The sequence below is a fragment of the Mercenaria mercenaria genome, chromosome 4 (genome assembly GCF_021730395.1).
Source record: "Mercenaria mercenaria strain notata chromosome 4, MADL_Memer_1, whole genome shotgun sequence".
Taxonomy (NCBI): Eukaryota; Metazoa; Mollusca; class Bivalvia; order Venerida; family Veneridae; genus Mercenaria; species Mercenaria mercenaria.
The window spans coordinates 60,896,985-60,958,245 of NC_069364.1; the positions used below are offsets into that span (position 1 = coordinate 60,896,985).

General features: G+C 35.8%; 2 protein-coding genes across 4 annotated transcripts; one reads left to right on the plus strand and one right to left on the minus strand.

The window, feature by feature from the left end:
- The first annotated feature begins 22,449 nt into the window (after positions 1 to 22,449).
- LOC123553419 (uncharacterized) lies at positions 22,450 to 60,571 on the plus strand. Of its 3 annotated transcripts, none has more exons than XM_053541431.1 (4): positions 22,450 to 22,732; positions 27,932 to 28,033; positions 58,533 to 58,568; positions 59,140 to 60,571. In XM_053541431.1, exons 1-4 carry the CDS (start codon positions 22,686 to 22,688, stop codon positions 60,119 to 60,121), a joined length of 1,167 nt encoding a protein of 388 aa, XP_053397406.1. In that variant the 5' UTR covers positions 22,450 to 22,685; the 3' UTR covers positions 60,122 to 60,571. The 3 variants fall into 3 exon arrangements, with proteins under 3 accessions (XP_053397406.1, XP_053397408.1, XP_053397407.1); XM_053541432.1 differs by having other exon boundaries at positions 22,461 to 22,732; positions 59,133 to 60,571; XM_053541433.1 differs by lacking the exon at positions 58,533 to 58,568 and having other exon boundaries at positions 22,453 to 22,732; positions 59,133 to 60,571.
- LOC123553420 (uncharacterized) lies at positions 43,578 to 50,023 on the minus strand. Its single transcript, XM_045343136.2, has 3 exons — positions 49,758 to 50,023; positions 45,367 to 45,458; positions 43,578 to 45,070 (listed from the first exon to the last, which is right to left on the minus strand). Exons 2-3 carry the CDS (start codon positions 45,440 to 45,442, stop codon positions 44,004 to 44,006), a joined length of 1,143 nt encoding a protein of 380 aa, XP_045199071.2. The 5' UTR covers positions 45,443 to 45,458; positions 49,758 to 50,023; the 3' UTR covers positions 43,578 to 44,003.
- Positions 60,572 to 61,261: the final 690 nt, after the last annotated feature.

Here is a 61,261-nt window from a genome sequence, read left to right on the forward strand (position 1 = left end):
AGGCCGGGGGGGGGGCAAACCACACTCACTTCCCCCTTTAAGGGGGGCCACAGCGGATACGGGGAAAGCCCAACTTGGCGGGGACAGGAAATTCAGGCCGATTTTCTTTGGAAAAGATGAAACCCTTTAAGGGGGCCAACCAAACAAACCAAAATTTAAAAAAACTTATTGATCATCCACATTTTAAAAAAAAAAGTCATATTAAAATCCCTAAAAATTTGAAATTACAAAAAAAATTACCCCCCTTTAATCGGAGCGAAGCATGCTCATTTAGGGGGAAATTTTTGGGAAGGGAAATTTGAATTAAAATGTTCCATAAACCCGGGAGTTTTTAAGAGTTAGTCAAAACCCAAAATCAGCAGAAAAAGAAATTACTTCACAAATCCAGGGCTAAAATTTTGGACTCGCTAAATCCCAAGTAAATTCCCAGGGAATGCAATTAAGATCAAAAATTCCCCAAAATTTTAAATTTTTGAAAATACAAAAAAATTTAGTAAAAAGTTGCGGTTTTTTTTAAGTTTGTAGTTTTTCCGCTTTAAATTTTGGGGAAAACCGAAAACCCCAAAACATCTTTTTTTGGTTACCCAATTTTTTTTTGAATGGAAAAATGATTTTTAAAGTTTAGAAAGAGGTCATCTTAAAAAAATTTTAGAGGGCGGGCAAATCTTAAATTCTTAAATTTTATACAGTTGAATCGCTTTTTTTTAAATTTAGTACAAAAATTTGCCTTCCCGTAGTTTTTAAAGCCAGTGGGGTTAGTTACCCATCAATAAAGGGTTTTCCGAATTATTTTGAAGGTTTTATTTTGAGTTTTTAAAAAACAAATTGTACCCCAAGGAAAACCGTGAAAAACAATTTTGATGTTCGCATGTTTTTTTAGGATATTCAAATTCTTAATAAAAAGTCTACAAATTTGCAAGTTTGATTTCAGCAAGCAACAAAAAAAAAAAAGTACATGCACAAAAATTTTTTATGGGTCAAAAAAGTTAAACTGAAGCCGCTCACATTATTTTTTTGGTCCGCCATTCAGTTCCGGGTTCTCCTAGGAATCCCCCAGTCGTGCTTTGGCCCCAACAATAGGGATGAAGTTTTTGGGGGAAATTTTGAGCTAGACCGGGTTTTTTTTGGTTTAAAAATTTCCGGTTTTAAGTTCAAGCATGGGGAAATTTGGGGTTGTCAGGTTTGGGAAAATTTTTTTCTATCTGGTTGCCACGCGGGGGTTAGTTGAAATCTGAATTTGTACACTGCCCCCAAAAATACTCCAAAAGGGGGGAAAAATTTTTAAAGTTTAAATCCTGACCATCAATACCAAAAAAACAATTGTAGCATTTTGCGCCCCCTGTTTATACTAAACTAGGAAGGCAGAACAGATTCTTCGCTGCTTTACCGTCCCGTTTTTTGCCTTTTAATGGAAACCCCCAGCAAAGTAAGGGGCATAGACCAACCAAAATCAGAAAGGTACCCCGGAATTCCCCTTATTAAAAGTAATGTTTGGCGGTTTTTGGCTGGTCCCGTCATATTTTAAAAAAACCTTTCTCAAACAGGACTTTTCTTTTTTCAAAACTGCAATTTTTTAAAAAAACCCTTTTTCTTCTTTTTCATTATAACCCTTTGACCAAAAATTTGCCCACTGTTTTATTTTCATTAAAAAAAAGTTTTTATTTTTTAAAGGGGGTTTTTTGGCATTTCCTGCACATAGTTTTGGGTTTTTTGGGGAAAAAGTTTTTTATAAAACCAAAATTTTTGGTTTTTGTACATTTAAATGTTTTTTAAAACAGCGATGATGCCGTTAAACATTTTTAAATTTTGGTTTTTAAAAAAAAGAAAGGACTAATAAAAAAATAGTTATTTTTCTTCAAATCTTCTACAAGGTTTATTTTCCCCAACCCTTTGGTAAAAAATTTCTGAATTTTAAGGGAAAACAATTTTTTCGTGCAGTTCGACTTTTTTAAAAATGACCGCCCCCCTCCAAATAAGAAAAGGGCATATTTGGAAAAATTTTTTATTTCTACAAACAAGAATTTGTTTAGTATAATGGGTTAAAAACTATAAATTTTTACCCCGGGTTTCCCCACCCCCTTTATTTCAGGGCCCGATTTTTACTTTGAAAAATGGGCCCAAAATTCCCCCCTTAAAAAAAATTTTTCTCCCGCCACCAAGGGTTTAATTGGGTTTATCCCCTTTTTGGCCAAAGAAAATTTAAAACTGGGGGAAAAGGGTATAGCCCCTTTAAAATTTGAAAATTTAAAAAAAGGGTGGTTTTCCATGTTTTTTCCCTTTAAATTTTCTTCCCTTTTACTATTTTTTCCCGGCATCTTGGGTTTTTATTTCAGAGTATTTTTGTACGCTCCAGGCGTGCTTGTTGCCGATGAAAACCCCTTGCTTGCGGCCCCATAAGGTATTTTTCAATCTGTTTTTTTTTATTAATAGCTTCAGCTGTGGGAACCGTTTTTTTATCATTCAAAAAGTATGATATACTGTTTTTCCCAATTTTATTTGTGTGAAAAGATTTTTCCGGGAAAAACATCATTTTATCAAATAATCAAGAAATTTGCGTAAAAAAAAAAATTTTCGGGTTTCCCGGATCCCACCTCCCCTAAATTTTTTTGGGGGGCCCCACCCTAATGGACGGTTCCCTCCCCCCCTTTGTCTTTTAGCAACATTTTTTTAATTTTTTATTAAAAAAAAGTTCAAACCGCACTTTTTTTTGGGTTTTTTAAAATGGGACAGGGATTTTAACACAAAATTAAATGAGGCCCTTTTGGGGATAAACCCCCCTTTTGATTTTTTTTTTTTTTTAAAAACCAAAAAAAATTTTCCCAAAAAATCCCCCCTAAAAATAATTTTTTAAAAAAACCCAAAAAAAAAGTTTTTTTTCCCACCCCACCTAACCTAATTTTTTTTAGCATGTTCCCCCCGGGAAAAAATTTTTTTTTTTTGAAACCCTTTGAAAGACTCCATTTTATTTTTTTTGATGAAAGCATTTTGGACCCAAAAAAACCCAAAAATTTTTAAAACATGTATGCAAAATTTTTAAAAAATTCTTACTCAACCCCCGTAAAAGGGGGCAAACATTATTGGGGATGTTCGTTTTATGGCCAACAATTTGTAAAAAACCTTTTTCAGAAAATCTGGGCAGATTTACCCCAAAAATTTACAAAATGATTTTGGGGGGGTCCCTTTTCAAAAAAATTCCCAAAAATTTAAATTTTATAGGGAATGACCAAAAAAAAACTTTTTAAAATGATTTCCCTTTCAGAAATTGTTTGCCGGCCAAAGGGTTTTTCCTCCTTTTTATTTTCCCCCCCAAAATCCCCAAAAATGAAAGGGGAAAATTTCCCCAAAAAACCCCACCCAAATAGTTTTAATTTGTGACTGGAGGAAAACGGTTTTCAAATTTTATTTTTTTAGCTCACCTTTCACAAGTGTACAAAGGGGACTTTTGTGATAGGGCGGGGGCCGTCTTTCCCCCGTGCGTCGATAAACCCCCTTTCTTTTTTGACCATCTAAAGGGAAAATTTTTCCCCTGGGATTCAGGGGTTTTTCCCTCGGGGTTTTTTTTTTGGGGGGGTCCCCTGGACTCCCATGGCTTTCTAAATTTGGGGCCCTAATAATTTTTGGGGGGGCCCCAAAATTTTTGGTTTGAAAAATGGGCATTATTTCCAAAAAAAATTTTTCCCCAAAAACCCAATGAACTTTTTATCTTTTAATTTTTGATAGCAGTGATTTTAGTATTTTTGGGGAATGGTATCTTTTAAAATGGCAGGGTTCTCAATTCAGACTGATAACAAAAAAGGGGTTTAAAAGTCCCTTTTTTTTATGATCAAATAGCCAGTATACCCCGGGAATTAAATGTTTAACTCGTTTTTCAATTATTTTTGTTCACAGTTTGATCTGGTTAAAGATAGTACTCGATCCCTTAATTTGTATCATAATTTTTTTTGATTTTTAGTAATATTTTTTCATTCAAAATTCCCCCTTTTAAATTTTTTTATTAAAATTTTTGTTTTTAAAAAAAAATAAAAAACCTTCGATCTTTTCCCGGGAAAGTAAGGCAATATTTTTATTTTAAAACGGGTAGTTTTTGCGCGGAGAGTAGGTTTTCCCTTTTCCCCAAAAAGGGGAACATCGGTAACAAAAATTTTTTTGAAGTTGGAAAATGTCTATACCTGTGTATAATGAGCAAACCCCCGACGGGGGGGTTCCCCGGGGGAAAAAATTTCGCCCTTTTTAAGGGTATCTGCCCCAAAGGAACTTCAAGTGCAAAGGGGGTTTTTTTGAAACCCCTTTTGCTTTTTCCCCGTGGCCCCAAGGCACTACAAATGCGGGGCCAAAACAATCAAAGGCGTCAGGGGGCGCCCCGAAAACCTGCGCCGGGAAAACCCGGATCTTTTGAAAGGTTTTTTAGGGGGTCTTTTTTTCACTTTACAATATTTTATTTTGTTTTTTCAGGGGTTTACTTTTGGACAGGGACTTAACCCAAAAAGGGAAAAAGGGCCACAAATCCATTTTACTTGAAAAACAAAAAAAGAAACCCAAAAATAAAAAGACCCGAAGAACAAGGGGGAAATTTAAAAAAAAAAAATTTTAAGGATAGGAATTCAGGGTTTATTTAGAAACAAATTTATTTTGAGAAGAAGGGTGTTTGAAAAGGGTCGGTTTTCTTTAAGAGATAATGAATTTTAATTGGTTTTTGGTTTTTGTCGGCCCGTTTTCGGGGGGAAACGAAGGGCCCTAGTTTTTCCCAAAAGTTATTCTCATATGTTTCTTTCCCTAAACCCCCGGGTTTTTTTTTCTGGGGCCAAAAATTTTTCATGCCCTGGGGCAAAAACTTGTTTATTTTAATGGTTTTGAATGGTTTTCCTTCCGTGGGGAAGGAGTGTCATGCGCAACCCCCGGGTTTCCATCTCCCAAGGGCAAGATCACACTTACCCGGGAAAGGCAAATTTTAAAATGACTGTCCCGGGGCCTTTTTTCTTTCATGCATTTGGGGGGATTTTTTGGTTTAAATTGGCCAATTGTTACCATCATGGATGGAGTGTAATGCGCAAAAAACCCCGGTCCCTGGGCTAAGGTCAAGGGCCCACTTAGGGGGTCAAAAAGGGTACAAAAAAATGAAACTTTTTTTGGAGATTTTTTTCCTTTTCAGGATGGGGCTTTGATGTAACTTGGGACAAAAGTTTTACCACCATAAAACGGAGTGTAAAAAGGAAGAAACCCCCGGTCCTAGGCAAGGTCAAGGGTCACACTTAGAGGTCAAAAAATCAGATACAAAATGATTTGTCTGGAGCCCTTTCTTTTTTATGCAAATGGGGATTTGTGTAACTTGGCACAATTGTTTATCATCATTGGCCGGAAAGGAAGGTCTGCATAAGATCCTTTTAATTTTCTTCCCTTTGGGTTACTTTTAAAAAAGCTTAAATTTTTAAATTTTTTATTACTGGGGTAGGGAAAAAACGGGGGAACCCCACTTTTCTGTTTGTACAACGCTGTTCAAAACCAATTTTTTTGGGGTATTTTGCCCATTTTTCTAGAAACCCGGGCTTTTTTGTTGGGCTTTGAATTTTTTTTTTTATATTTTTTTTTTTTTTAAATTTTTTTTTTAAAAAAATTTCGTTCCTTTGTTTTTCTGGTTAAATTAAAAAAACTTTTTAAATTTTAAAATTTTTTGCAATTCTTTTATTTGGGCCAAAAAAAATGGTTTTCCTCAAAGAACAAGGAAATGGGAATTTCACAAATCCCCCGTCCTTTTTAAAGCTGGCGGGCTTGGGCATTTTTGCCCTTTGGGGATCTCGTTCTCATATTTTTCATGAATTTTTTTAAAGAGAATTTTTATACCCCCCGTAGTAAGTTGTTTGTTTTCAAATCCAAATAGGGGGGTTTATGGCTTTTAGGTGAAAATAAGAAAAGCTTTACCCCCCTTTAAAATTTTTTGAACATAGTTACAGGTCAAGGGCGACTTTGGGGGGCCCCCTAGGTCAAAAGTCAAGATAAATTGCCCAAAAGCTTTGGGCCCCCCCCGGGGTCATGTTTTTTAACACCCCTTTTAACAGATAAAATTTCAGGTTTTTTTGAATTTAGGTTTAATAGATTCCCAAAGGGCCCCCGGGCACAGTTTACCTTTTAAACATTTTACCGTTTCCCCCCCCCAAAGATTTAAAATGAACCTTGAGCCAGGATGATAAAGTTTGGTTAAAAATTGGGGGTCACATTTATGAAAAAACCAAAGGGCAAGTTTTTTTTTGTGGTCGTAGGTCAGGTTTAAAATAAGGCAAAAACCGTGAAATTTTTTTTCAGTTATAACTTGAGGGAAAGCTTTGCCTAGGAAACATTTAAAAATTTTTTTGGGGGGTTTTAATTTTGACCAGAAAGGGGACCCCTAATGAGTTTAGGTCCCAGGCCGGTCCCCCCCACCCGGGGTTCTTTAAAAATGATGAAAAAAGGGGGAACCCCTGGGGTCCCCCCCCTCCACCATTAAAAAATGGGGAAAGTGCCATAACCTTTTCCGTGGGCGGTGTGATGTTAATTCAACAAAAATAAAAAACTGTTCTTTAAAACGGTTTTTTGGGCAAAAAATTCAGGGGGTTGGGTGAGAAACACAAAAATTTTTTTACGGGTTGGGTTTTTTACCCGCAGATGTACCCGTATTTTATTTAGAGTTCCCCCAAAATCCCCCGGGTAAACCCCCAAAATTTTAAACCCTTTTCCATACAAACCAATTGGGGAAAACCCTTTTTCGGGGGAATTATGAACCTATAGAGATTGAATTTTTGGGGCATTAGGCTAGCTCAAGAAAATTTCTGCTTTTTGATATTGGCTTAGTTCTGTGAAAGGGCCCTTTGTAAGGTTTAAATTTGTCACCCTGTGAAACCCCAGCTTTTTTCTCACCCGACACAAAGTTTCATGGTGACTTTGGGATCGCCCGGGGCCGGGCCGTCGTCAAAAATTTTACTGGAACACTTAGGGGCCCCCCAAATTTTTTCCCCAATCTTTTTTGAAACTTTGGGGCCCCAAAGTTACCCTCAATTAAAATTTTTGGACCATTTGGGTATTGGGTTTTTCTTGGATTTAAAAAAATAGGTCACCAAGTCAAATCAAAGGAAAAACTTTTTTAACAAAACCAAGGGAGGGCACTTTTAAGGGTATATCTTTATGAAACTTGGTCCCCGAATGTTTAAACTTTATGATCTCAAGGTCCCCCTTTGGGAAACTGGGTTATGTAAAAATCAAAAAATAGGTTAAATAGGTCAAATCAAAAGGGGAAAAAATAGTTTAAAAACTCTAAAAAAGCCAAATTTTGACCAAACTTTAACTTAATGAAACTTTGTCAGAAATTTTTAAACTTTATGATTAAGGGCCCAAATTTTAAAAATTTGTTCCCGGTTGGGGTTTAAAAAAGGGTCATAGGGCAAAAACAAAGGGAAAACCCCCGTTAAAAACTTTCCCGAGGCCACATTTAGACTGCTCTTTATAAACTTCCCCCAAAAAGGTTTTCTTTATGATTTTCATCAAATTTTAATCCCCGGGGAAAGTGGGGTCAAAAACTAAAAGGGCCCCAAAATCAAATCAAAGGAAAAGCTAGTTTTTAACCCCCTTTTTGAGGCTACCTTTTTGATCATATTTTTAAAGTAACTTGGTCAAATGGTTTATCTTGATATTTTATACATCAATATGTCAGGTGAGCGTTTCAAGGGGCCAATTTATGGGGCCCCTCTTGGGTTTTTTTCTTTTTTGTTGTAAGAGAAATTTTAAATTTTTTGAAACAGATTACCGCAAATCACGTTTTCTTTATTTTTACCAATACTTTTTTCAAAAACGACAAAGGGATCCCGAAACCTTTATTAAAATTGGGTTTTTCACAGTTAAACTATATTTCATGTTGGAAAAAAAAAAGTTTGGTTTATCTGTGGGTCATTATAAAAGTGTATACCCGGGTAAAAAATTTAAAAATGTGAAAACCCTTATTTAATTTAAATAAAAATGTTAATGCCCAAATCTTTTTTAGTTTTTATAAAAACAAAATTAGGATTTTTTTTACGAGTTTAATTTTAGAATTTTCAAAAACCAAAAGAAAAAAACCCAACCTGCACCAAAAAAGGGTAATATTTTCCCTAGGGCTGAGCCTTCTTTAAACCCGCCGTGGGGCAAATAGATTGCTTGATGTGGGGTCTGGGTTTTTAAGTCTTGGGGAAATGAGTTTTCAATTTAGTAAATTTTCCCGTTTTTATGATTTTTGCTCCCCTGGGGGACAAATGTTGGGTGTTTTGATCCCTTAAGTCTGTCATTGTTTCTTTTTCAACATTTTTTCTTGTTTTAAACCCCTATTTAAAAAAATTTTTTTAAAGGTTAAAAGGGGTGAGTTGAAGTCTGATCGATTTCCCCATTGAGGCCCGTGCCTTATTTTAATTTTGAAACGGGCTTTGACTCCAAACTGGGGTTTTAACCGGTTTACGCCATCCCGAAAGTCTAGGTTCAAATTTGTCTACATAAAACTTACGTGACTTTTTTTATATGGGGGAAAGGGGCTGTAGTATACCATATATGGAAATTTTTGCCGGGTAACATATAAGGAATGTCTTGCCCGGGGGGAAAAATTGGATAAATTGCCCCAGGTTCGACGAGTTTTTGGGTGTAGCCCCCCCAAAAAAATATTGGGGGTGAACTTGAACCGATTTATGTACTATCCCGTTGCCCTTTTTTCATACACAGTTGTAAAACTTTTTGCGATCAGTAAATTTTTTTTAGTCTACGGACGCGGGATATTTCTCCGTGATTTTTTTTTTTTTTTTTTTTTTTTTTTTTTCTTTTTTTTGTATGGGTGGGGGGAGGGGGGATATGTCGTATCTGAATGAAGAAGTTGGCAGTTACTTGTGCTGGTACAGGTTCCATGAGCACTGGTGTTATGCTAATTGTGTGCCATTACTTTGGAAACAGCTCTGAACGCAAAATAGATTATTTTCTTTCCTTTAGGTTTGAATACTTTGACTGTGTCGAAGTGAGGACTAAAGAGTTTGAGACCACCCTCGGGTAAATTTCCATTTTGGAAATTATACCTGGCAGGCCCGTAATATGCATAGCATATATATACAGAATTGTTCAGAAGAAGTAGAAAATACTTTCTATAAAAGTCATCTTGCTCGACAATATGGTGTTTTTTTTTCGTCTTACAACACATGTACCTCAACTGTTCAAATTCTATTTTGTAGAAGATATGTATATTTTATAATTTAATAATGCATACACAGACGGTTATTGACTGAACACTATTTCCCTAGTCCGAAGGCCGAGAGTTCGAATTTTGTCAGTAGAAGCATTTCAAGCACAATCTTCGCAGTCCTTCAATTCGACAAGACTACGTATTAGAATCACAACTAGTTTTTACCAAGTTTTAAAGAAATCAAGCTATAACGTACCTGCTTCCGTGAAACATGCTACTACCAGGCCGTCGTCAGCTTTTCTTCTGCATCATTTTCTATTCGTTTTATGATTGTTTTCAGTTCACCTGTCAAACTAATGTCCGACCTTTTTACTTGTTCATCGGATCTCACATATCGAGGGTTCAACGCAATAAGGGCATATCTACATATAGTTATTATATGTAGATACGCCCTTATTGCGTTGAACCCTCGATATAGCTCGTGCGGCTTTCAGTGGTTTATGCACAAAGGTTGTAATGGGACAATTCAATGGATTTATTTAAGCCCAGGGCTTTTCTTTATTTGCAATCAAGATCGTAATATATTACAGTAGTACTAATAAACTTTGATAATGTGGCAGTTGACCTAAATCCAATTGACACTGTTTATTTTCCATACAGGTAAATTAAACATTTGCTTTACAATAGATCTATGACGGATTAACTTTGAACACCCCTGGACTTACTGGACTCAACTGCCACATTATCAAAGTTTATTAGTACGCATTCACGTCAACACAACACAAATTATGCCCCAACGATAACGTGATGTTTACAAACATAATTATAAACAGACTGAAATGAAGCATAGAAAATTCAACATTTTTTTTTTTTTTTATTTTGTAATTGGTCAAAAATGTAAATAGTTTCTTTTAGTTTAATAATATTTTATTGCTTTTGTTATTAAGGCATTAATAAGGCATTTAAACAATAATATGAACCGCGTAAATGAATATAGTTTTTGCTTTCATTATTATTCATACCACTTACAAATTAGCTTAGCGGTAAAACATACTGATTATGTTCTTCAGATCTTTTGTCGTGTAGATTCGAAACTCGACGGAAGTTAGTTTTTTTCTTGTTGCTTAAAATTGATTCCTTGATTTTTATTATGACACAACGATAGAGAAATATCTGACGCCGATATAGCAGATGAGAAAGGTTATTTGATATTTATTAAATGCATGTAGCCTACTAGTTTAATAGAAAAAATGGAAACTTCACAGGTCGCTCAACACGACAAAAACGTAAACGTTGCAGGCTTGCTTCGAATGAGCCTGCTTACGGAACCCTCCATTTTATTAATCAGAACATCGGTGATGCAGGGTAACACTTGCATTTTACATGTCTGGCTTGAACTTGGCCTCTCAAAACGAAATGTAGAGATTCGTAGCACAGATCTTCTTAAACTTTCTATATAAGTATGTTCCGTAAGCAGGCTCATTCGAAGCAAGCCTGCAACGTTTACGTTTTTGTCGTGTTGAGCGACCTGTGAAGTTTCCATTTTTTCTATTAAACTAGTAGGCTACATGCATTTAATAAATATCAAATAACCTTTTCATCTGCTATATCGGCGTCAGATATTTCTCTATCGTTGTGTCATAATAAAAATCAAGGAATCAATTTTAAGCAACAAGAAAAAAACTAACTTCCGTCGAGTTTCGAATCTACACGACAAAGATCTGAAGAACATAATCAGTATGTTTTACCGCTAAGCTAATTTGTAAGTGGTATGAATAATAATGAAAGCAAAAACTATATTCATTTACGCGTTCATATTATTGTTTAAATGCCTTATTAATGCCTTAATAACAAAAGCAATAAAATATTATTAAACTAAAAGAAACTATTTACATTTTTGACCAATTACAAAAATAAAAAAAAAAAAAAATGTTGAATTTTCTATGCTTCATTTCAGTCTGTTTATAATTATGTTTGTAAACATCACGTTATCGTTGGGCATAATTTGTGTTGTGTTGACGTGAATGCGTACTAATAAACTTTGATAATGTGGCAGTTGAGTCCAGTAAGTCCAGGGGTGTTCAAGTTAATCCGTCATAGATCTATTGTAAAGCAAATGTTTAATTTACCTGTATTGGAAAATAAACAGTTGTCAATTGGATTTAGGTCAAACTGCCACATTATCAAAGTTTTATTAGTACTACTGTAATATATTACGATCTTGATTGCAAAATAAAGAAAAGCCCTGGGGCTTAAATAAATCCATTGAATTGTCCCATTACAACCTTTGTGCATAAACCACTGAAAGCCGCACGAGCTATATCGAGGGTTCAACGCAATAAGGGCGTATCTACATATAATAAACTATATGTAGATATGCCCTTATTGCGTTGAACCCTCGATATGTGAGATCCGATGAACAAGTAAAAAGGTCGGACATTAGTTTGACAGGTGGAACTGAAAACAATCATAAAACGAATAGAAATGTTTCCAGAAGAAAAGCTGACGCGGCCTGGGTTAGTAGCATGTTTCACGGAAGCAGGTACGTTATAGCTTGATTTCTTTAAAAACTTGGTAAAAAACTAGTTGTGATTCTAATACTAGTCTTGTCGAATTGAAGGACTGCGAAGATTGTGCTGAAATGCTTCTACTGACAAAATTCGAACTCTGGGCCTTCGGACTGGGGGAAATAGTGTTCAGTCAATAACCGTCTGTGTATGCATTATTAAATTATAAAATATACATATCTTCTACAAAATAGAATTTAAAACATTTGAGGTACATGTGTTGTAAGACGAAAAAAAAACACCATATTGTCGAGCAAGATGACTTTTATAGAAAGTATTTTCTACTTTTCTGAACATTTCTGTATATATATGCTATGCATATTACGGGCCTGCCGGGGTAAAATTTCCAAAATGGAATTACCCGAGGGGTGGTCTCAAACTCTTTAGTCCTCACTTCGACACAGTCAAAGTATTCAAACCTAAAGGAAAAAAAATAATCTATTTTGCTTTTCAAGCTGTTTTCCAAATTTAATGGACACAATTAGCATAACACCAGTGCTCATGGAACCTGTACCAGCACAAGTAACTGCCAACTTCTTCATTCAGATACGACAATATCCCCCCTCCCCCCACCCATACAAAAAAAAGAAAAAAAAAAAAAAAAAAAAAAAAAAAAAAATCACGGGGGAACATACCCCCGCGATCCGTAGACTAAAACAATTATGATCGCAAAAGATTTAACAACTGTGTATGATTACAAGGCTAACAGATGATGCTCCCTGTCGGTTCAAGTTCCCCACCATATTTTGTTGGGCTACAGTCAAAACTCGTCGAACCTCGGGCAAATAGTTACACTGTTGACCGGCAAGACATTCCTATATATGTATCCCCGGGCAAGACATTCCTATTATGTATACTACAGTCCGCTGACATATATAAAAAGTCACGTAATAGTCATTTATGTAGACAAATTTTTGAACCTATGACTTTCAGATGGCGTCACCGGTTAAAACCAGTATCGAGTCAAAGACAGATCTAATATGAAATAAGGCACTGCCTCAATCGGGAATCGATCAGACTTCAACTCATCCCTTTAACATTTAAAAAAAATTGTCTACTAGGGTGTTTAATAACAAGCAAACTGTTGAGAAGCACAATGACAGACTTAAGGTGTCACAACAGCTCCCCACTGTGCCCGGTGAGCTAAAATCATACAAACTGAAAAGTTACTAGATTGCAACTCACTGTTAACAAGACTTAACAGACAGACACACATCAACAATCTATTTGCACCACGGCAGGTTAAGAGCTCAGTCTAGGGAGACATATTAGCCTTCTTGTGCAGGCTTGGTTTTTTCTATTGTGTTATTTGTAATTCTGAAATTACTCGTAAAACAAAATCCTAATTTTGTTTTTATTTTACACATCAAAAAGACTTGCATTACACTTTATTTATTGAATAACTGTTCACATTTTTAAAGTTTTATCGGGTATACACATTTATAATGATCACGGGATCACACAACTTGTTTTATCCTTTCATGAAATATAGCTGAACTGGGGAAATAAAAAACTTTTAATAACAGTACTGGATGCTTTTGTCAGGCTTTGAAATAAGTATTGTCAAAAAAAAGAAAACGTGACTTGCTGTAATCTGTATTCTAAATGTACAATTTCTCTTACAACAAGAACAAAAAACAAGAGGGGCCATGATGGCCCTGTATCGCTCACCTGACATATTGATGTATAAAGATCATCAAGATCAACATTCTGACCAAGTTACATTAAGATATGATCTAAATTGTAGCCTTAAAGATGTAAACTAGCTTTTCCTTTGTTTTGATTGGTGACCTAGTTTTTGACCCCACGGGCCCAGATTCAAACTTGACTGAAAGATCATAAAGATTAACATTTTGGTGAAGTTTCATGAAGATGCAGTCTAAATGTGGCCTCTGGATGTTAACGAGCTGTTCTTTGATTTGACCTAGTGACCTAATTTTTTAATCCCACCTGAACTAGATTTAATTTGGGCCTATAGATCATAAAGATTAAAAATTCTGACAAAGTTTCATTAAGATTAAGATATGGTCAAAAATTTTGGCTTCTAGAGTGTAAACTAGTTTTTCCTTTGATTTGACCTAGGGGACCTAGTTTTTGACCCTACATAACCAGATTCAAACTGGACCTTGAGATCATAAAGATTAACATTTGACCAAGTTTATGAAGATATAGCCTTAAATGTGACCTCTACGGTGTTAACAAGCTTTCCTTTGATTTGACTTGGTGACCTAGTTTTGATCCAAGATAACCCAATATCAAATGTGCCCAAGATTTATTGAGGGTAACATTCTGACCAAGTTTCATAAAGATTAGGTCAAAATTGTGACCTCTAGAGTGTTAACAGTCAAATTGTTGACGACGGACGGACACAGGGCGATCACAAAAGCTCACCATGAGCACTTTGTGCTCAGGTGAGCTAAACGCTAGAGTTGTCACAGGAGTGACGAATTATACTCTACAATATGGCCTTATCACAGAACTAAGCCAATATCAAAGCAGCATTTTCTTGAGTATGACCTAATGACCTCAAATTCAATCTCTATTAGTTTCATGTTTCCTCCGCCAAAGTGTTCTCAAGTTGTTGTATGGAAAAGGTTAAATGTTCCGGGTCATCCTGACCTTTGGAACTCTAAATCAATACAGGTAATCTGCTGGTCAAAACCAAACCCTTGTACTAAATTTGTGTTTCTCATCCCAAGCATCCGGAAGTTTTTGTCCAAAAACCGTTTAAAGAACAGTTATTTATTTTGTGAATTTAACATCACACCGACACAGGATAGGTCATATGGCGACTTTCCAGTTTTAATGGTGGAGGAAGGACCCATGTGCCCCTCCGTGCACATTTTAAAGAACCGGGTCAGTGTGCCCCTTGACCTGTGACCTAAACATCATTAGGGGTCACCTGCTGGTCATAATCAACCTCCCTAACAATTTTAATGATCCTAGGCACAAGCATTCTCAAGTTATAATCTGAAAAACATTTCACTGTTTTGCTTATTGTGACCTTGACCTACTGCCACAAAATAAAACTTGACCTGTATTTCATGATGTGACACCTGTGTACCAAACTTTATCATCCTAGGCTCAAGGTCTCAAGTTTACATTCGGAAACGGCTAAAACTGTTCAAGGTCACTGTGACCTTGACCTTGATCTATTGACCTAAAATTTCAAACAAACCTGTATTTTAACCCATGTTACACCTGTGTTACAAAAGCTATGATCCCAGGCCAAGCGTTTGCAAGTTATCTTGACTTTTGACCTACTGGCCCCAAAGTCGAACTTACCTGTAACTATGTTCAAAAAATATTTAAAGCGGTCAAGCTTTTCATGAGTTATCACCTGGAAGCCATGAAAACCTACTGACTGAAAGACAAACAAGCTTATACATGGGGGTTAAACAAATTCTCTTTAAAATCTCATGAAAAATATGAGAACTAGATACCCAGGGGCAATAGTCAAGCCCGCCAGCTGTCAAAGGAAAGGGAGTTGTGCATGACACTCCTTGTCTCATGAGGCAAACATTTATGCCAAAATAAAAGAGATTGCAAAAAGTTACAATATAAGTTATTTACAGTAACAACAAAGGAACGTAAAATTTTAAAAAAAAATTTAAAAAAAAAAAATATATAAAAAAAATTCAAAGTCCACACAAAAGTCCGCTCTAGCAGAGATAGGTCAAAATACACCTAAAAATTGGATGTAACATGCATGTTGTACTACAAAAAAGTAGTTCGATTTTTCCCTACGACCAGAAATAAAAAAGTTACAAATGTAAGCTATTTATAGAACAACAAAGGGAAGTAATTCAAGGATCTTATGCATGACATTCCTTTCGCATGATGATGAACAATTGTGCCAAGTTAAATCAAAATCCTCTATGCATCAAAAAGAAATGCTCCAGACAAAGTCATTTTGTATCTGATTTTGCCCTCTAAGTGTGACCTTGACCTTAGCCCTAGGGACCTGGTTCTTCCCGTTTACACCCCGTCTCATGGTGGTGAACATTTGTGCCAAGGGTTACATCAAAGTCCATCCATGCATGAAGAAGAAATGCTCCAGACAAAGTTGTCATTCTTGTATCCTTTGACCTCTAAGTGTGCCTTGACCTTAGACTAGGGACCTGGTTCTTGCGCATTACACTCCATCTCATGATGGTGAACAATTGTGCCAAGTTACATCAAAATCCCTCCATGCATGAAGAAGAAAATGCTCCCGGACAGTCATTTTGAATTTGACCTTTGCCCTGTAAGTGTGATCTTGACTTTGGATAGGACCTGGGGCTTGCGCATGACACTCCCTTCTCACTGAAGTTAACATTCATACCATATATAAAAAAAGATTGCTCCTGCATGTCCAATTATGGTCCAGACAAACAAATCCGGACGACGCACATATGACGGAATAGACTTTTGGACAACTATGTCTTCGCTTCCGCAAGCGGGGCTCGACAATAACAAAACCCAAATGTGATAATACATTATCTCTTAAAGTAACCGAGCTTTGCCCAAACACTGCTCTTCTCAAAAAAATTTATTTTCTTAAATAAATCCTGAATTCCTATCCTTAAAAGTTTTTTTTTAAAGTTCCCTTGTTCTTCTGTCTTTTATATTTTCTGGTGTTTCTTTCTTGCTTTTCAAGTATACTGGATTTGTTGCCCTTTCCCATTTTGTAGCTGCCTGCTCTCAAGAAGTGAACCCTGTAAAACAGAAATCAAATATTGTAAAGTGATAAAAAGAGACCCTAACCAACTTTCATAAAGATCCAGGGTTTTCCCGGACGCAGGTTTTCTGCGTCCCTGACGCGCTTGACTGCTTTGGACTCGCATTTGTGGGTGCCTCTGCGTCCACGGGACCCGCAAAATCGGTAAACGAACTCCTTTGCACTAAAAGCTTCCTTTGCGCAGATACCATGTAAAATGCGCATTTTTTTACCACCGGGACCATCCCCGAATCGGGGGGGTGCTCATTATACACAGGTATAGACGATTTTTCCAACTTCAAAACTAGTGTTTTTGTACCGATGTTCGCCATTTGGTAAAGGGAAACTACTCTCCGCGCTAACTGACCCCGCTAAAATCTAAGATTGCCGTTACGTTCCGTAAAAGATCGAATGGTTTATTTTTCTATTAAACAAAATTAATTTCAATAAATTTAAAGTATTTTGATGAAAAAATATTACTAAATCACAAAAATTATGATACTAATTTAAGGATCGAGTACTATCTTTAACCCCAGATCAAACTGTGAACAACATAATTGACACGGGTTGACACTTAATTGCCGGTAATTATGGCTTTTTGATCATAAAAAAAAGACTGTCACACCTTTTGTTATCAGTCTGAATTGAGAAGCTCATGCCATTTTGAAAGATACCATTCCGAAATACTGAATCAGCTGCTATCTAAATTAAAAAGATACAAGTTCATTCGGTTTTAGGATAAATTTTTTTAGTAAAAATGTCCTTTTTTCAAGATCAATAATTTGTGGACCCCCAAAAATTATTAGGGACCCTTAAATTAGCAGCCATGGGAGTCCATGGACTCCCAAATAAAAAACCCGAGGGAAAACCCTGAAGATCCCATGAAAAATGTGACCTATAGAGTGGTCACAAGCAAAAGTTTATCGACGCACGGATGGACGACGGACGCCGCGCTATCACAAAAGCTCACCTTGTCACTTTGTGACAGGTGAGCTAAAAAATCAATATCTGAGAACCGCTTCCTCCAGTCACAAATTAAACTATTTGTTGATGTGATTTTTGGGAAATGTTACCTTTCATTTTGGGATGTTGGAAAATATAAGGATGAAAAGCCCCTGCGGCTAACAATTTCTGACAAGAAATCATTTTCAAGTTTTCTTTCCCGGGCAGTTCATATGGAATAAATTCTTTGGGTAATTTTGAAAGAGGACCACCAAAGATCATTCTGTGAAGTTTGGTGTAAATCTGCCCAGAGGTTCTGAAGAAGATTTTTACAAATTGTTGGCACATGACGAACATCAACTCATGTTTCACCCGTGACAGGTGATTGAGCTAATATTGTTTAAATTTGATACATGTATTAAATTTTATGGTTTTGTCCAGAAAAGCTTTTCATCAAGAAAATGAAATGGAGTCTTTACTAAGGTCTAAAAAAAAATTGTTTCCGGTAACATGCAAATAAATAGGTTAGGTAGGTCGGAAAAACTTTTTCTTTGATTTTTTTAAAATTATTTTTAGGGAGACTTTTTGGAATTTTTTTTTGTGTCAAAAAAAAAAAAATACAAATAGGGGGGTTATGCCTCTGAAGCATCAGTAAGTTGATTTATAACTCACTGTCCATGTTTAACCATAAAAAGTGCAGTTTGCAATTTTATCAAAAGTTGAAAAAAATGTTCTCAAAGACAAAAGGGGGGACGGACCCTCCATTTAGGGCGGGCCAAAAATTTATGGTAGGTAGGATACAGGAAACAGACAATTTTTTTTTACGCCTAATGTTCCTTGATATTTGATTCTATGCACTGACTCAACTGAAAAATCTGTTCACACAAATACTAATTAGTATACAGTATATCATACTTTTTGAATGACTGAAACTGCTTCCCACAGCTGCAGCTATATAATAAAGAAACAGATTGATAGAAATACCCTTTTGAGCCGCAAGCAAGTGGGTTTTTAGTCTGTCAACAAGCACTCTGGAGCAGTACAACAATATCTGTATAATAGACCAAGTGCCTGAAAATAGTGAAAAGGGAGCAAATTAAGGAAACATGGACAACCAGCTGTTAGGGAAATTTCAAAGGTCTAAGAGCTAATATCCTTTTCGCAGTTTTTCAATTTTCGTGCCAATAAGATGACCCAATTATATCATTGGCATGGCGGGAGAAATTTGTTAAAGTGGAATTATGGACATTTTCAAGTAAAAAAACTGGCTGAAATAAATGTGTGTGGTTTTTTAAAAGGGTGTAGAAAATTATAGCTTTTAAAACCCAGTTTCTAAACTATTTTTTGTTAACTGTACGAAATAATAACTTTCCAAATATGACTTTTCTTATTTGGACTGGGCGGGTCATTTTAAGAAAAGTCGAATGCACGAAAGAGTTGCTTCCCTTCAATTCAGAATTTTTTACCCATAGGTAAGGGAGTCACTTCGTAGAAGATTGAAGAAAATAACTATTTTTATTAGTCCCTTTCTTTATTTCAAGCTCAATTCAAGCTTATGCGGCAAACATCGCTGATTTAACACTTTAAATGTACAGCAACCGAAATTGCGTTTAGAACATTCGCCCCAAACACACTGTGGCGTAAGATGCGCATAATACCACTTTTAAAAAATTTTTTGAAATAAACAGTAGCAAATTTGTCAAAATGTAAAAATGAAACGAAATAATGCGGTAAAAATTGCAAAATTTGAAAAAAAAAGGAAAAGGCACTGATGAGTAGGGTTTGTTTACATGAAATGACCAGCCAGAAAAAGCCAAACATTACTTTAACCCAGTTGAAAATTTCCCGGTACCTTTCTGACTTGGTGGTCTATGACCTTCACCCTTTGCTCGGTATCTTAAAAGGCAAAACAGACTGGTAAAGCAGCTAGAAAAATCTGTTTTTGCCTTCCTCAGTTTTTGTAAACACAGGAGCTGACAAATGTACAATTGGTTTATTGGTATTTTGATGGTCAGATTCATAAACGTATAACTTTTAAAAGTATTTGAGTATGTGTGCAGTGTACAAAATTAGATTTCAACTAACCCATGCTGGCAACCAGATAGAAAATTTTCCAAGCCTGACACCATTCACATGCTTTAACTTAAAGTGAATTTTGAACCATAAAACAATGGTCTAGCTCATATCCTCAAATACTTCATCATTTGTTGGGGGCATGCACGACTGGGATTTTCCCAGGAGAACAGGAACGGGAATGCATCGGCCAAAAGTAATGTGAGCGGCTTTTAGTTTAACTTTTTGACCAACATAAAAAATTTTAGCATGTAGCTTTTTTTCTTGTGCTTAGTCTGAAAATCATCTTGCAAATTTAGACTTTCTATTAAGAATTAGAATATCCCAAAAATTTATGCTAGAACATCAATATTGTTTGCAAAGGTTTTCCTTGGCGTACAATTTTGTTCGTTATAACTCAAAAATAAACCTTCAAGTAATTCGGAACGCATCATTGATGGCGTAACTTTAAATACTGGCTGAAACTACGGCAAAAGGGAAATTTTCGTACCTAATATTATAAATAGCGATTCAACTGTATACAGGGAAAAATTAGTAAGATAGCCTGCATTCTAGATTTAATTAAGATAGACTCTACTATCTTTATATCAGTATTTCCCATTCAATAAAAAATGGCTAACCAAAAAAAAAATGTTGTGTTTTCTGTTATCCTCAAAATGAAAGCGAATCTACAAACATTAACAAAAACGCAACAATTTTGATAAATTATTTGTATTTGCCAAAATAAATTGTGTGAATTTTTTATCTTAACTTGCATTCCATGGAATTGACTTGCATTTAGCGGTCCAAAATTTGAGCCCTGTGATTTGTGAAAGTAATTACATCTTCTGCATGATTATGGTTCTGACAACTCTTAAACTCTTGCATTTATGGAAAAAGTTTGAATTCAATTCCTTATAATTCTGACCAACTAATCGAGCATGCTTCAGAACTCCAGATTAAGGGCTGTATTTTTTTTAATTTCAAACTTGTTTTGGGATCAGATTGACTTTATTTTAAAATGTGGATGTATCAAAAAGAATTTATTTTAAAATGTGGTTGTATCAGTAGGACATGTAAACAGTATTACATTATTCCAAAGAAAGATCGAGCTGAATTGCATGTCTGCGCCAAGTTGCGCTTATCAACGCTATCCTGACTGTTGACAATTTGCACGGGTGCAAGTGAGTGTGGAATAAATGAAACAAACGCCGTAGCATAAAGTAAGCATTAACACATAATTTTTTTGGACTTCAAAAATTATGCGTCATAAAAATCTGAAAATAGGAAATAATTCTACCAAAACTGAAAGGGAACCAAGTTATTTTTTATTTCAATTTTTGTCATATGAACAGATGAACCAAGTTTGAAGAAATTCTTTTCTATTTTTCAAAAAATGTTAGTTTTTATGTCAAAAGCCCGATTGGGGCAATGTTTTCCCGCCCGTTTAAAATCTATATTTTTTTTTTTATAAGCCGATCCGATTCCCTATATTTAGGCCGGCACAGCTTATCGGCAGAATCATAAGCTCAATCAATTACTGTGTCAGTGTTCGAAATTCGCGGTAGTCCCACAGCCTGTGGCTACCAAATTTCAACTCGGGCTACCCATTTTCCCCAGGTACAAGCCCGACCAGGCTACTAAATTTTCCTATAAATTTGGGTTTTAAAAGTCATGCTAATTAAACGAACCGTACAGCATGGTTTATTTCATATGATCTCCATTAATAAACACTAAAGAAGACATCACGCATCTTCCAGACTGAGGAATGCTTATTGAATTGTTGTGGTTTTTTTTGCACTCTCATGTGTTGACAATCAAACACGAAGTGTCAAAGATGTAATCACAGCGCTAATTGGCTGAATACAATCACCTCTCACAAGTACCTGCAGTAGGCAGAGCTTAAATTATGCTATCAGTGTGTGTGTAAATGTGTATTCAGCACTCATTATTATATCTTGCAAATTGTCAAAAGTCCGAGTAGCAGTAATTGGCAAGTGCGATCTTAAAAAAAATCGGGCGTTATAGTTTACAAAATGTTAAATGGTGCAAATTAAGTATTTTATATTTTAAGGTGTTAAAGTTCGGGGTAGTGAAATTAGTGTCGGGCTAGTCCAAATAATTGTACTCGAGAGTTGAATATCGTTTTTTTTTTGACTTGTTGACTTGTCGATATCCGCCTCCTCTAGGTAGACAACGTAAAATATCAAAATGTAATATCGGTCTACATTTTTGTACTCCAGGTCTCATTATTTAGACTAAGTGTCAGGCTTGGAAAATTTCCTATCTGGTAGCCCAAGTGGTCTAGTGGATTCAAATCTGAGTTTCGCACACTGCTGTGTATACATGCAGTGAGCCTTAAGAAATAATAATCTAAAAGGCCCACTTCAAATTGATGAATAAATAAAAATGTAAAAAATAAGGAATTTCTATGCTATTTATGGGTGGTGTGTTTGTTTACATTATTATTATACAATGGAAAGGTAGTTCTCACGTTTCTAAATTGTCAACAGGCCAACCATGCACATGCTGTACTGGAGGGGCCGTCCATATTCTATATAAAAGTAAAATAATTCCATTAATCAGTCATGGGCCGAAAGTAAAATCACGGATTTCTTAATTTTAAAAATTCAATATAGCTTAGTAACAGAGAAGTTAAAGAAACTAAAGTACCGGAAAGGAATTAAAATACGATCTGAAAAGCGACACAAAAGGGGAACTATTCTCTCATTTCCCCCAGCTGAAGAATCGTTGGAGAATGTTTTTGTTTCCCCAAATTTTCAAAATGTCGCGCCAGTGTAACGTGTATCCACTCTCCCCTAAATATAAAAATGTTCAAAATGTCGCCGTTTCAAAATGCTACTTTAGTATGGAATAAAGCATGTTTGTATCACAAATTATATCAGTGTAGTCACGTTACCGGCTGATTAGCTTCTGACGCAACAAATTAACAGCTTACTTTTAATGTAATATTCTTTCGGGTCGCAGACATCTTATTTTTGCGGATATTGCGTTTCGCCTACTGATCTGACGGACGCTTATTAACATTAACGAAGACCGTGATATCCCGAATTTCATCGGGGTCGTCGCACGCCCAGGTCTAAACCGGAACTCCATTATTTTTTATTTGGATAGTATGTGTTGTTTGGATACCCTCGTATGTTACCGTAGTGGGATTCGATCCCGATTTTCGTCGCTTCGCGACGAAAATCGGTAAGATCGATTCCCTATTAGGAAAGGACTAGCAACGCGTACCAATTCCCACTGAATGGTGCAAATACAACATGTTTTTAGAACGGCAGAGGTAACATGGTGGTAAGTTAGCTTTAAACAGAATTTTTGTCACAGCAATACCAAACACTCCTCTTTGGCTTTTTAGCTCGACTATACTCGACCCCGGTGTCGTTCCTCGTCCGCATCTTTGTTAACGTTTTGATGCATTTTATCTCTGTTATAAATTACTTAATGAATTTGCTTCAAACTTAAAATAGTTATTCCTAATCATCACTCACGTCATATGGCGCAAGGGTCATAACTCTCACGTCAATATTTCATGAATTATCCCCCATTTTTACTTAGAATTTCAGATTAAAGTTTTGGTGCACTTTCATTCTATCTCGTTTATTACTAAAAGGATTTGATTCAGACTTGAAGTCATTACCCACATCACATGACACAAGGTCTATAACTCCGGCACCAATCATATATGAATTATGCCCCCTTTTTACTTAGAATTTTATGTTAGTTTTGATGCATGTTCACCATATCTCTGTTATTACAAAAGGGATTTGATTCAAACTTAAGATAATTGTTCAACATCATCACCCAAAAATCATTTGATCGTCGGCGTCGGTGTCGTTTAATTTTTTTGTTTAGGTCCAACTTATTTAAAAAAAACCATAAGAGCTACAGCTTTGAAACTTTGCACACGTGTTCGTCATCATTAGATGACTTAGTATGCCAAGAACCATAGCTCTAATGTGCATTTTGTCGAGATTATGGCCCTTTTTGTACTTGAAAATTTGAGTCTCTTCCTAAGTGTTTTTGTTTAGATCCAACTTTTCTCAAAAACTATAAGAGCTACAGCTTTGAAACTTTACACACTTGTTAATCAATAATTAGGTGACCATGTAGGCCAAGAACTATAACTCTAACCTGCATTTTGTCAGAATTGTGCTTTTTGTACTTAGAAATTCTGAACTATAACACTTTTCTTACATACTGTCCAGCACTTGCAGACGAGCGATGTCACCAACAGGCGGTGCTCTTGAAACATTTCACAGTCAATTATCAAGTTAGCTCACTCTTGTCTAAATTCAAAGTAAATTATAGCCCTTTTCGACTTAAAGGATTTGATTAAAGTTTTGCGTGCAAATAACTATCAAGCTAAGTGACAACCATATGTATTTCACTGATACCTTCTAGTAACCGAAAGAGATGATCCTTGGTTGATTTTGGTTGATTTTAATGTAAATGCAATCTTTTTCAACTAAATAAAAACTGGTTAAAGTTATGTGTGCAAAAACACATGTCATCAAACACTGTTTTTGGATATTTCTTTCCTTATCCCAGCTCTTTTATCATCATTTATTAATCAATATTTCTTAGTGAGAAAATGTATCTTTCATAGAGATATTATTCGTGTTTTAGCTTGTCTGCATTTATAAAATATCTATGAGGGGTTCTCGTTATATGATCGTCGGTGTCGGTTCAGATTTTTGCTTAGGTTCACTTTTTCTCATAAATTGTATGAGCTTTAGTTTTGAAACTTTGGGCACATGTTTATCATAATAAATGAGCAAACAGGTCAAGAACTAACTCTCGTATGCAGTCTGACAGAATTATGTCCCTTTTTGTACTTAAAAAATGTGTGTGTGTGTGTGTGTGTGTGTGTGTGTGTTTTAATACTTGTTATGTTCACATTACTCGGATACTATAAGAGAAATAGCTTTGGAACTTTGCAGCTATTCATCGGCGAGTGCGTTGACCAAGAACCATAACTCTGACATTGCATTTTGTCAGAATTATGGCCCTTTTAGTACATAGAAGGAATCTTTTGCTCCACTATTTGGAGAAAAGGTGTGCTATTCTATTAGCTTTCGTAAGCTTTCTTGGTTAGTTTTTTGGCAACCTTGATTTTGCTTTGTTACTATTGCTTATATCTTACTGTAACTTCACATTAACATTGTTCACCATGCAAACAAAGTATGTCAGGGGCAGGGCCCATTATACCCAAGGTCAAGGTCACCAAGGTGTTATACTCAGGTTATTTGTAAGGTTAAAGGTTTTCGGCAACCTTTGTTTTTTCTGTCATATCTTTAGTACTATTGCTTATATCTTACTGTAACTTCACATAAACATTGTCCAGCATACACACAAAGTTTGTGCAGGGGATTGGTCCATTATACTCAAGGTCAAGGACACCAAGTTGTTATGCTTTGAATTATTTTCATGTTAAAGTTTTTCGAAAGCTTCGTTTATAGACATATCTTTAGTACTTTAAAAGATAAAAATATAATTTAATTCCATCAAAATAAAGAATGTCAGTACCCTTTCCATACTTGACCTTTAACCGCTCTAAGTAGTAGGGTCTATTTATATCTTGGTGTATCTTCATTTTAAAGTAGAGGTCGCTTATTGAGACATATATTCATTTTACTGTCAAATCGCCGAATAGTGGAGCGCGCTGTCTTACGTACACCTCTTGTTTATCTAGGTCATAATAACAGCTATAGATAATATTAAACTTTGTAAAATTGTTTATTATCATTAAGCTAGTTCAAGTGGGTCAAACATCATAACTCTTCTTGCATCATATTAGAATTATGGCCCTTTTTAATTAAGAAAATTGGAATCACTCGGTTTATGTTCACTTTTTCAAATACTGTAGCTTTGAAACATTAAACATTTTTGTCATCAATAAGTAAGTAAGTAAGTAAGTAAGTAAGAATGTCAATTACCATAACCCTTTTTTGCGTATTGACTTATGTCAAGCACTTAGTGACGCACACACCTGCTCTTGTTAAATTTAGAAATACTTCAAATTATTAGTAGTGCTTTAAGTTGTCTGTAAGGCATGTCTTGCGTAACTCAAATCGTTGGTGGGACCTAGCTTCTTGCATTTTATTCTGTATTAACGAGTATTATATAAAAAAATAACATTACAAAACATGTAATTGATAATTTAGATATTCTATAGTTCTGTTTCACAAAGTGAGCCATATTCTTTCTCTTTTGTTATATTTTGCACACCAAAACATACAAAATGTACTTTATGATCAGGGCCCTCGTTTGCCGATTTTTGGGGCCGAAATTCGGCCCCGTTCCCCCCTCGAAATAGTATGCTTTTTTCCCCCGAAGTATAGAAAAATTCCCCCTCGAAAGAAAAAAAAAATCAAGCAAAAAATCGATACCCGATAGTCTTAGGAGCGTCTCGTAACTTAATGAGCCTGATAAAGTTTTACTCCTTCCTCTTATCAGTCATTTTCTACAGTAAAACTATATCCACGATAAACACGTGTATTCAAAATAAACACACGCGGTCATGCCCTCCTGCCTTTGATCTTCTGCTAAATTCCCGCTCTTTATCATGTGGACATGCCACGCTGATTTTTCTTTATCAGCAAGTTACGTCACGGCGAGTGAACATAGGTAATGAGAATCAATGAAGTGTTAACATTAATTGATAAAGCGGTACCCGTATTGAGCCTGCATACTGTCAAAAAGGCGCCAATTATTAAATTATCGTAATTAAGCGACCAGCTGATTACCGAGATTTCTTCATGCAAACTTTAAATAAGCTCATTGTTTAATGATTGTACCTTAATATCAACCAGAAAATCCACAAATTAAATGGATTTGGAAAGTAAAAATAAGTTTAGAATGTCCGTTTTACGATTCTAATTACACCCGATGACATATGCAATTTTTCCAAAATTCACTAAAAAACTTGACACACAATGCAATTTTTAATGAAAAGTAGCATCATTATTTGAGGAACTATCTCTGGTTTACCTTAGTGGACCAAGTTTACTGCAAAAACAACATTTCAGAGGACATTCCAAAAGTGTACCAGTATCCGGATAGTACGTTTTTGGATACATTTTTACAGTGTTTTAGCATTTTTCTGCTAACAAACAAAAATATTGAAGAAAAACCACATCAAATTAAAATGAATTTTGATAAAAATTGATTTACAATATCAGATTATATGACCTGAAACAGAAATTATTATTATGTTATTATGATGTAACATGTTCTTGGTTTTAGTAGCTATTAATTACTTAGTATTACTTTATAAGAAAATATAGTCAATTGTATCGATGTGTTGGGGCAGGACTCTTGTATTTTGAAAAAGGACCCTTCAAAATTTTGACCCAGGGGTCCTGGGACTCTTGGGTTTCCAGGTCTAGTGGAACCCCTGGTTTTACTGATCCGTATAATACACGCGTTTTTCAGTTCCCGGGATGCGTTTATGCAAAGTTACTTAACTTTGAAAAAAAATGTCGCATAATGCACATCATACCGTAAAAAGATCACGGATGCAACAGGGGCGAAATGCGCAAAAAAGATTTGCTTTTTAAGCAGCATGCTCTCAAAAAAACAAACTACTGTCACAGACACCACTGTTTCATCAGGACCAGACATGCACAATCAGGTAGATACGATGAAGGGAAGCCCTGCTCCGGCTGCTGCTGAGACAATGTCCGTGGATACTGCTAGTGCTACCGATAATGACGACATGTGAACCTCGCTTGGATATCACATAACTGATTTAATAAAAGAGAATAAAAGTTGCCTGTTTTTAATAGATTATGTTCTGTACAATACTTCAGATATATTCACATTAGTTTCATATCTGTAATATTCAATTGACCTTAATTTCATATCTCCAGAATGAATTCCCCCCTCCCTTGAAAACGACGCGAAATTCCCCCCTCCAAGGGCCCCGGCCCCAATCCCCCAAAATGTAGAGAGGGCCCTGATGATCTTTATATTGAACCTTATTATACAACAACACGTTAATCAGCTGTGTTCTTGTCCAAGTCAGTCATTGATTTGAAACATCTTGTACTAAACTGAATTGCAAACACGATTTGTGGCACGTTCATGTCAGAGCTCTGGATAGTTTGGTATTTGTAACAAATAGCCGTACGTAGGTGGGAGACTGATGTTATCACGGTAAAATCAAGCTCCTTACAAAGTTCAAACCCTGAACGTTCGGGCTAGGAGTATAATTCACACTCTTCTACTGGACCTGCAATAGAGTACTGCGAAAGAACACCAGTAAATGTGGGTTGCACACGAAAAATCCATGCAATGGCAATTGTCTTAAGTTTGACTTTAAAAAACTATACCATTGAAATTTTGTCATGGAATTCGAAAAGTAAATAAAAGTTGAAAATGTGCGGTGAACAATGATGATGACTATTGTATCTAAGAAATACGTTATTTAATATTGCGCATCAATGTGCAACGACGGATTACTAATCTGTTTGTCCTGTGTTATTGCAGCCTGATCCAACTGCAGACAGTACTGATCTATGCCTTCAAACTTAGATTGACAGATGAAAATTCTAGTGACGTTAAACTACTCGCACGTACCGAGGAGAGCATGTAAGTTGAAATAGATTAAATAATAGGTTTTATTAAATGTTTGGCGTCGAGGGAGTGAAATAAAGCTATTTCATAATTTTCGTTTTACACTATTGTAAAAAAGGTGATACGTTGGTCGAATTGGCTTGATCTAAAACAGGTAAAGAAAGAAGAATTTTTGATGTTTTAGCAGGAAAAGCTAACGTGTGATAAAAAGAATAATACATTTTATAGTGGACCGGCGGTCTTGTAGTAACACGCTTGTCTGTCAGTCCAGAGGTCAGGGGTTCGAATTCCGGTTCAGGCACTGGAAATTTCTGAGATGCCCTTTGAGTGTCTTCCACCTAATTAAGAGGCTTGTACTGGTTCTTCCCAGGAAAGATGGCTTCGCGTGTATCTGTGCTATACATCGGGCACGCTAAAGAACCAGACTGTCTATTCGCAAAGAGCCCGGCTAAGTTAGCTGGACAGGCCTGTATCTAAAAAAAGATTTTTCTCCATATGTTCTGGGGGCTTTATCTCACTCTGTCCCTCTGGTCAGATCGCTCTTTGTCTTTACTAGTAGAGGATGAATTTGGCGCCCTGTGTAGCTGCGTTTGCTATGTATGTAAAGCGCATTTGAACGTGTTTATCATGAAAAGGGCGCTATATAAATCTGGTAATAATAAAAGATAATGATGATGATGATGATGATGATGATAATAATAATATTTTTTGCCTTTCCACATTGAATTTATTACACTCGTCGAATAAAACAGATAAAATGCTCAACAGACATTTTATACTTTTATACCGCTTGTTAACAGATTCAGTATGAAAAGACACTCATGTAATATCCTCTATGTAAATCACACTAAGCTGATAAATCTTCCGTATTAAACACAAGGTACAGGCTCTTACATTATGGCAAACGGTCAAGTTATTTTTTTCATGTACTGGACTATAATTTATTCAGTGTTTAATGTATCTTTAATTCTTTTTAGCGCTCTAGTGCCTGTATTGTTGAATAAACCGTTTTGACAAGATGTAAATTTCAGCTGTGAGTCGCAGTTCCACATATTTTCTTTTCTGTTTTCTTTTCATATACAGGTATAAAGTTATGTGATAACAAAACAAGTACATAAATTAGGTAATATTTTAACAATGGCTAGTCTAAAAGGTGATTAGAACGAAGTCATAGAATATTATACACTTCGTTTGACCGTCAGTACTTTATTGCGTGATATCAGAAATCAATTTCCATGAATTATGCCAGAATTTCAGATTGAAATATCGATGCACATTCACTTCGTTTCTTTTACAACTTAAGGGATATGGTTGTAATTAAAAGTAGTTATTTCTTGTTATTATCAGTAATCAGTATCATATCTAACATGGAACATAACTATGAAAACTATACTTCATGAATTATGTTTCTTTTGCTTTTGTATGTTAACTTTAAACCGGTGCATTTATGAAATCCTTGCATTTTCTTCGCCATTTGAGCCGTGCCATGGGAAAACCAACATAGTGGGTTTGCGACCAGCAGGGATCCAGACCAGCCTGCGCATCCGCGCAGTCTGGTCAGGCTCCATGCAGTTCGCTTTTAAAGCCTATTGGAATTGGAGAAACTGTTAGCAAACAGCATGGATCCTGACCAGACTGCGCAGATGCGCAGGCTGGTCTGGATCCATGCTGGTCGCAAAGCCACTATGTTGGTTTTCCCATGGCACGGCTCATTTGCATTCAGTTGCATTTGCCATTTGCACTCCTGTTTTATAACTAGAATTTCCATATGGAAAAAGCAATAACATGTGATTAAAATGAAGAAGCTATCGTTCTTGCTTGTGGAAGGTCTGCGGCTTTATCCAGGTTTAATCACCAGATCCTGAAATAATGCTAGGACTGAGGGGCATCTGGAGTCTTCCTTTATCATGAACTAGTTTACCACGAGCATGTGTGACGTTAAACCCGACAAATATCGTTCAGTGTGTCGATCTGACATTGAATGAACATGTTACATTATCTAAAAAGTTATGCCCCTTTTTAGAGTTGTGAGGAGTTTCGTAGTACGTTTTCTAAATAAAACACGCAGTTGTATTTTAAACGTATAAATATTCAATTGGTTATTTATGATATTTATTAAACTAAGGATTTCCGCGAAGTGTAACTGAATATTCTAGCTCCTTAGAGACGGTCGGGTCTAATACTTACCTTATAGGTTAAAATGCAGTTATTTGGTCAAAGATGTGCTTCGTGGTGTATCGAAAGAAGTCCCTAATAAATATATCCTAATTTTTCCATTTTTCGCTCATTTGCGCGTAAATCGGGGGCCAAATGGGCATTAATTCACTCGTGGAATGAATTTTACATAAAATAGGACACTTTTCATGCTAATATTCGCATGCTTTCGAGTTGTTTACTTGAAAACGAAAGTAGGGTGTTTATTTTGCGGACCGCTTTCAGAAATGCGGCAATATGAGGGTACCTGACTTCAGTTGACTTGCATTTCACTGCATAATATTCAACACCCCTTTTTAGCTCACCTGTCACAAAGTGACAAGGTGAGCTTTTGTGGCGGTGTCCGTCGTCCGTCGTGCGTGCGTCCGTGCGTCCGTCCGTAAACTTTTCTTTGTGACATCTCTAGAGGTCACATTTTTCATGGGATCTTTATGAAAATGGGTCAGAATATTCATCTTGGTAAATTCTAGGTCAAGTTCGAAACTGGGTCACGTGCCTTCAAAAACTAGGTCAGTAGGTCTAAAAATAGAAAAACTTTGTGACCAATCTAGAGGCCATAATTTTCAATGGATCTTCATGAAAATTGGTCAGAATGTTCACCTTGATGGTATCTAAATCAAGTTTGAAACTGGGTTACGTGCCTTCAAAAACTAGGTCAGTAGGGTTAAAAATAGAAAAACCTTGTGACCTCTCTAGAGGCCACATATTTCAGAAGATCTTCATGAAAGTTGGTTAGAACGTTCACCTTAATAATATCTAGGTCAAGTTCGAAACTGGGTCACGTGCCATCAAAAACTAGGTCAGTAGGTCAGATAATAGAAAAACCTTGTGACCTCTCTAAAGGCCACATTTTTCATGGGATCTGTATGAAAGTTGGTCTGAATGTTCATCTTGATGATATCTAGGTCAAGTTCGAAACTGGGTCACGTGCGGTCAAAAACTAGGTCAGTAAGTCTAGAAATAGAAAACCCTTGTGACCTTTCTAGAGGCCAAATATTTCACAAGATCTTCATGAAAATTAGTCAGAACGTTCAGCTTGATGATGTCGAGGCCAAATTCGAAACTGGGTCACGTGCCATTAAAAACTAGGTCAGTAGGTCTAAAAATAGATAAACCTTGTGACCTCTCTAGAGGCCATATGTTTCATGAAATCTTCATGAAAATTAGCCGGAATATTCACCTTGATAATATCTAGGTCAAGTTCGAAACTGGGTCACGTGCCTTTAAAAACTAGGTCAGTAGGTCAAAAAATAGAAAAACATTGTGACCTCTCTAGAGGCCATATTTTCCATGGGATCTGTATGAAAGTTTGTCTGAATGTTCATCTTGATGATATCTAGGTCAAGTTTGAAACTGGGTCACGTGCCGTCAAAAACTAGGTCAGTAGGTCAAATAATAGAAAAACCTTATGACCTCTCTAAAGGCCATATTTTTCAATGGATCTTCATGAAAGTTGGTCTGAGTGTTCATCTTGATGATATCTAGGTCAAGTTCGAAACAGGGTCATGTGCGGTCAAAAACTAGGTCAGTAGATCTTAAAATAGAAAAACCTTGTGACCTCTCTAGAGGCCATACTTGTGTGAATGGATCTCCATAAAAATTGGTCAGAATGATCATCTTGATGATATCTAGGTCAAGTTCGAAAGTGGATCACGTGCCATCAAAAGTAGGTCAGTAGGTCAAATAATGTAAAAACGTTTTGACCACTCTAGAGGACATATTTTTCATTGGATCTGTATGAAAGTTGGTCTGAATGTTTATCTTGATGACATCTAGGTCAGGTTTGAAACTGGGTCAACTGCGATCAAAAACTAGGTCAGTAGGTCTTGAAATAGAAAAACCTTGTGACCTCTCTAGAGGCCATACCCTTGAATGGATCTTCATGAAAATTGGTCAGAATGTTCACCTTGATAATATCTAGGTCAAGTTTGAAACTCAAATCCTCATCTAAACTTAAATTTAAGGTCTAAACTCAAATCTAAAAGTAAACCTTAAGTAAGGTCTCAACTGAAATGTAAAACTTAAACTTTAAGTGAGGTATAAAGTTTCTCATCTTTCTGCACTAAGCACTAAAGTTAGGTATAAACGCTTCGGTTGGCCGCAGCAGGGGTTAATGGCTGGTGGGAACGCGCGCGACCGTCTTACGTGCGTACGCACTCGCGTCCGGTAGTTCTTCATCTTTCTGCCCTGAGCACTAAATTTAGGTCTAAACTCAAATCTTAAGCTAAACTAAAATTAGGTGTCAACTCAGCCTTCTGCACTAAGCACTAAAGTTAGGTATAAACTCAAATCCTCACCTAAACTTAAATTTAAGGTCTAAACTCAAATCTAAAAGTAAATCTTAAGTAAGGTCTCAACTGAAATGTAAAACTTAAACTTTAAGTGAGGTATAAAGTTTCTCATCTTTCTGCACTAAGCACTAAAGTTAGGTATAAACGCTTCGGTTGGCCGCAGCAGGGGTTAATGGCTGGTGGGAACGCCCGCGACCGTCTTACGTGCGTACGCACTCGCGTCCGGTAGTTCTTCATCTTTCTGCCCTGAGCACTAAATTTAGGTCTAAACTCAAATCTTAAGCTAAACTAAAATTAGGTGTCAACTCAGCCTTCTGCACTAAGCACTAAAGTTAGGTATAAACTCAAATCCTCACCTAAACTTAAATTTAAGGTCTAAACTCAAATCTAAAATCAGGTCTAAACTCAAATCTAAAAGTAAACCTTAAGTAAGGTCTCAACTGAAATGTAAAACTTAAACTTTAAGTGAGGTATAAAGTTTCTCATCTTTCTGCACTAAGCACTAAAGTTAGGTATTAAACGCTTCGGTTGCCGCAGCAGGGGTTAATGGCTGGTGGGAACGCGCGCGACCGTCTTACGTGCGTACGCACTCGCGTCGGTAGTTCTTCATCTTTCTGCCCTGAGCACTAAATTTAGGTCTAAATCAATCTTAAGCTAAACTAAATTAGGTGTCAACTCAGCCTTCTGCACTAAGCACTAAAGTTAGTATAAACTCAAATCCTCACCTAAACTTAAATTTAAGTCTAAACTCAAATCTAAATCAGGTCTAAACTCAAATCTAAAGTAAACCTTAAGTAAGGTCTCAACTGAAATGTAAAACTTAAACTTTATAGTGAGGTATAGTTTCTCATCTTTCTGCACTAAGCACTAAAGTTAGGTATAAACGCTTCGGTTGGCCGCAGCAGGGGTTAATGGCTGGTGGGAACGCGCGCGACCGTCTTACGTGCGTACGCACTCGCGTCCGGTAGTTCTTCATCTTTCTGCCCTGAGCACTAAATTTAGGTCTAAACTCAAATCTTAAGCTAAACTAAAATTAGGTGTCAACTCAGCCTTCTGCACTAAGCACTAAAGTTAGGTATAAACTCAAATCCTCACCTAAACTTAAATTTAAGGTCTAAACTCAAATCTAAAATCAGGTCTAAACTCAAATCTAAAAGTAAACCTTAAGTAAGGTCTCAACTGAAATGTAAAACTTAAACTTTAAGTGAGGTATAAAGTTTCTCATCTTTCTGCACTAAGCACTAAAGTTAGGTATAAACGCTTCGGTTGGCCGCAGCAGGGGTTAATGGCTGGTGCGAACGCGCGCGACCGTCTTACATGCGTACACACTCGCGTCCGGTAGTTCTTCATCTTTCTGCCCTGAGCACTAAATTTAGGTCTAAACTCAAATCTTAAGCTAAACTAAAATTAGGTGTCAACTCAGCCTTCTGCACTAAGCACTAAAGTTAGGTATAAACTCAAATCCTCACCTAAACTTAAATTTAAGGTCTAAACTCAAATCTAAAAGTAAATCTTAAGTAAGGTCTCAACTGAAATGTAAAACTTAAACTTTAAGTGAGGTATAAAGTTTCTCATCTTTCTGCACTAAGCACTAAAGTTAGGTATAAACGCTTCGGTTGGCCGCAGCAGGGGTTAATGGCTGGTGGGAACGCGCGCGACCGTCTTACGTGCGTACGCACTCGCGTCCGGTAGTTCTTCATCTTTCTGCCCTGAGCACTAAATTTAGGTCTAAACTCAAATCTTAAGCTAAACTAAAAATTAGGTGTCAACTCAGCCTTCTGCACTAAGCACTAAAGTTAGGTATAAACTCAAATCCTCACCTAAACTTAAATTTAAGGTCTAAACTCAAATCTAAAATCAGGTCTAAACTCAAATCTAAAAGTAAACCTTAAGTAAGGTCTCAACTGAAATGTAAAACTTAAACTTTAAGTGAGGTATAAAGTTTCTCATCTTTCTGCACTAAGCACTAAAGTTAGGTATAAACGCTTCGGTTGGCCGCAGCAGGGGTTAATGGCTGGTGGGAACGCGCGCGACCGTCTTACGTGCGTACGCACTCGCGTCCGGTAGTTCTTCATCTTTCTGCCCTGAGCACTAAATTTAGGTCTAAACTCAAATCTTAAGCTAAACTAAAATTAGGTGTCAACTCAGCCTTCTGCACTAAGCACTAAAGTTAGGTATAAACTCAAATCCTCACCTAAACTTAAATTTAAGGTCTAAACTCAAATCTAAAATCAGGTCTAAACTCAAATCTAAAAGTAAACCTTAAGTAAGGTCTCAACTGAAATGTAAAACTTAAACTTTAAGTGAGGTATAAAGTTTCTCATCTTTCTGTACTAAGCACTAAAGTTAGGTATAAACACTTCGGTTGGCCGCAGCAGGGGTTAATGGCTGGTGGGAACGCGCGCGACCGTCTTACGTGCGTACGCACTCGCGTCCGGTAGTTCTTCATCTTTCTGCCCTGAGCACTAAATTTAGGTCTAAACTCAAATCTTAAGCTAAACTAAAATTAGGTGTCAACTCAGCCTTCTGCACTAAGCACTAAAGTTAGGTATAAACTCAAATCCTCACCTAAACTTAAATTTAAGGTCTAAACTCAAATCTAAAATCAGGTCTAAACTCAAATCTAAAAGTAAACCTTAAGTAAGGTCTCAACTGAAATGTAAAACTTAAACTTTAAGTGAGGTATAAAGTTTCTCATCTTTCTGCACTAAGCACTAATGTTAGGTATAAACGCTTCGGTTGGCCGCAGCAGGGGTTAATGGCTGGTGGGAACGCGCGCGACCGTCTTACGTACGTACGTACTCGCGTTAGGTAGCTCTTCATCTTTCTGCCCTGAGCACTAAATTTAGGTCTAAACTCAAATCTTAAGCTAAACTAAAATTAGGTGTCAACTCAGCCTTCTGCACTAAGCACTAAAGTTAGGTATAAACTCAAATCCTCACCTAAACTTAAATTTAAGGTCTAAACTCAAATCTAAAATTAGGTCTAAACTCAAATCTAAAAGTAAACCTTAAGTAAGGTCTCAACTGAAATGTAAAACTTAAACTCTAAGTGAGGTATAAAGTTTCTCATCTTTCTGCACTAAGCACTAAAGTTAGGTATAAACTGAAATCCTCACCGAAACTTAAATTTAAGGTCTAAACTCAAATCTAAAATTAGGTCTAAACTCAAATCTAAAAATAAACCTTATGTAAGGTCTCAACTGAAATGTAAAACTTAAACTTTAAGTGAGGTATAAAGTTTCTCATCTTTCTGCACTAAGCACTGAAGTTAGGTATAAACGCTTCGGGGTGCCGCAGCAGGGGTTAATGGCTGGTGGGAATGAGCGTGACCGTTTTATGTACGTACGTACTCGCGTGCGGTTATTCTTCATCTTTCTGCCCTGAGCACTAAATTTAGGTCTAAACTCAAATCTTAAGCTAAATTTAAATTAGGTGTCAATTCAGCCTTCTGTACTAAGCACTAAAGTTAGGTATAAACTCAAATCCTCACCTAAACTTAAATTTAATGTATAAACTCAAATCTAAAATTAGGTCTAAACTCAAATCTAAAGAGAACCTTAAGTAAGGTCTCAACTCAAATCTAAAACTTAAACTTTAAGTGAGGCATAAAGTTTCTCATCTTTCTGCACTAAGCACTACTGGCAATCTGACCTATGGGTGATAACTTGAGGGAAAAAGTGTCGGCAATGCCACCGTGTCAACCATTTTATGGCAGGTTTTTTAGCCTTTGATCTGTAATAATGCATTTTAATATAAGAAATAAATTGTGAGTCAAACGAAAGAGTAAATTACTTACAATGATTATTTATCAGTAATAGAATGTTTAAAGACCGTGTTAAAAATATTGCAAATTTTTACTTTCATCATATTTCCATAAAATGTTGCTTCTTTTTTCAATCAAAATGTTAAAACCTGATATTATTAACAGCATGATATTATATATTATAAATACAACATAAAATTGAGGTTTAAACGTAGATCTAGTTCACAATATTATGTAATATAGAACATAGAATATTTCAAACGCAGCCTCATTAAGATTGAATTTTAACATTTATTAGATAAATTAAGCTGTTTTTTAATTTATACTATGTTCGTTATTTTTATATAAATTTGAGGTAATATGGATTATTGAAAGTCTATGAAACCTTTATTACGCATTAATTGGCCGAAATATGATGATAATTGTAACTGTACTTACCGGTAAATAAAAGATTTCATTTAATTGGGGGAAAATTGAACTGAAAGAAAACAGGTAGGCATACATTTTAAACGTTTCCTTCTCTATAATCATAAGTTTACAAACGTTAGTTCTAAATGAAAACAAAACACGTATCATATTGGTAAAGAACGCTAATGAGTTAAATAATATTGTGAAATACATGTAAACGTAAGTTTCATATTGTATGATTCTGATATTAATTTTTATCATTTTGAAATAAAGTTACATTTTTATGGAAATAGGATAGAAGTGAAAATCTGCAAAGTTTTAAAGGTTAAAACGTTTTATTTCGCATAAATAGCTTATTTTCAGAGGCTTATTCTTCCGTTTGACAAACTATTTAATTTTATATTAAGATTACTGATCGAAAGCCAAAAAAACTGGAATAAAATGGTTGACACGGGGGGTGGGGGGGGGGGGGACTGGAATAAAATGGTTGACACGGGGGGGGGGGGGCATTGCCGACATTTTCTTCCTCGAGTTATCCCTCTTAGGTCCGATCGCCGGTAGTGTTGGTTATTGTTTTACGCTCGGGTCCCATTGCCGGTACTGTTGGTCGTTGTTTTACGCTCGGGTCCCATTGCCGGTACTGTTGGCCGGTGTTTTCTGCATTGTATCTGATAATATCAATCTCCTAATAAAATTGAATCTATTACTTGTAAATAAGTTTCCATGTACCACCTATAAATCATATCTTTTTTAAATAATAAATGAATTTTATAAATCATTCATCCGCTAAATTATGTTTTATTCGTTTTTAAGCATGCTTTTTTATTCTATTGTGAAAGTGGACTTTTTACCTGGATTTACTTGTGTTTTATGCAAAATAGCTTAGAGATCGGATATTGCACGCTCAGCCGGATACGGCACCCTCTGATCAAGATATTACGTAACATTTAATTGGCATTAATAAACATCCTGTTTCCTGATCATCACCAGTCTTGTGGGGTCTCTTTTTCCTGACATTTAATAACCAGGTATATTAATCAAAAGGGGTGGTGTTAAGTGTTGGGAAAGTGATTTTTGTTTTGTTTTTTATTTTTTTGTTTTATTTTTTGGTGGTAATTGCCAATCTGTTGAAAATTTAAAAGTGGTGCAAAATTTAGTTTAGAAAATTCTGATAATTTGGTCTGTAGAAAGCACGGATTTACAACCGAAGTAAATATGATCAATTTACTGTTATTTTATTCTTGATGAAATGCATATGAGATTATCTACTCTGCCCGTGTTTTTGTAAAGGATATATATGTCTGAGACAGATATTTTTAAGATCTTTTCTAAGATAGAAAAAAAATAATAGGGACAAAATATCTTAGAAAACGAGTCTTTATCTTAAATTTCAAGACAAGCGTCCTTAAGATTTCGTGACTTTTTTTTCTAAGATATTTTTAAGATTCTTAGCCCATTTATGTTTAAGGTTTTCAAGGATAGCAACTAAGAAAATTTCAATCTTAGATGAAAGTTTTCAACCTCAGAATTGTTTAAAATAGGATAAAAATAGTCAAAGAGTGCATGAAAATATGGAGCTTGAGCTAAACTGATGTTATATGGATTGGAAAATTTCTTGAACAATTTGATATTATACTGTGAAAATAGATTATCATTGAAAGAATATGATCGAATTGAAAGAATATGATCGAATATCTTTCATTTCAATGACTGCAGGAATAGCACAATGTATTATCATATGTGATTAACTCATATTAATCTTATAAAGAGATATTTAAATGAAAAAAGGTACATCGTTCTTTAAGTATAAATTATCATTCCATGACTAGAGTCACAAGACTGTATTCGTCACATAGACACATCTTTTTTTTAAATTAATAAGTATTTCTATTATATGGAATAAAGACCTTTAAAGTACATGTATACATCTGTATAGAAAGATCAAAGACAAACAATTTAATATTTAATGTATGATACATATAGTAATAGAACAAGTAAATAACAGTATCATCAATAATAGAAGCACGTAACTTTCAATAAAAGGGTTGACTTTTTAAATTGATTTCATATGTATTCAAAGACGGTCAAAGATCAAATTTCAATATTCAACATTAAAATCATTTGAATGATCTTCAAATTAGAACACATACATTTTAGAACCCGTAATTTTTATATCACATTCATGATATCTTTTGCGCAATTCGGTAAAAAATAAAGATAAATATGTTATGAAGCGTTTTTCAAAATAATTCTCCAATACTTACCTAAATAAATTAAATAATACATAAATTCACCTTAAAATGCATCATAAATAATTAATAGGTTAATGTATAAACACCTTTCGGCGCAACGCCGCCGAAAGGCTGAAAGGCCGGCGTTCGGGCCATCATGTGATCACTCGATGTCACGTGATGGCCCGAACGCCGGCCGTTCGGCGGCGTTGCGCCAAAAATAGAGGTTGCCAGGCTGCTAAGTTCACGCTGCTAGGCTGCCAAGTTCACGCTGCTAGGCTGCCAACATCATTTAGAAGCACATATCAATTATTGCCATATTGCACAATAAAGTACAAGTGTCGTTTTTTTATTTAGTTCTAACAAGAGTCTACGGTGGTATGTTTAGGACATACATTTATTTTTTAAAGATTTAATACCTTAGTATGCTTAGGACATGCATTTATTTTTATGCCCCCGAAGGGAGGCATATTAGTTTTCAACTGTCCGTCCGTTAGTTAGTTAGTTAGTTCGTTCGTTCGTCACAACGTTAACTTTTTGCATGAAGGCACTTTACCCAGGACCTTCAAACTTCACATGCTGATAGTACTTATTGAGTACTCCAACCCTACTGACTTTGGGGTCACCAGGACAAAGGTCAAGGTCACAGGGACCAATGTCAACTTTTTGCATGAAGGCCTTTTACTCGCGAACCACTGCGCCCAGGACCTTCAAACTTCAAATGCTGATAGTACTTATTGAGTACACTACCCCTACTGACTGTGGGGTTATCAAGTCAAAGGTCAATGTCACAGGGGCCAACGTTAACGTTTAGCATGAAGGCACTTTACTCTCGAACCCTTCAAACTTCACATGCTGATAGTACTTATTTAGTACACCAACCCTACTGACTTTGGGATCACCGGGTCAAAGGTCAAGGTCACAGGGGCCAACGTTAACATTTTGCATGAAGGCACTTTACTCGCGAACCACTGCACCCAGGACCTTCAAACTTCACATGCTGTTAATACTTATAGAGTACACCACCCCTACTGACTTCGGGGTCACCAGGTCAAAGGTCAAGGTCACAGGGGCAAGGTTACCTTTTGCATGAAGGCACTTAACTCGTGAACCACTGCACCCAGGACCTTCAAACTTCACATGCTGATAGTACTTATTGAGTACACCAACCCTACTGACTTTGGGGTCACCAGGTCAAAGGTCAAGGTCACAGGGGCCAACGTTAACTTTTTGCATGAAGGCACTTTACTCGCGAACCACTTCATCCAGGACCTTTAAACTTTACATGCTGATAGTACTTATTGAGTACACCACCTCTACTGACTTTGGGATTGGGTCAAAGGTCAAGGTCACCAGGTCAAAGGTCAAGGTGCTGCGGGGGCATTTGTCACCATTAGTGACAGCTCTTGTTTAAAAAATAAAATTTCTGTTGCGCATGACATCTTATCTCGTGCGCACGACATCTTATCTCAAGCGCTCGACATCTTACCTTGTGCGCACGACATCTTACCTCGTGCGCACGACATCTTATCTTGGGCCTACGACATTTTATCTTGAGCGTACGACATTTTATCTCGTGCGCACGACATCTTAATTATCTCGAGCCCACGACATCTATCTATCTGTCTTTGTGTGTATAAACTTACCGACAACTAGATAATTAGGGTCCCGCCTATTCACATGTTATTTAAACTTCGCACAAGATCATTTGGGAGAGCAGTGCACATAATTAGTCATCCTATCTTCAAAATTAAACGAACGTAATTAATGATGATTACTGTATGTTAGAATAGCAACAAATAGCAGTTCTACTGATAGTAACAGATTCGCACGTTGTCAGGAAAGTTATAAAATTGCATGCATTAATTAAGTGGTTCCAAACGGCAGGGCAAATTCTTTAATATTTGCGAAGCCTACAATAAATCTTTATTTTGTCCTTTGAGCTTTCGCTGAATTTTTGCTGCCATTTTTATCAGTTTGTTTATTTTAATAAATTACTACCCTTCCAACTCGTGACAGGTTAAAGTATAAATGAAAGAAAAGCAAAAACGGTGGCAGTCGTAAGTTTTTACTGATCAAAAGTGTATAGATAAGATGTCGTGCGCTCGAGATAAGATGCTGTGCACACGAGATGATTTAATCCTAAAAATGCGTGTCCTATACATACAACCGTAGAAATCTGAGTAAATCAGAATTATTGGTAAGCGGGTATGCTCAATACAAAGCAAGTATCCAATCTCATGTTAATAAGGCAATAAATCGCATACTGGCGGATTCAAACAGTTCTTAGTTTGTTTGTCCTGTGGAGCATTTTCCCTTGAATTTAATGTCATTTGTGATGAAATAACTTAACATAGTAGTATACAAATGCTTGGCATTTTGGTGGCATTGTCTTCATTCGAATGTGCGAATATGGTATCATTCACATACAGCAATCTAGTCTCATTTTGAGGTTTTGGTGCACTGAATTTTTGAAATATTCGTCACTATCATAGAAGAGAATTCATGAATTGACATGTGATCTAAGTGAATTTTTACAGAAGTTTTATACCCGCAAATTATTGAAGATCTGCATGGGCCTTTTAAAGTTTTTGATAAAGTCAATATCCCTGTCACTATCAGAGTATTGACTGAAACTTATGATAGTTATTTACTACCACAGTCTGAACTAAGAGAAACAATCTGATTAAAATTTTTAACTTAAGATCTTTTTGGTTAATTTTTTTTGATAAAGTCGAATATCTCTGTTACTATGAAAGCTTTTAATTTGAAATTTGAAATAGTTATTTACTATCACAGTTTTGAGTAAGAGAACAAATCCCAATAATTCTGATTGAATTTTGACAGATTTATACCCCTTTTTAACCTAGAATTTCAAGTTTGGTTAAAGTTTTTGATGAAGTCAAATATTTCTGTTACTATCAAAGTTTTTGACTTGAAACTTAAAATAGTTATTTACTATTAAAGTCTACTCCAGGAGTAACAATTCCTATAACTTTGATTGAATTTTGACAGAGTTATGCCCCTTTTCAACTTTGAATTTTTTGGTTAAAGTTTATATAACGTCCAATATCTCTTGATGTTGTTACTATCAAAGCTATTGACTTAAAACTTAAAGTAATTATTTATTATCAAAGGCTACACCATAAGAAACAATTCCCATAATTCCGATTAGAATTTTGACATATTTATGCCCCTTTTACTGGAAAAGCTCTATTTCAGAGTCAAGCACTGAGAAAAGTCGAGCGTGCTGTCGTACAGTCATCTCTTTGTTTTTATTAGTGATCAATTTATTGAGAGTGTCGAATTTCTCGTCGAAACAAGGATTTCGGTTGTCTGGACCGTTGGCATCTGTGTGAATGGACACAAAATGAATTAATTAGTGACCGCGCCATGGGAAAACCAACATAGTGAGTGGTTTGCGACCAACTCTTGGACTCCAGGACCTCACTGGGGACTAAATCCAGCGCGAGTCTGGTTACCAGGCCCGCTGTGGAATATCGCCCTGTTCGCTAATTAAAATGGATTTCCCCAGATTCATGTGTCTGTACGAAACGAACTAGCAAGCTGGATCCTGACCAGACTGCGACGGCAGCTGGCAGGTCATGATCCAATGCATCCATGCTCGCGGTCCGCAAAGCACTATGTTGGTTTTCTCATGGCGCGGCTCCTTTGAAATAGATTTAAGACCTTAGTGGTCTTTTACTTCGAATGTATTCATTGCAAACGCTAGAAATGAAACAACTAAATTAGCTTAACATATTGCATTTATATTTTAATTTAAGGGTGGCTCATTTCTACTGCAAGTAATTCTCCGAATGGTTAATATTTTCAGGAATTTTTGCAGAGACGTTATCTCTATCTGTTTGTTAAAAATACAACAAAAACATTTCTTTCGTATCAGGAAAATAAGACAAAGTACATTCATAAACGGAATGTGGCCAGTAAGTATTTTTTTCAATCAATTTACGTTACGTGGCTACCGCTCACAAACTAGGAATTTAAGATATGGCTTGACTCTTCAGCTTTAATAACTTCCATGTTTTATCTAAGACGTCAATGAAATACATTAGGAACGAGAGGCCAGTTTAATGTTACCGAACAATTCCATACAAAAAATGGGACATTGGATGCTGATCAAAGTTTTTTGTTTGTTTGTGATGGGTTTAACGCCGTTTTTCAACAGTATTTCAGTCATGTAACAGCGGGCAGTTAACCTAACCAGTGTTACTTGATTCTGTACCAGTACAAACTTGTTATCCACAAGTAACTGCCAACTTCCCCACATGAATCAGGGGTGGATGACGAATGATTTCAGACACAATGTCGTTTATCAAATCATCATGTAGAACATACAACCCGCCTGGGGATCGAACTCAAGACCCTGCGATCCGTAGACTAATGCTCTACTTACTGAGCTAAGCGGGCGGGGATCAAAGTTTTAGTAGATCTAAATTAGATAATAAAACACGACAAAATATATAAAACATATGTCGTGCTATGGACATAGTCTCCATAGTCTCACTGATTTGTATCAAATCTTTCAAGTTGTCACCAAATTCCAGATATAAACACATGGACAATTATCCGATATAGCCTACTACCACTAAAATACCCGGCCGGTTGTTAACAATCAACAGTTACTGTTATTGCATGACTTTTTATTATGTATGCAAACTTGATTTACATATTCAGTAAAGTTATAAATATCTTATGAGGATTTCATACAATACATTTGAATTGAATATGTAAAGATAAAATATTTGGATATTTTTCAATTGCAACCATGAAATGAATGTAGTCTACAGTTTAATGCATACCAAAACATACAAACAGTGATTCCAACAAAACCGACACTGAAATAAATACATGGCCACTGTATTTTATTTTAAGTAGAAGTTAGTGTCCTGGAAATACTGAATACAATCCTGAAGATCATATATATATTTTATATATTCTTCTCTTTCGTTTGGAAATGTACCGGTATATCTTAGAGTGTTCCTGAAAAACGCTTTATAAATAAAAAAAAATCTCATCCAACTAAATCTAGCAGTTATAATGCTCTTTACAATATTCCTAGATTATATGTACGTTGTATTCTTCTTCGTGGCCAAGAACTGTTGAGTAAGATGGGGGCAATTCTGCTGAACATTTGGAAATACCAGGGCCAGCCTGCTCCGATGCACTGCAAATGTAAGTCTCACTGTCACTTAAGTTTGGTTCTGGAGCATTTCTTTCAATGTACGAGTAACTTGGTGGCAGACCAAAAATACCGCTATTAATAGAGTCATTTTCAGAAGCATTTTCGGTTTCGTTTTCATTTTCAGACGCATTTTCGGTTTCGTTTTCATTTTCATTTTCGTTATCGGTCACATCGTTTTCAGTTGTAACTATCACATTACCGCCTTCCCCATTTCCATTTCCGGTTCTTGTCAAATCGTTCTCTTGCTCGTTCTGTCTAACACGTTGGCTTCCTGTTGTCTCTAGTGCTGAACAGCAATGGCATATGCATTCAAAGAAGTGTATTCCACGGCAGAAACACATGTAGATTGTCACTCCAAGAAGAAAAATTAAACACGATATAAATATGTATACTCCACTGAAAGATGCCGGTCGCCTTCTCGAACTTTGGTACGGACAGTTTTTCATATTGTTATTACAATAATCATATATTCTTGAACATTTTAGTGGTTCGTAAATGCATCTCCTCGTTCCGATACAATACGTTTCATTGACTTGACAAGTGCCAGCACGGTTAAGAAAACTATAGGTGAATAATAACATCTTAAAACGGTAATTGGTTTTGTGTGCAGGTCTGTTTCCTTGAATTTCATATCGTACATCGACATACTCGTGGCTTGATAATTCAGTTTGTGGAATGGAATTACATTGTTTAATGTTTAACTCATCTGACGTTATGATCATTTTTGTTCTGCATCCATAATGGTCGAATACTTGTGGGCTGTACAAAGGCGATAAAAATTTGATGGCAATCAGCGAACTTGTAACTGTCTCTACCCTAAAATTGCACGAGAAAGTTGAGTTTGTCTCAGGCGATCTGGATGCCAGTGAGAAATCTACTAGAGCTGAAAACAGACTTGATCCTAGGACGACTGTTTGATTGCAGACACTGTTTCCTGAATCTGTAATATGATGAAATTATTCTAAGAAAAGTATTAGAATGCAACAAGTAATAGAAATAGTATGGATGAACAGTGTTATGTTGCGTCCAAATTGGGGAGAGTTTCTGAACGGCAGATTTGCTCTGTTTAACCGCTAACAAAATATATACTCTTCATATTTTGGGATTGTTTTTTTTTTTGCTAGTAGAACTGCTAGCTTTGATTACCAAATTAATCAAACTTCGATTTTAAAGATTTCCGTTTTATGTGTATACGTATCTACTGGATATTGGGAATATAAAAAAGACATAACTTACATATAACTGCAGGTTCTGTTGCGGTATGGTACCATGGTAGTATGAACATATATAAAAGTCCAAGCAAATAATACATGTCAAGTGTTGTGCAGCTGAAAATCAGTATAATTCTTTAGTAAAATAATAATCTGAATAAAGATGTATATGATGAAGATTTAATACAGACATTTGATAACTTTTGTTAGTTGAAAATGACCAAATCTACAAAAAAATTGTAAAATATCTAATTATGTATAAGTTGCAATTCTTTCAATTCTTTATGTTTTCATGACAGATGTCAAGACTTTATAGTGGACGCAACTTGACCCCGATGGTTGACCTTTGCATTATAATACATAATAAGGCACAACTTATTATTGAAAAGGAGTGTACGTAAAACACGAGCTGCACGAGAAAAAGGAAATATAATTTTGTGTAAATATAAATTAGTGTATTAGAAAGTTTTAATTGATCAAATGAAAGTATATATATTGTCCGTAAGTATTGACCTGGCACTCATTAATCTTCGCCAGTATTTTCGGGCGTTTTCGTTAATTTACGCAATATCAGTATCCTGAAAGTATCTACATTACTAAAGTAACATGTAAAGTTAATAGATGAAACGGTGGCGTAGAGGTAAGGTGTCTGACTTCCATGCACCTAACCACGGGTTCGAAATCATTTAACGAACAGTTTTTTTTCTTTCAATTTAATGTATTGTAATTTTATCGTTTACATTATTTTATGTATCATATTTCGTGAATTTTAATTGTTTTCTCTTGTAGTATTTATTTTTTGGAACGCTGGTGACAAATAATTTGTCTTCTTATCTAAGATACTTTTAAAACAATTTTATTCCACTTTTTACAATGGGTAAATATGATTTCCCTAAACAAATGAACTATAAATATCACGATACGTTTGATCAAATGAGTAGTAAGTCTGCATATAAAAAGATATGGTCAGACGTAGGACTCGAACCAACAATCGTGATATTGGCAGGTAAACGCTTTGCCACAGCTACCTGCACATGTGATAGTATATCAATTAAGAACGATATATGTAATGTTTAGTTTTATCGCTATTTATGTTCGGACACCGAAAATTAATCTACGGAAATATACGGAATATTCATGAGTGCCAGGTCAATACTTACGGACAATACTTTGATACTGCACTGTATACAAACTAATTCCATATAAATAAACACGGCTACCCTAAACACCCTTGATTTCTATAATGAAATAACCGATATGAATAATCAGCCTAAGGTCAACCATCGCGGTCAAGTTGCGTCTACTATACTGTTGTCTCAACTTTGACACATTTATGCACTTTAATATTTGACAGTCCAGAATGTGCTTTAAGGCTTCTAAATTTATGGTAAGATCTTTGTGATCGTATGGATAATTTAAATCTTATGACTTTCTGATTGATAAGTACGTATTCTTGAATTTGATTGGTATATACTGTTAGTTACAGTCACAATAAGGGTCATTTGAATTGGTCAGTTATTGGTCAGTTATTATATGTTGAGAGCGAATATATATTCAAAACAACAGGTTTCTGGGAGAATGAATTTGAATTTTCAATAGAAAAACTGGTTTTCCACTAGAACACCATCGCGGTGTATATGCATATCGTTTACCTCCCAGTGGAAAATCTCTCTGTTCGCGCACAGGACACACTTTGTGGAAAACAATGACATCCAACGCGATTTGCCAGGGAGGTCGGAAAATCAACTTTTTCTTCCCGAACACAAGTTTATGCATAAAAATTTATAAACCACGGAAAGACGTAGCGATCTATCATTGCTTTTTTATCGATACATTTGTTTCATTAGTTGACAGAAGTCCAAACGAAGATGGACTGTAGACCGGTTGTACTTGCTCGGATGAAGATGGTGCCGTGTTTATGAAACTTAAATACGACTTTCCTTGGATATAGCAAATATCTAGAACCTTAGATGTGAAGCCATTGATCCCATAGTATGTGTAAATACACTTTTTATGGTTACTTTGATCATGTTTCCTTAACGCCCTACTTTCGACTTCGTTTATGCACAAATTCCCTCTCGGTGGGCGCAATTATGCCACACAGGATTCCTCTTGACTCTCTGCAGCTGGCAAGGAACCCTCTCGGGACAAATTTTCTATTTTAATATTCAATTTAACGTTACTTCAGTGTAAGAATAAAATGAGATTGTACTCTTATTTTAAAAAGCAGCACACTAATATAGACTTGCGTACTAAGGCGGACGGGGGTTCCTATATTTGTTATGGTACAGATGTGCCGATGAAATGCCTCTTTAGGCTCTTTGATTTGGTATATTGATAGCTGACATTGACATGTAGGACTACTAAGAATAAAACTCTTAGCTTTACATTTACTGACAAGCATGCAATTCGAGTGCATACATCGGATTTAACGATGGCCTTTGTTACCTAGACTAAGGCATATTGTTTGTCCGTTCGTATTCACTCTAATAAGTGCAATTACGGTGATCACCTTTAAATATTAAAATGGACTGATTATTTCATTGTTTTTGTACTCAATATTATAATGGTATTACTGATTACAATGTATACAGTATAACAATCTCATATCATTCGTACATTGAAGTTACGTTAAATTCAGAGGGCGCCGGTGCCGATAGAAAATGTGTCCGAGAGGGTTCCCGTGCCGGCTGCAGAGAGTCAAGAGGGATCCTGTGAGGCAAAAATTGCGCAGACCGAGAGGGATCCCGTGTATTAACGAAATCGGAAGTAGGTCGTTTTTAAGGTATTGGACCCGTAATGGAGTACCTGATTTTTGAAGAGCATTCAATTCCTACCATAAACCTACTTTGACGGTAATTTTCAGGGGGCGTAGGTTCAAGTCCCACTGGGAGCAAACTTTTTCCCCCCATATTTGCCTTTTTTCTAGCAGGTTTTTACTTCTTTCAAGACTTATTATGGATGTATCGTACAAAAGTGGAACATATTCATTTTAAAAGCGATTTCTTGCTGTTCAAAGTGAATTTACCTCTGATTCAGGGGTGGGGGGTGGGGGGTGGGGGTGGGGGGTAGGGTTAGACATCTTTAAAAATACTGAGTTACATTCGGTAAAAGTTCTCTGTTTTGCCTTCATTCTTTAGATTACATATTGTGGAAGAAATGTAGGTAGGTTTTACTTCTGCCGCAAGGTTATTTTTGAATGAAGTGAGCAAAATTCAAAACAGACCCTCAGGATTCGACCTTAATGTTTCAGTGTTGGAGTTAGAATTCTGTCTCATTAAATCTGTTTACTTGAGGCACCCTAGAAAAAAATGATATTTACAGTTTTATTTTGTGTTTTATAATTGTTTACCAATAGTTTGATATTTCTTTTATCAAAATTAATGCCGTAATGAATTCTCTACAAACGTTTTAGATAGTGGCCATCACATTGAAATTTGTCTCTACTTGAGCTTGAGGAAATAGCATAGTCTATACCAAATTTACAAAAAACGGCATGGTTAAAGTTGTTTAAAATTTGCAACAGATTGCGAAATATGGTCAACTTTAAGAATATACCAAGCAAATACCATTTGTTTTAAACATTACTATTAGGGGTCCAATACCTTAAGGAAACATGATGAAAGTAACCACATAAAGTGTATTAACACATAAGATCAATGGCTTCACATCTAAGGTACTAGATATTTGCTTTATTCAACGAAAGTCGTATTTAACTTGAACACGGCACGATGTTCATCCGAGCAAGTACCCTCGGTCTATATTCCATCTTCGTTTGGACTTCTGACAACTGATAAAACAACTGTAATGATAAAAAAAGCAATCATAGATCGCTACGTCTTTCCGTGGTTTATATACTTTAATGCACAAACCTGTGTTCGGGACAAAAAGTTCATTTTTCGACCCCCAAGCAAAGTACCGGCGTTGGATGTCATTGTTTACCACAGTGTCCTGTGCGCGAACAGAGAGGGGTCCGTTTTCTCATTTTCCACTGAAAAAAATAAAGAAGATAATCTGAAACTTTGTTTTATCATTTGGACATAATAAGTAGTGCCTTAATATCTGTATCATCCATCCTTATTTACGGCATTATACGTGGCGGTGAACGGTGGTATTTTCCAACCTCTCAGTTTACCAACCGAGATATTCAAATTCCCCCAAAAGAAAACAACAATGATCAGAAGTAGATTACCATTCAGAATTTCTATGTCATGTGGAACATATGGACTTTATCACGGTAACGAAAAGGAGAAGTGTTGTGCACAAAAAGCAAGATGTAACAAATGTAACAAAATTGATCATTTTGCTCGAGTTTGTCTTCTTCCAACAGCCAGGCAAAAGTCGGAATATCAAAATAACGTGATAAAGAACGCAACAATGAATTCAATAATCACAAGACAGCAGAATATACCTTACCATTCTACAATGAAGAAGATGCCTTCTTTCAACACAACATAACGAACAACGCTGTAAGCCGAGTTTCTCTTGCAGAATTTCAGAAGTTAAAATCATCAGCTGATTCTTTGACTATGAAATCAGAGGATGTGTTTTATCATTCGGACATAATAAGTAGTGCTGTAAAACCGATAACATTCCATCGTAATTTTCGGCAAAACACAAGTATTAATTAAATCAAAGACACCTGCGTAATTTTATCACATGATGTCAACAACCGGTAATAATTATAAACATTTCATTAACACTACGCGGACTCATTTTAAATATTACTTGAATTTACAAAAACAAAACGAAACAAAATAAAACAACATAAAGCGGTCATGAATGCACACATAATAAAGCGTTTTTATATTATCAAAGAAAAATGCAGATGCCATTAGAATTTCAATCCAAACTGATTGTATATAGGTTCAAAATACTTCTGTCCGTGAAACGTATGGACAATAACAGACGATGCATCAAACGTCTTTGTTCTAGGAATGATCCACATATACATGAAAGTATTTGCAATGCGCTATAATCCGTAAGTGATGAAGCACGATTGCAGTCCAGTTGAAGCCAGATATATTTGTTTTTCGATTTGTTAGCAAGAAAGCCAGTATATTGTTTGTTTGTTTGTTTGTTTTTTTCGAAAGAGAATTGTTTAAAGAAATATTAAATGATAAATTTCCTGTACGTTCATTTAAGCTTTAAATTCCACATTGTGAAAATAACACTACACCAAAATTATACAGCGTTATTTTGTATACACTTTGTTTACATCCAAATTATAACTTTATAGTTTATATTTGTTTGGACAACTTTAAGCGCAGTTTGTTTACTTACCTTAATTTGTAACTTAATGAATGACGATATTTATAACACACGAGCACTAATGCATCTCAATCTTTACATTTGTACAATATATAAAGAAGTTTAATTGTTCTTAATGTGGCGTTTATTGTGACTATTGATGAATCGGTCACGCGCAATGATATCCCAGTCGAAATAATGTATCAGCTGTGTTCAATAAAATACAAAAAAGGAACAAAAAAAAAATAACAACAACAACAAAATGACCACACTGAAACTGAATAATTTGATTAAAATCTTATTTCTATACATATACATTTTCAATGGCGTTGTACATAATAATAACTAGAAAATGCTTTTGTAAAAAAGCGCATGTCTCCCCCAATGCAAAGTCCTATATGCAAGAAGTCAATAGGGGTCAGGAGCGAAAGTCAAAGAGACACTGATGGTTGGCTGCAATAGGGATCATCTACTTGGCATGTCCAGTCATCCCGCTAAATTTCAACACTCTTGGCCTAGTGGTTCTCAAGTCACTGTTCAGGCTCCTGTGACCTTGACCTTTGATCAGATGACCTCAAAATAAATAGGGGTCATCTACTCTGCATGTCCAATCATCCTATTAAGTTTCAACATTGTAGGTCAAGTGGTTCTCAAGTTATTTCCAAAAAATGATTTTACATGAACAGGCCACTGTGACCTTGACCTTTAATAGACTGACCCCAAAAACAATAGGGGTCATTTACTCTGCATGAACAATCATCCTATGAAGTTTCAACATTCTGGGTCGAGAGGTTCTCAAGTTATTGATTGGAAATGGTTTTCCATGTTCAGGCCCCTGTGGCCTTGACCTTTAACAGAGTGACCCTAAAATCGTTAGGGGTCATCTACCCTGCATGACCAATCATCCTATGAAGTTTCATCATTCTGGGTCAAGTGGTTCTCAAGTTACTGACCGGAAATGGTTTTCCATGTTCAGGCCCCTGTGACCTTGACCTTTCACAGAGTGATCCCAATATCGTTAGGGGTCATCTACTCTGCATGACCAATCATCCTATGAAGTTTCATCATTCTGGGTCAAGTGGTTCTCAAGTTACTGACCGGAAATGGTTTTCAATGTTCAGGCCCCTGTGACCTTGACCTTTGACGGAGTGACCCCAAAATCAATAGGGGTCATTTACTCTGCATGACCAATCATCCTACGAAGTTTCAATATTCTGGGTCAAGTGGTTCTCTAGTTACTGATCGATAATGGTTTTCAATGTTCAGACCCCTGTGACCTTGACCTTTGATGGAGTGACCCCAAAATCAATAGAGGTCATCTACTCTTCATGAACAATCATCCTACGAATTCTGGGTCAAGTGGTTCTCTAGTTATTGATCGGAAAAGGTTTTCAATGTTCAGGCCCCTGTGACCTTGACCTTTGACGGAGTGACCCCAAAATCAATAGGGGTCATCTACTCTTTATGACCAATCATCCTATGAAGTTTCAACATTCTGGGTCAAGTGGTTCTCTAGTTATTGATCGGAAAAGGTTTTCAATGTTCAGGCCCCTGTGACCTTGACCTTTGACGGAGTGACCCCAAGATCAATAGGGGACATCTACTTTTCATGACCAATCATCCTATGAAGTTTCAACATTCTGGGTCAAGTGGTTCTCTAGTTATTGATCGGAAATGGTTTTCAATGTTCAGGCCCCTGTGACCTTGACCTTTGACGGAGTGACCCCAAAAACAATAGGGGTCGTCTACTCCAGCAGCCCTACAACCCTATGAAGTTTGAAGGTTCTAGGTCAAATGGTTCTCCAGTTATTGCTCGGAAATGAAGTGTGACGTACGGACGGACGGACGGACGGACGGACAGGGCAAAAACAATATGTCTCCTAGGGGAGACATAATTACAGTAGTAAAAACGACAATATTAATGACAACAATAATAAAACAGCCTAGCTTGTTCAAACAAAAAGACATGACCGCACCACTCTTCCGGATGTTATTCTACCCCTATTGCGAATACCAGTGCTTAATGCCTTACATGGTACGCCCAGATGGGCTGCATATAGAGGTTCACCCCCTCCCCCAGACTATTTGCAAAAAAAGAGGAAATTCTACACACTACCCTACCCATAGAGCATGTACCAACAATTAATTGTAATTAAACAAACCTTGTAAATACAAATGTAAAACCTTTTTACAAAAAATTAAAAACTATCACCTGCTGCTATCGCATATAAAACAGTTAACAAATGTTTTTAAAACAATGACACGAAGTCTCTGAAATACAGTGTCTTAATACTTTTTTAATGTGTCAAGTGATTTACTGTTGCATAGTTTTAACGGCATTTCATTCCACAGTTTTGGACCGTAAGTACAGAAACTTCCATCACTGATTGTTTTGCACTTGTAGTATTGAACAACATAACGACATTCAAAATTTTCTGACGATCTCAAACCTTGTCTTCTAGGAGTATACTTTATAAGCAATTCTGTTAAATACATTGGTGCTCTGCCAATGTGACAGCTGTACATGAAAGAAAGTATCTTGAACTCAATCATTGCTTTCACCGGCAACCAATGTAGGTCATACAATGCTTGTTTAAGGGGACGCATATTGCTACATTCACAGTTCATACAGAAATGCGGAAGGGGTGCATATTCAAGAAATCGATGGTGGGAAAATAAAATACATATTCCTAAACTGATATAATACTGATGGACACCTGTAATATTCAGTATTTTGTGGATAAGGATGTTGTACTATGAATGTAATAGGAAAACAGAGGTCTTTGTGAAAGTACATTCAACACAAAATATTAAGATTTTTTATAAGGAAAAAACAGGTTTTTTACAATAACAGTGTTCCAAATAATGTTGAAGGGATGAGATTTTCTTTCTAATACACCAGGTTTGCTTAAACATGTAAAAATTTAACGCCACGTCATTTCAGCTCGGGATGGACGCCATATTTCTCATTGATAAAAATGTAAACAAATAAAATCAGAGTGGGATTTGCATTGCAAGGGCATAACATGACATTCTACACAATGAATACCTTAGACCAGATATCTAAGATGCTACACAGGTCAGGCGTGTTAAATGCATAATGGCGATCACTTGAAATTCATCTTGAAAAGGTGGTTAATTTTAGTTTATTTACATGGTTTTTAATTTTCCCACGACTTCTCGGCAATTCACTGCAAATGTATTACTGCGCCGGACGAAAGGTAACTCTAATAAACAACGGGAGACAACTTAGGTGTCAGCACGTGTACGATTTTTAAAAAAACATGTCGATGATTATAATTTCTTATCAAATAATGAATCCTATTCAGATATTCGTCTTTAATATTAGAAAATTATTAATTTCTGTGGACATTTGTCAAAAAATATTACTTACATTAGACTACTTTGCGCATCAAACTGGTTTCCGCTTCAGTTGTGAGGCACTTCCGTTATACTTTTTGACAACAATAACAAAACACAAAATGAATCAATAAAGTCACTTATAAACCGACTGCTATTTAAATCAGTGTAAGTAAAGTTGTTGTTACAACATTATACATGTTCGTTACGTTATGAGATAAAGTTTATCTTGAACTGCATAATCCATTAATTACGTTTAGATGATATTGCATTTACAACTTATTTGACCCCATTTTTTTACGTGAATGACAGCATTCTCGTGCAACTCGTGCAAACAGAGTTATGAAAAGTATGGTGGAGGATTCAAGGATAAATTATAAATGACATTAAAGTGAGGATAATTGTATATTCGTCCAGTTTTGATCATTGACATGCCTGCTGTGTATTAGTAACTTTTGTGAACAAGATTATAATGTTACTTTTGCACATATACACATTGATTGGACCTCACAACCAAATTTCATACCTTATTTTAGGGATTTTTAAGACAATACATTTTCAAAAGTTTGTTGAATGTGTTTTGATATTTAAGTGCATTGTAGTTCATGAATACCAAGTTAAAAATTAATAATGGCAACATTTCTAGGCCCTTATTGTAAGCCACTAGACTTCTGTAACGATAAATGTTTAATGTATTAAGGGGAATATACTCTTTTAGTTTTGGAATGTGACATTCCTTGACCACCGTATCTTTTCTTATGCATTACTTTGTAAACAAACTAAATAATGTGTTTTAGCTTACATATGCGAAATGAAAAGCAAGACAGTGACCATATTTCACATTCTTTCTTTAAATTAGAATCTGTAGGACATTGATAAATGTTTGGACAAGGTGAAGCACTATTATTTTCGCACCAAAAAGTCTTAATTGTTGACTTTGAATGTACACAATAAGTCTTATGTAATTCAACAATAACTTTCTGGTTTCAGTTTTCTCATTTTTATTTTAGTGAGCAATCCTTTGTGTACTTATAACAGTTGAAACAGTATCCATTTCAGGTACCAAAACCTTGTACTTTTTTGCAGGTAAATTTTATCATACCCCACCCACTTTTTTCTAATTTCAAAGTATGCGTCCCCTTAAAAGAGTCAAATTTCCTCCAGTTAAGGACAAGTTTTGCGCACATGTTTTGAATACGTTGCATCTTACACACCTCACCGTTAGCTACACCATACAGTATAATATCGCAGTAATCCATATGTTAACTAGGGACAAAACTAAGATTTCAGTGGCTGCTTTTGTTAAAAAAATTCGGATGTTCTTAATTCGACCACACACTCACAAAGAACAGGTACATGTATATACCTATTACTAATTCACTGGTTAAGATTAAAAATATTTTGATTCAATGCATAGAAGACGCCTCAGTTTCAAGTAATGGACTGCGAATTAGTAATACCTTTCTTTAGTTTCAATAAGATAGGCTTTCACTAGGTACTGTTTGTGATTTGAATTACTAGTTTAGTTTAATCATATTTTATTGCAATTATCACACAAGACATGAATATACAGTACAGAAGTACAGCAAGACATATAATACTACAGTACATCAAAATACATACTAGTGTGATAATACAAAAGGGTTGGACCACAAGTTTTACCAACCTTACAACACGCAATGTTAACACACAACTTTTTAGAACAAACTGAAGAGCAAATTCAAATCTCCAACTCTTCCGTCTTTTTTATATGAAAGGAGAACGATTCTATAATGTAATTCAAACACGTATTAGAAACCGAACGGATGGAGTAAGTTAAACAATCATTACACTGATCTCTTTTATAACCATTTACACGACTATCCTGAGTGCTCTTATGTACATTCACTACATTGTATTGAAGATGCGGAACATTTCTTTTTTAAATGTAGCCATTATGCCAATGCCAGTCGTTTGTTATTAATCAATACTCTAGATCCATCCACTTAATACTCAAAAATTACGTCATGGTATTGACTCACTAACTGATGAGGAGAACACAACTTTGTCTTTAGAAGTAAAACATATATAAAAATAATTTTCTAGCACTGCCTCCTGATCGTCTGACTATATATCTGATCTGAGAACTCTGGATTGGACTGGGTGTAGGGATGTGGCAGCAGGTGAGATGGAGTTGCATTGAATCATTTTGCGCTTGATTGCGAATGTTGTTGCCCTTTTCGTTTTTTTTTCTCCCTCTCCCACTCTCTTCTATCTAAATAGTTTGAATCTTAACTCCCATACTATTATGTGAATTTGTATCTGAAAATTATAATTTGTCAAGCAATTTTTTCTATTTAGTCTAAACAAAAATCCGTCATTACCCGCCGCCGGGTTTATTGGTATGCTATTTTGTTTTCGCATGTGGGACATGGAGCAAGTCATGTGGCAGGTTTTTGATCCTTTTTTGAGGCCCCAGCTGGGCAACCCCGTTTTTGTCCTTCGCATAACTTACATATACATACAATTTCATATTTCATACACATTGTCAATTATATACACTATACATTATCAAAAATAAACCAAACATGTCTCTAATCAAAATCACATCAGTTTCAATACGAATATTATGCAAAGATTTGGGAATGCAAGAAGAAAGGAAAGAGTAGGGGAAAGAAAAGAAAAAAAGTTATGGCACTTTGGAGTTTTAATTTTTAACAGTACATTGCTTGCTTGTAATTTATAAAGATACTGGTTAGGTGTTTTACATACTTTTAGTTTTTCTATATGAATATTTGTTTTACTTCCGTACAGAATGTTTTCAGAGTTGTTTTCTATTAATACTTTCGGTATCTTTGTAACTAGTTGGTAGTATTTGAAATAATCACTTTTATCCAAGTTAAGTACTCGTTCTGCTTCTTCTAACTTGTATAACGTTTTTGATCGGAAATCAAATATTTAATCAATATATTTTATTCCATTTCTGTTCCAACTGTCCCAATAAATTGTATTTTGTTGTAATTTAATGTCGGGATTATTCCATTTTTTTTCACTTGGTTATTTGTGTTTAAAGAATTCATGATTGTAAACCAAGAAATTAATATATCTTATTTCCGATCCTGTACAGATTTTATTGTATTCGTAGATGTGTGATACACTAATACTTTATTTAAATGATCGTTTGTTTTTTTTGTTTTGTTTTTTAAATATAAGAAAAAATTTAGGTCACGTGACACGTTTCGACCATTTCCGAAACCGTAAGTTACGACCATCTTCATTTTTCGCTTTCGGATGACCACAACATAATTCACACGATCCTTTTGTTTACATTTTTCCGCCTTTTATATAATACATTTGACGATATAAGAATTCTATAGTTTGGTGGTGATGTAGGATTACCACGATTATTGGAGACTTGTGGAATTATGCTTTTTCTTAATACATATTAAATTGTAAAAACAGGTTGATGTAAACAAATATGATAATCTTGATAGAGATCTGTAAAGTTTGTTGAGTAAATGGAAATGTGTAAACGTTACTTCTGTTAGGATTCTGGTTAGGAAAGGAAAGTGTGGTTAGTTTGCATAAACTATAGATATTAGATTCTTTAGGAGATTGTCATGACCTGTAGATGACCCCAATTGTTTTTGAGATCATTAGGTCACAAAATATTGATCACAATAAAAAACGACATTCATTATGACTGATCTAAATATACATTTCTGGTGGCGGAAAAAACAACTTTTGACTTGTTTAGTTTAATCTAACATTAATTTGACAACCAGGGACGGACCGACTTCTAATGTCGGATTACTAGTGTGACTTTATCATAGCGTATAACAATATCACTTATATTTGAACAATTTCTACAGCGTGTGCCCAAATGTTTTTGTTTCATTTTATGCAGATTGGGGGAACCGAGTTACACACACTTGATATCGCAATGATCTTAACTATTGAATTGGAGATTTTTCGGAATAACTCAATCGACAGAAAATAATGCCCTTTGGCCATTAGATGGGAATGAATAATATTATTTTAAGATGAGAAGAGTTATTACCGCTTTAAAAAACATATAAAATGGTCCTACGATCGAAATGAATAATTTTCTTCAAAATATTGTGAAATTTAGGTCTATAAAGGAAAAGTGAATGAAATACAGAAAAAAAAAGATCAGCGTATTGGTTGACCCGTAGCAACTATTGTACATGTGACCACGCATGTGCAGAAACACTCCCATTATAAACAGTTTTACTATAAACCGTAATGCTACACCGTATTGTGTATGCTTTACATTTGTTCAACCAAATCCGGTATATTACAAAATACCTGTGTAAATGTAAACAGTATTGTAAACAACTCTATGCGGATATCATGTATTTTAAGGTTTATTGAACCTCATTTGTATAGTGATATTGATTGTGTCGCAGATACTGATAATAAGATTTGTGGATGTAGCACCTATTTCATATTGATTTAAATGATATGTGATTATCTAAGTGTATACATGTAAACGGTACATGTATCATCTAAAGAAATGAACTTCATGATTTGGAATGAAATAGGACATGATTGATTCCTGGATATTTGTTTATTTTCTAGTCATAGGAGGTATTCATGCCGAACAGATCGTCACATGTAAGTAAATGTGTTTAAACTACAATAATTATATTGGGAAAATGTTAAGGTCAACATTTAGTACGTAAAACGTTACAGCTAATACATGTATATAGTAAATATAAAAGCCGATATGAAATACTGACAAAATAAGTATAATCCCTTGTTCTATCTACAGGGGGCCTCCGTGGCCGAGTGGTTAGAGTCGCTGACTTCAAACCATTTGCCCCTCATCGATGTGGGTTCGAAACCTCATTTGGGGTGTAGAATTCTTCACGTGAGGAAGCCATCCAGCTGGCTTACGGAAGGTCGGTGGTTCTACCCGGGTGCCCGCTCGTGATGAAATAGTGCACGGAGGGGCACCTGGGGTCTTCCTCCACCAATAAAAAGCTGGAAAGTCGCCATATGACCTTAAATTGTGTCGGTGCGACGTTAAACCCAACAAAATAAAAAATAAATTGTTCTATCTACATAATTAAAGTATACATGTACACTGCAGCTAATATGTATGTTTTTGTTTGTTTCTTTCTTTCTTGAATACAATGACTAGGCTTACATAATATATCTTTCGTGTTTTTTTTTTAGTTTCTAGAGCGAACATGTGCAATGAGACAATACTACTTGGCACAACGCATCATGCGAGTATTATTGACTTCCGGGTATCTACACTATCTTTAGAACCTTATAGTCGCGTGTGCAATTTGTATGTGGAAACAACGAACACGCCCTACATTGGAATGAAGTTTCTGTCGACTAACCTTGATGTTGCCTATAGCAACGCGTCGCAGTGCTCATCTGAACTATCTATTACTGGCAAAGATATGGAACAAATACATTATAACACATTGCCAGAATTTGAAATAAACATAAACACATACGGATATGTAAATCTAGAAATAAAACTTGACAAATGCATGATTAATTCAAACACCAGTTTATTTAGGGTATTGGTTTTTAAGCACGGCGATACCTTTTGCTTCTCTGAAGAAATTCACTGTATAAATTCTACAAGATGTGTTCATCCTGAACTAGCTTGCACTAATGTATATGATTTCTGTGACAACGATTTCCAAAATTGCAAAAATAAGTCAGACAGTTCCACCAATAAACGCTATCGACGGAGAGGTCCACCTTCTATACCAGGAATAGTACTAGGTCTCACTTGTTTGACAGTGCTCACTTCATTCCTGTTATATATTGTTCTATGTCGTAAGCGTCCTTGCTGCAGACGGATAACACAGAAGCTGCAGTGTCGTCTGCCGCCATGTGAAAGCTGTGGTGATGGAACAACAGAAAGAACTACTGCAACTGCGCAATTCATACGTGAGACAGATCATGTTTCATTACATTATACTCGTTTTCGAGACCCACCCCCGAGTTACTGTGACTTACATCCAAATCAGCACGGACAAGGCGGAAACGCACACCCACAGTTTGAAACTGGAATTAGTATTCCAAATATTCCACCGCCATTATATTCATCCGAAAATACAAACGAGACTGATGTGCAAGATGACTTGCCACCGCCTTATTCGGTTGCACCTCCAGCTACGGAAAGTTTGCAGCATATGTAGAATGTATCATATATGTTATTACAGTTCCACCAAATTGTGTTGATTTGCTGTTTGATAATATCCATTTCAGTGTGTGGACGTGGTGCTAAGGCCTTTTACATATATTAACCTCAACACTGAATCGTTATATCATATACATGCACTTTGCCAGTTTCGTTAGGCTGTCAGAAACATTAATATTATTGTTCAAGTAGTCCCAGACCAAGTCGTTTGAAAAAGTATTTATACAAGTTTCATATTTTAAATGTTATAATTGATATCTGTTTGCTTTGTTTTATTAAAGTACGATACAGTTCAGTGCCTGACCGTGTGTTTCGGTTGTTGTTACGTAATGTATTTTCGTTTCTCCTTTGATTATAACTGTTAAACTTGTGTCGATAATTGTTATGATATATTTGTTACAGGCAATTTCACTTCAATATTGTAATGCAATAAATGCTGATTCCGCTGCATGATTGTTCTGAAAAAAATCATTTAGCAAGAGCCAGGAATAGCTAAAAACGCTAGGCAACAGAAATTGAACCAATCGTGGTATTATGATCAACCGCATTACATTCTCTCTCCGACACACAAATACACAAATATAGTGCATGAACTCTTTAATCAGATGACCAGCGACACTGACTAAAATAAATTTCTTTATCTTATCCATAATTCTAAAATGCATGTCTCTGTTAAAAAACAAAGAAAATACCAAACAGGGAATGCCATGTTCCCAAAACGCAGCCTCCCCAAAACGAAACCCACAGCACGCAGACGTGCACCCACTACACACACACGCACGCGCGCACACACACACACACACACACACACACACACACACACACAGGTATTATGATTTTTATTAGGCGTAAAAATTATTTGTTTCCGGTACCCCGACCTACCCTAAATATTTGGCCCAACCCTAAATGTTTTTATGGCCTTGGAGAATTTTTTTTTCAACTTTTTTGTGAAAAGTTGCAAAACTGCACTTTTTATGCTTCAAACAGTCATGGCTAGTGATGTTTGAAATCCATTTACTGATGCTCTAAAGGCATAACCCCCTGAAGTATTTGTATTCATTTTTAGCCCACCATCATCAGATGGTGGGCTATTCAAATCACTCTGCATCCGTGGTCCGTCGTCCGTCCTTCCGTCCGT

What these genes read in the sequence shown, in the direction of transcription:
- LOC123553419 (XM_053541431.1), top strand. Translation starts at nt 22,686, where the DNA reads ATGGTGCAAATACAACATGTTTTTAGAACGGCAGAGGTAACATGGTG. An exon ending in GCACGTACCGAGGAGAGCAT is followed by an intron (nt 28,034 to 58,532) that starts GTAAGTTGAAAT and finishes TTTATTTTCTAG; the next exon opens with TCATAGGAGGTATTCATGCC. An exon ending in TGCCGAACAGATCGTCACAT is followed by an intron (nt 58,569 to 59,139) that starts GTAAGTAAATGT and finishes TTTAGTTTCTAG; the next exon opens with AGCGAACATGTGCAATGAGA.
- LOC123553420 (XM_045343136.2), bottom strand. Translation starts at nt 45,442, where the DNA reads ATGTATTATTTGCTTGGACTTTTATATATGTTCATACTACCATGGTAC. An exon ending in AACAGAACCTGCAGTTATAT is followed by an intron (nt 45,071 to 45,366) that starts GTAAGTTATGTC and finishes ATCATATTACAG; the next exon opens with ATTCAGGAAACAGTGTCTGC.